This window comes from Prionailurus bengalensis, chromosome X (genome assembly GCF_016509475.1).
Source record: "Prionailurus bengalensis isolate Pbe53 chromosome X, Fcat_Pben_1.1_paternal_pri, whole genome shotgun sequence".
In the NCBI taxonomy this organism is placed as follows: Eukaryota; Metazoa; Chordata; class Mammalia; order Carnivora; family Felidae; genus Prionailurus; species Prionailurus bengalensis.
Genome location: NC_057361.1, coordinates 26,338,099 through 26,407,991, shown reverse-complemented (window position 1 = coordinate 26,407,991; position 69,893 = coordinate 26,338,099). Strand labels below are relative to the sequence as shown.

At 43.2% G+C, this 69,893-nt stretch overlaps 1 protein-coding gene and 1 long non-coding RNA gene across 2 annotated transcripts in view; one reads left to right on the top strand and one right to left on the bottom strand.

Moving 5' to 3' along the window:
- Nucleotides 1–28,257: 28,257 nt before the first annotated feature.
- On the bottom strand, nucleotides 28,258–44,861 carry LOC122477366. The gene is made up of 3 exons (XR_006295684.1): nucleotides 44,848–44,861; nucleotides 44,293–44,295; nucleotides 28,258–28,446 (listed from the first exon to the last, which is right to left on the bottom strand). It is a non-coding gene; the product is annotated as an uncharacterized LOC122477366 (long non-coding RNA).
- A 10,549-nt stretch (nucleotides 44,862–55,410) lies between these two features.
- The window catches only part of TASL (TLR adaptor interacting with endolysosomal SLC15A4), a 17,015-nt gene continuing 2,532 nt past the window's right edge, over nucleotides 55,411–69,893 (top strand). Inside the window, exon 1 of the mRNA XM_043570224.1 lies at nucleotides 55,411–55,974. The gene's annotated coding sequence lies outside the window, so the exon portion shown is untranslated. The remainder of the gene's footprint in view (nucleotides 55,975–69,893) is intronic.

The following is a 69,893-nucleotide window of genomic DNA, read 5'->3' as shown; positions in this document are numbered from 1 at the left end:
GCGTCCGACTTCGGCTCAGGTCATGATCTCACAGTCTGTGAGTTCGAGCCCCGCATCGGGCTCTGTGCTGACAGCTCAGAGCCTGGAGCCTGCTTCGGATTTTGTGCCTCCCTCCCTCAAAATAAACAAACATTAAAAAAAAATTAAAGGGGCGCCTGGGTGGCGCAGTCGGTTAAGCGTCCGACTTCAGCCAGGTCACGATCTCGCGGTCCGTGAGTTCGAGCCCCGCGTCGGGCTCTGGGCTGATGGCTCGGAGCCTGGAGCCTGTTTCCGATTCTGTGTCTCCCTCTCTCTCTGCCCCTCCCCCGTTCATGCTCTGTCTCTCTCTGTCCCAAAAATGAATAAACGTTGAAAAAAAATTAAAAAAAAAAAAAGAAATAAAATCTTTAAAAAGATAAAATGAAAACAGTTGGGCCCCGAATTCCCGCTCTTCAGGAAATTGTCATATACTCTGTACTTAGATTTTCAAAGACAGGATGCCTTAACTTCTCCACCTCCCTTCATAGCTTTTTCCCTGATCGTTGGTTAATAACACTGCAGTCTACAAATGGAAATTTTCTCTTTGTAGTTTGCGTCTGCTGCCTGGAAATGATGGCGATGTCACAATTGTTGGTTTGCAGTTAGGCAACACGGCAAGAGGAACAAGGGTAAAGGAGAATGATGTTATGTTTGTAAATTAGCATTTGCATAATGAGGAAAGTGTAAATTTCTCTGGCTCTCCTTTGATGGCTCCCTCTTCCTGATGGGGTATATCAACCCCATCAGCTCTGCCTATTCAAGAGAACTTGCTGTGATCTAGTCCCTATGTCTAGACACTTTGGGATGGCTGCATATTCCACAGGCGACAGCACATAGTGCTTTGACCTTTGCAGGTCCCCGGTCTGCCAACCTCACAGATATGGATGCCCAGGCTGGCATATGTGTTCAGGAATAGGGAATAGAATGATCACTTTTAACTTATGATTCGCAGCTATGTGGTTATGATACTCAAAGGGACGCGCTCCATTTCAAGTAATGGCTTGGTGCTTTCGGTGGTACCCCCAGGGAAGTGTTTGCAACAGAAGAGTCCCCCCCCCCCCTCATAAATATGTTCATTATTCGGGAGCCTTCTCTGCCGTCAAGTACAAGGGAGCTTGTTATGTAAATTATATTCAGGACAAACACTTTATTTTCAAGCTTCTGATATTTGCCCCCTGTTAATTCTACCGAAATGCTTCTTTTCTCAAGGAGGGAAGGAAGGTTAGGCATTCCAGCAAGAGTGAAATACTACAGATGCTTATTTTAACTATTTAGACGAGTGTTTCCATGACGGTAGAATAACAAATCACTGAGTTAAAATCTTGGACTCTTGGGGCTCCTGGGTGGCTCGGTCAGTTGTGCATCTGACTTCAGCTCAGGTCATGCTCTCACGGTCACGAGTTCAAGCCTCCGTGTCGGGCTTGCTGCTGTCAGCTCCGAGACTGCTTCAGCTCTTCTGTCCCCTTCTCTCACCGCACCTCCCCTGCTCATGCTCGCTTGTTGCCTCTCAAAAATACACGTTAAAGGGGAGCCTGGGTGGCACAGTCGGTTAAGCGTCCGACTTCAGCCAGGTCACGATCTCGCGGTCCGTGAGTTCGAGCCCCGCGTCGGGCTCTGTGCTGACAGCTCAGAGCCTGGAGCCTGTTTCCCATTCTGTGTCTCCCTCTCTCTCTGCCCCTCCCCTGTTCATGCTCTGTCTCTCTCTGTCTCAAAAAGTAAATAAACGTTAAAAAAAAAATTTAAAAAAAATACACGTTAAAAAAATAAATAAAATCTTGTACTCTTCCAAAGGTATACAGGTCAAGCTATAGCAAACTGGAGGTTTTCTTAGACTCATTCCCTTGAAAATACCACCCTCCTGGCCTTTGGCCCTTGCACACAGGCCGTTCTTGGCAGTATTCCTTTCTGCATCCCTGTCCATTGTACTTTTGCTATGTTGTTGCGATAAAGACTTCCGAAGTGTTCACTCCTCCCTGTAATCTAAGCCCTTGCTCAGTCTCCATCACCCCGAGTCTACACTCTACCAAGTGATTTGTTTTGGCTAAGGGCCACTAGTAACGATGACATGAGCAGAGACTTAAAATGAGCTTCCTCATTTGGGTTACTGCTCTTTTGCTTCTTCTAGACCTGTGAGACGATCCGAGAACACCCAGCCTCAGCCCAGCCGGATAAGACCAGAAGTACCATCACAAATGTCCCAGATATCCCAGCCATCACAATCCACAAAATTGAGGGCAATATTTTGCTGTTCTACACTTTTTTTTTCTTTTAGAGAGAGAGAGAGCGAGAGCGCGCATGCACGCAGGCGTGAGCAGGGAAGAGGGGCAGAGGGAGAGGGAGAGAGAATCTCAAGCAGGCTCCGTGCTCCGCGTGGGGTCCAACGTGAGGCTCGATCCCATGACCTGGGATCATGACCTGAGCTGAAATCAAGAGTCAGACGCTCAACCGACTGAGCCACCCAGGTGCCCCTGTTGTTCTGCACTCTTAAACTTCAAGATGCTTTCTTATACGGCAAAAGCTACACGATACACAGTCCCACAGGCAGTCAGTTTGGTTTTCTATCATGGGAGGGCATATCCAGTTCTTTACTTGCGAGGAGCAAGATCCATTTAAGCTAGCTAAAAATAAAACTCTCGGTGTGCATACGTGTGCGGGCGTGTGCACACGTGCACACGCTGAGTGGGAAGTAAGATGCAATTGATGACGCAATTGACAAAGCCTCAGACACAAGACCTGCAACCCAACCAGGCCTCAAGTCCAGGGGTGCTGAGAGCCTGTGGGAACTGAGCCCACTCTAATCACCCTTCCGTTATTTTCTCTTCCTGGGACCCTTCTCTGAAGCTCTTTGAACATGGGCTCCGCTTTCCTACTTTGCTCTCAAGACTGGCTTTCTCTGTCGCTTTGTCAGGTTATATGGGGTTCCAAATGGCACCTCAGTTTCCAAGTCTTCCTGACTCCAGCCCTTACCGATTACAATTTGTTTCCACGTGCCATCCCTCAAGCGGTCACCCAGATCTGATCAGCGGTGGTGACAAGTGACAGGGGAGGCAAGACGACTTTGCGCGTCTGCTGTTTGGCTGAAGGTCTACTGATTGAGGCCGGGCTCAGCTGGGTGTCACTGCTGCAGCCGGGGGCACTTAGGGTGGCCCTTTTTCTCACTTCAGGTTTTGTGTTGGATAGGGTGGTGCGGCTCCGTGCGTGTCCTCCTTTTTCTCGGTCCGTGTGGCTCATTCTTAGGCATGTTCATCTTGTGGTGATGTTATACGTGCAAGAGAACAAATGGAAACGTGCAAGGCCCCATTAAGGCCCAGGCTCAAAATGGTCACAGTGGCGCTTCCATCCAGATATCATTTCACCGAAACAAGTTACACGGCCGAGCCCAAAGTCAAGTGGCAGGGAAATCCACTCCACCCATGATGAGACGATGACAGGTGTCTGCTTGCCGATAGGGGTGGAAACGGGGACCAGCAATGAAACCTAGTATACGGTGAAGAGCTGGAAGAGAGGCGTCCAAGGGCGAGAGGAGCTAACTTGTCTCTAAGAATGGCCTCTAAGACTGTCAGCAGTCAAAATGGCAGTTTAAAGAGAGATGGTGGGTATTGGCTTGCTCTGGATCAAAACTGTTATTCCAGAAGACCCAATCTGGTGCCACAGGTGCAATCTCTAGGCTATGACATGGCCGTATAGTGGCGGGGGGCCAGCCAGGTTGTTCAGGGAGGAGCTGGACTCCCTGGAATGAACAAGCTGCTGTGCACATCAAAGAAAGCAATAGAGATACGCAGCCATATGTCTGGCCAATGTCGAAGGGGTCAGAGGCAAGGTTTGTTAGCATGACAGTAAGCACTGGCCTGAGGCTAATTGGACAAGACTACTTTAGGCCCCAGAAGGTCTGCTTGGGTCAGGCTTGGCAGGGGTCAGAGATGCAAGGTTACTTAAGGTCCTCAGGGCAGGGCAAGAAAAAAAAAAAAACCAAAACCATGGCCCGATCCTGTTGGCTCACACTGCTTTTTTGTCTTGTAAACCCACTGCTTCCTTTTTATTTATTTTATTTTATTTTATTTTAATTTTATTTTTTAATTTTAGTTAGCCAACATACAGCGCAATGTTGGTCTCAGAAGTAGAATTCAGCGCTTCATCACTTACATACAGCACTCGGTGCTCATCACAACAGGTGCCCTCTTCAGTCCCCATCAGCCATCTAGCTCATCCCCCCACCCCACCTCCCTCCACCAGCCCTCAGTTTGTTCTTTATCCTTAAGAGTCTCTTGTGGTTTGTTTCCTTCTCTCCTCTTTCCCATGTTCGCCTGTTGTGTTTCTTAAATTCCACATATGGGTGAAATCATATGGTATTTGTCTTTCTCTGACTGACTGAATTCACTTAGCATAATACATTCTAGTTCCATCCATGTCATTGCAAATGGCAAGATTTTATTCTTTTTGATGGATGAATGTGTGTGTGTGTGTGTGTGTGTGTATTCCATTGTAAACATATTCCATAAAAATTCTTCATCCATTCACCAGTCATGGACATTTGGGCTCTCTTCATAGTTTGTTGATGCTGCTGCTATAAACATTGGGATGCATGTACCCCCTTGAATCTGTATTTTTGCATCCTTTGGGTAAATACCTAACAGTGCAACTGCAGAATCGTAGGGTAATTCTATGTCTAGGTGGCTTTTTTTGTTTTTTTTGTTTTTTTTGTTTTTTTTTTTTGTTTTTTGCGGAAACTCCATACTGTTTTCCAGAGCGGCTGCACCAGTTTGCATTCCCAGCAACAGGGCAAGAGGGTCCCCCTTTCTCTGCATCCCGGCCAACACCCTACGACGTCTTTTATGTTGTTAATGAACCCACTGCTTTCTGCAGCCAACACAACCATCCCGCTTGTCTAAACTCCGTTGGCAATTCATCACGCTTCACTTTATGTGTTTATTTCTCATGTACGGTTCATGTAAATATCACGTAACCATTTCGAAAAATAAAATTCAGGGCGGACTGATGTCCACAGCGTAGATTCTGATTGTTTAAATCAGGGGGACCGAGTCAAAAGAGCCAGCAGGTGTAAGGTGAAGGTAGGAGGAAGAGGCAATGAAAGGAACTCACTGGCAGGGCTTTACTCTGATAGAGCCCCAGAAGAGGCTCCGGAAGCAAGCTCGCTCCTGATGGCGGAGAGGGGGCTGTGGCCTGACTGTAAGTGGTAGGAGAAATGGAGGAGGAGCTTGCTCTGAGCACTTAGGGGAAGAAATGGACGAGGGCCAAGCAGCAGTGGGAACTCGTTAAACTTCCTCATCTCTGACTTCAGAGTAAGCTCCTATTTACCTTTCCAGCTGCACCCCCGCAACTTCCGCATCTGCACCCTACCCCTTGCCAATGAGTGTGCTTTTTTTTTTTCCCCAATGAGCGTGCTTTTTGTTCCCCAAACGCACCCTGCTCTTTCCCCTATTCTGTGCCTTTGTGCTGTTCCCACCCTCTAGGAGGCTGGCTCTTCTGTATTTGCCTATCAAATTATTCTCATCCCCCAAAGTCCTTCTCCAGTTTCTCTTCTTCCATGAAGTGGATTCCTTAAGCAAATACGACCTGTTCCTACTTCACCTCGCACAGTACATCTCATAGTCTGTCTGGTATTATCATTTCCCCTATACTTGTTTCATCCATTCTTTCCCTCCTCTTCCCTGTGTATTAGTTAACTATTGGATGTCTTATATTTTATCTGCACCTATAAAAATGCATGGCCTCAAAGTCTCTGCTCCCAAAAGACTCTAGTTGGTCTAGGGAAACGCAGACAGGTAAATGGGAATTGCAACGTGTGGTAAAGACTAAAGGGAAGTAAGCATAAGTGCTATTGGAGCCTCTAAGAGGGTTATTTTAACCAGCCTTCTAGGATCAGAATCCTCAAGGTAAAAGGCAGAAGTCATTCTGGCACAGCCAGCAGTACGTGCAAAGGTCCTGGGGTGATTCACAAACTGCTGTACGGAGCAATACATTAAATACTCATGTGGAGATCTTGGTCTAGGAACAACCTAAATGTATAATTACAGAAATACTTTCCTATTTGTTTTATCTTCTGGCAACCTTCAATAAGTTATCATTCATCCCTGTTTATAAGTGAGGAAACCAGGTAATCTGGGGTCAATCAAACTCAAAGTATCAGAGTAAGGATGATGACAGAGTTGTTTTTTTTTTTTTTTTTGATGCCAAAGCTGTGCTCTTTCCTCTAAATTTTGCCTCTCAGATCTGGCTCCTCCTGGTAGGAGAGATCTGGGCAAAAGGTCAAGGAGAGGATCTAGGAGAAAAGATAGGAGCCGGAGGGTAAATGACATAAACCTTCACAATTTTTGCCCAAGACTAACGCTACTTACAAAAGCATACAAGATTCAGTGTCCACTGGGTAGCTCAGCGCCTTAATCCCTTCCCATAGACTCTACTTTTAAAGGTTCACGCTGCCATTCACATGGGCGACAAAAAAGGGAACTGACATGGATGAAGCGATGACAGCCAACAAAGATGTCGTAACATTCAAGTGTAAAGAATTGGCTTGGAGTGGCAGAAATCACCTGACAGGAATCCTAACCTCAGGGCACGTGACACCCCCATGACGCACCTTAAAAAAAAAAAAAGGAAAAGAGGATATTACTGTATTCTAACATATTCACTGTGTTTCCACTTAAACATATACACTTGCCAAATACAACACGTAGCAGACGTAATAAGGGTTTTGTGAAATCTAACACGATCGTTGTAACTCCAAAGATTCTGGTGTCTACAGAGACAAGCACTGCCACCCTCAGTAAAAGATGGAAAGTGCAATTGGCAAGTAAGAATACTGTAACTTAAATTACACGTAAATTGCTCCCCTAATGAACAGCCTGGGACGACGGAATGTTTGTGTTGGAAGAAATCTTGGAGATCACTCACTGTCTGCATTAAACATTGTGATACAGAGAAAATTCGTGATTTTGCCTGGTAACCTTTCACTGGGATTTTCATATATATGATGCCATTTTACCTTTGAAACCTTGCAGAGTGGACGTGAAGGGGGGGGGGGGTTCTGGTTTCACAGATAAGAAAACAAAGCTCCAAGAGCTGAAGCCTTGCTTATCAGCACAAACGGTACAGTTACAGCCGTAACAAATGACAGTGCCAGGATTTTTGTGCCTTTTCCTGTACCATGTGAGAATTCATGAGTTTTTGTTGATCTAAAGGAACTTTCAGGAAGGAGTAATAGTAACAAAGAAAACACTTGGTATTTCACTGTTTTCTTAGGCGATCCAAAACCGAAGTTGAGACGGGTCTAGGTTGAAGCTTGAGACTTATTTTCAGCAGTTATTGGCTCAGTGACCTTGGGCTAACTTCTTCCATGTGTTCATCTCTGGAGTCACAAGTCTGGAACTTGACCTGCCCGACAGGGGTTGGTGTGAGGCTCAAAAGAGATAACGGATAGGAAAGTGCTGCGTAAACAACAAAATGTTAAGTGACGGTGTGGTGAAAACAAAGTCTGCATGATCCATGCTTCAGAAATGTAGGGGATAATAAAAACGTTAACTGTTTAGGTACTCATCTGACGAGGGTCATCCGTAACCTATAAAATAGGATTGGATACCTTTAAGAGCAGAAATGAGAATCCTGACCACAAGAAATACACATGCTCTTGTTTGGGAAGGCGATATAATAAGGAACGTATTTCACAAGCTCGTTTACAGATTTAATAATTTACAATGTGCAGATATAATAAGAAAGGCAATGTTTTCCCACAACAGTGATTGCTAAAATGGAAACAACTGGATGAGAAAGATACTGGTAACTGACGTGTACGAACAGAAATTTCAGCCCAAAAATATGTACTCAAGAGAGATATGGGTTAATAAAGGCAACAGCTACTTTCTACTGGAAGCGTGGTTAAAGAATACGAATGTATGGTTATATAAGAAGAAATCTATCAAATGTTATTCAAAAGTTAAGCTTCCAGAAGAATTTCAAATTTTGTGAATTAGAGCAACTGTGAGGTATCATCTCAGCTATACTTAATTAGTAAAAATAAATCAATTTAAATAGGTCTTTGTTGACAGAGTTGGGGGAAAGAAAGCTATGTTTTATACTTGGCTAATGGAATTCCAGTCAAAATTGGAAAGTATGTGAAAAACCACCCTGCAGCAGTTGCTAGGTAAACTGTGATACGTTTAGGCAATGAATTAATATTCCCACTAGAAATGACAAATGCTAGGACCATATAAATATGTGGAAGTAAATACCTAAAACACTATAAAGTGAAACAAATAAACAATGGGTACAATTGGACAATGTTGGTGCCAGCCTTATAAAATTCTTTATAAACCATTATAAGCCACAGGATTGGAAAGAATCCTGTTGCTAAATAAGAAATAATTTTTTAAGTTTATTTATTTATGTATTTTGAGAGAGAGAGAGCGAGCGAGCAAGTGGGGAAGGGGCAGACGAACCATGAGATCGTGACCTGAGCCAAGATGAAGAGTCGGACACTTAACTGACTGAGCCACCCAGTCACCCCAAAATAAGAAAGAATTTTGAAACGAGGGTTTACTCCTTCATGTGAATATTTTGGTTTGACTTTATATAACTAAAAGTGTGAAAATTCTCTTAAAAAGCAGGCATCAATAAGATTCTCCCCCAGGGCGGTGCAGTGTTATTCTCCTTAGTTTTTTTTCTTTTTACATCTGTACCTGGTGGCTTATTTACCGCTATAGACTGAATGTTTCTGTCCCCCCAGATTCGTATACTGAAACCTAATCCCCAATGTGATGGCGTTGGGAGATAGGGCCTTTGGGAAGTGATTAGCTCATGAGAGCAGAGCCCTCATCAATGGGACTGGGGCCCTTATAAAAGTTCCCGGAGAGCTCCCTTGTCCCTCTTACCATGTGAGGTTTCAGTGAAAGGACACATAAACCCGGAAGGGGGCTCTTATCAGACACTGAATCCTGGTGCTTTGATCTTGGACTGCTCAGCCTCCAGAACTGTGAGAAATAACTTTCCATTTTCTATAAACTACCTCATCTATGGTGTCTCATTAAGGCAGCCCACGCAGCCCAAATGGACGAACACATTTACTCTTTGTAATTGTGAGCGGCCTTGATCCTTTTTAAAATAAAAAAAAATCATTATTACTATTTGTAAAGTAATCTCTATGCCCAAAATGGGGCTCAAACTCACAACCCTGAGGTCAAGAGTCACACACTGTACTGACTGAGCCAGCCAGGGGCCCCTGATCCTTTTTTCTTTTATCCACTCGATCGGTAGATCTGGGACTGGATATGTTCTTAGAGCTTCTCTAGCCCAACCTAACTGTGAGAGTGAGGACACTGAGACCCAGGGCGATCTGTTCAAAGTCACAGAGCTCGTCAGCTGCAGACGAATTTTTAGATCATATACAAACGTCACTCGTTTTCTCATAAACAGATTTGTCATGCTTCCAAGTATTATTACCTCAACCTTGCTCATAATTAAAGAAACAAAAATCAAAACAGAGGCACCTGGGGGGCTCCTTTGGTTAAGCCTCCGACTCTCGGTTTCAGTCCAGGTCATGCTCTCCCAGCTTGTGGGTTCCAGCCCTGCATCGGGCTCTGTGCCAACAGCGTGAAGCCTGCTTGGGATTCTCTCTCTCCCTCTAGCTCTGCCCCTCCCCCTGCTCATTCTCTCTCCCTCTTTCCCTCAAAATAAATGCAACTTAAAAAAAGAAAATCAAAATAATAAGAGGCTACGTAGGACTCATACGATTAATCAGACGTTAAAAATATATTATGGTATCAGTTGATGCAGTGATTCCTAGAGGGCAGTTATTTAAATGCACTTTTCGTCCAGAAATCCCACTGCTAAGAATGTACCCTAGATGTATACTTGCCAAAGTTCCCCGAAGTGTGTTCAAAAGGATGTTCGCTGCAACATTATTGTATAGGAAAAAAAAAGAAATCACGAATGCATTCATGAATCGGAACCCGGCCAAAGAAACTGGGAATAGCCTTCAGATGGCATCCTCTACGACCGTTAAAAATGAGGTTGTGTATGGCACAAAAACAGACACATAGACCAATGGAATAGAATAGAAACCCCAGAACTAGACCCACAAACGTATGGCCAACTCATCTTTGACAAAGCAGGAAAGAACATCCAATGGAAAAAAGACAGTCTCTTTAACAAATGGTGCTGGGAGAACTGGACAGCAACATGCAGAAGGTTGAAACTAGACCACTTTCTCACACCATTCACAAAAATAAACTCAAAATGGATAAAGGACCTAAATGTGAGACAGGAAACCATCAAAACCTTAGAGGAGAAAGCAGGAAAAGACCTCTCTGACCTCAGCCGTAGCAATCTCTTACTCGACACATCCCCAAAGGGAAGGGAATTAAAAGCAAAAGTGAATTACTGGGACCTTATAAAGATAAAAAGCTTCTGCACAGCAAAGGAAACAACCAACAAAACTAAAAGGCAACCAACGGAATGGGAAAAGATATTCGCAAATGACATATCGGACAAAGGGCTAGTATCCAAAATCTATAAAGAGCTCACCAAACTCCACACCCGAAAAACAAATAACCCAGTGAAGAAATGGGCAGAAAACATGAATAGACACTTCTCTCAAGAAGACATCCGGATGGCCAACAGGCACATGAAAAGATGTTCAGCGTCGCTCCTTATCAGGGAAATACAAATCAAAACCACACTCAGGTATCACCTCACGCCAGTCAGAGTGGCCAAAATGAACAAATCAGGAGACTATAGATGCTGGAGAGGATGTGGAGAAACGGGAACCCTCTTGCACTGTTGGTGGGAATGCAAATTGGTGCAGCCGCTCTGGAAAGCAGTGTGGAGGTTCCTCAGAAAATTAAAAATAGACCTACCCTATGACCCAGCAATAGCACTGCTAGGAATTTATCCAAGGGATACAGGAGCACTGATGCATAGGGCCACTTGTACCCCAATGTTCATAGCAGCACTCTCAACAATAGCCAAATGATGGAAAGAGCCTAAATGTCCATCAACTGATGAATGGATAAAGAAATTGTGGTTTATATACACAATGGAATATTACGTGGCAATGAGAAAAAATGAAATATGGCCTTTTGTAGCAACGTGGATGGAACTGGAGAGTGTGATGCTAAGTGAAATAAGCCATACAGAGAGAGACAGATACCATATGGTTTCACTCTTATGTGGATCCTGAGAAACTTAACAGGAACCCATGGGGGAGGGGAAGGAAAAAAAAAAAAAGAGGTTAGAGTGGGAGAGAGCCAAAGCATAAGAGACTGTTAAAAACTGAGAACAAACTGAGGGTTGATGGGGGGTGGGAGGCAGGAGAGGGTGGGTGATGGGTATTGAGGAGGGCACCTTTTGGGATGAGCACTGGGTGTTGTATGGAAACCAATTTGTCAATAAATTTCATAAAAAAGAAAAAAAAATAAAATTAAAATTAAAATTAAAAAAAAATAAAAAAATAAAAATAAAAAAAATAATAAAAAAAATGAGGTTGTGTATGTCAAAGTGGGAAAGATTTATAATACTAATTAAGAGGAAAAAAGCAAGGTACATAATCACGAATGGTCTCTGGGATGTGCGCACATACAAATACGTTCCAAAAGAACACACGAGAAACCCTGAATTGTAGCTGTCTTTGGAGAGAGGACTATGGAGGAAGGAAAAGAAGAAAGCTTTTACTTAATATCTTGTACTAATTTGTACAATATGGATTTTCTACCCATTTACATCTACTACTGATATTTTAAAATTACCAGCCGACTTTACGTAGGTCGTAGAGTCATGGGTTAATATTTTTTTCTTTGTTTCTTGTTTCAGCTTTATACTTTTCCGTATATCTTACTAATATTGCTCTGATAAAAAGAATAAATATTTAACTTGTATATTGAGTTACGGCTGAACTTACCTAAAAAAATGTCCAGAGAATTTTAAGTGACAGAGACAAGTTGCAGAGTGAAATTTTTCATTTAAAAAAGCCGGGGAAGAATAAATAGTACATTATAACCTTAGATGGGCAGGACTGGTGAGGAAGGACAGAAAATCTCTTTTTTAAATAAAAAATCCAATAAAGTAAAAACATTAAATGAAAAAATACCATCAACCAGCCATACGGGGCCTGCTTTAGTTTCCTACTGCTGCCGTAACAAATGATCACAAACTGAGGGGCTTCAGGCAACACACATTTGCTACCGTTGAGTTTTGAGGCCAGAAGTACAAAGTGGATCCCACTGAGTTTAAATCAAGGCACTGTCCAGGCTGTACTCCTGGGGGCTCCAGGGGAGAATGTTCTCTTGCCCTGTCTAGCGTCCGGAGGCTGCCTGCGTTCCTTGACCCGGGCCATTTTCAAAGTGAGTCCAATCGTTCTCATATTGCATCAATCTGATACTCTTTTTTCCATTTTTAAAAAAAGTTTATCTATTTTGAGGCAGAGAGAGAGAGAGAGAGAGAGAGAGAGAGAGAGTACATATGAGTGAGCAGGGGAGGGGCAGAGAGAGAGGGAGAGACCGAATCCCAAGCAGGCTCCACGATCATTGCAGAGCCTCACAAACTGTGAGATCATGACCTGAGCCAAAATCAAGAGTCAGACACGGATCGGACTGAGCCACCGAAGCGCCCCTCTGTTTTCCATTTTTAATGACTCTTGCGATTACACTGGGCCTACTGAATAATCCAGGAAAAGTTCCTTAACAAACTGTCAAGGGATTAGCAATCTTTTTTTTAATGTTCATTTATTTTGAGGGGGAGAGAGAGAGAGGCAGAATGCAAGCAGGGGAGGGGCAGAGAGAAAAGGAGACACAGAATCCGAAGCAGGCTCCAGGCTCCGAGCTGTCAGCACAGAGCCCGACGCGGGGCTCCAACCCACGAACCACGAGATTATGACCTGAGCCGAAGTCAGACGGTCAACTGACTGAGCCACCCAGGCGCCCCTAACAATCTTAATTCAACCCCCAACCTCAATTCCCCTTTGCCAGGTAACAGGATATCGGGACAATGATGACTTCTGGGACGACACAAGGATGGTCCCAACGTGAGCCAGAGGGGCTGGGTTGCTAGTCATTTATCTAGAGAGGATGAATGTGACTTTATAATATCAGGCTGACAGTATCTCAGTCTAGCGTAGCCTGATGGAAAACCTGTTAGGCTAGTTTAATCCCTGCGTTGAACCTGGAAGCCAAGAGGACTCCCAGTTGCTTCATCCCTTTATTTCCCCTCCCCCGTTTTAAGCTGTAAGATGTATTTGCTGGCCCCATGTCTGCATCGGGGCTTTTGCTCTTTCGTGGAGCCCTTCATCCACCAACACAACCACATCCCTAGGGTGAAAATACCCAGAATACACCATCCTCAGCATACCTCCTGAGAAAGTTCTATCACTCACCAGAACATCTGCGGAAACATTTATCATCACTCTTCACCGACAAATGGTGTGAGTTAGCAACACTTTTTTGATGTATATGTATGTGTCACACACACACACACACACACACACACACACACACGATCTACTCTGAAGATTTAAGGAAAGACACGAACAGCACAATTTGACTTGAAGGAGAAATCCCATGCAAAATTAAGTAATTAAAAGTTAATTTGAGGATAATAAGAGAAATTACCTCTATAATTAAACAAAATCATACCATTTAGGAACATCAGTTCTTTTCTAAGGTCTTAGGTGTACATTTTTGTGAACAAATATATAATTTTCCCCCTAAATGTAATCATCCCTTCTAATTTTGTGGCATTAGTAGTATTCAACTCCGAATTTCACGAGGTCAGAAAAAAAAAAAATCACCATCTGAAATGGAGCTAATGTGAACCAAGATGGGAGAGATTAATCACGAACAAGAGTGATCTACTTAGAGAAGTGGTAAGGGTTTTGAGGGAACTAAGCCAGAACTTAAGTGCATGTCTTTGGACTCCTGGTTCCAGAAGGTTTACCCTTCAAGGTGGAGACGAAATGCTGATCTGTTGGCATTTCAGAGGGATGGGCCAAGCCTCAAGGTCGGGGTGGCTGTCCCAAACAGGAGAGTTCCTCTGGTCTGCAAAGAACAAGGTTAGAGACTCCTGTTGGGAGGGCACTTCCCGGTTTGATGTACTTGATATCAGGTAAAGGTGTGGACCCGTCACAGTCTCTTAGCAAATATTCACTTGCTGATGATGTGGGTTTTTTCCTCCGGTGTAATGTTCTTTTTAATTGGGTTTAAAGGTGAAAAGAATCAGAAACCAGGTGACAGCTCCACGGTGGTTGGTTCACAAGGAAATGATGTCGGGAGAGCACAGGCTGGAGACGGACTGGGGTGGGATAAGGAGTGGAAATTTTGCGTGGCTTTGGGCATTTAAATCCAGGGAAAGGCAAGAGAGAAAGACACAATTACCATGTCATTTTCAAGGCAACATAGAGAGCTCCTTTCGTCTGCATGGGGCGCTTTGTGTAATTTGGGTGTGTGTGTTGGGTTGGGGACACGAATAGGGAACCCATGCCTGCCTTTCTCCAAACAGGCCTACTGGAACGTTCCTGTCATCCTTGCCTCTCTCTTCCATTTCGTCCCTCTCTATCCACCACGCGGAAAGAAGGCAAGCAGCAAAGCTCACGTCAAACTACACCTAGTGAAAAGCCAAGTATCCCCGTGTGGTTAGCCTGTGTGATTGAAGTACAATACAGAGGGATTAGCTCGACCCCGGAGCAAGATGACACGCAAGTCTGTGCAGCGTTCCAGATTTTTCTATGTTAACTAAACGGAATGAAAATAAAAACTTAAGAGGTGCCTGGCTGGCTCAGTCGGTAGAGCATCAGGCTCTCGATCTCAGGGTCATGAGTTGGGCGTGGAGCCTACTTAAAATAAAAAATAAAATAAAACAAAATAAAAACGTAAATAAAAAAACAAACGTTGTTGCTGATGACCTATCCCTGAAAGGCTATGTAACCTGCTTGTGAAACGCACAACAAAGAAAGGTTATATCTTAATTAGCAATTGTGTGTAAATTGCACACCTATTGTTTGCCCGGCACCCAGAGCGACTGTATATCAACTCGCCCAGTTCATCAGCTTTGGAGTCCAGAAGGGGCACATCAACTAAACGAGAGAAGAGTTTTATTCTGTTAAAGAATACAAGAAGGTCAACCCTAGTGACTTCTATAAAGCTTTATTTCCTGAATTAACAGAAAAACCGCTTTAGCATTAGAAATTTAATGGTGCCCTGCTTTATTTTCTCTTTTCCAAATAAGATTTATTACTTTTTTAATGTTTATTTATTTTCAAGAGAAAGACGAGTGCGAGCGGGGGAGGGGCAGAGAGAGAGAGAGAGAGAGAGAGAGAGAGGGAGACACAGAATCCGAAGCAGGCTCCAGGCTCCGAGCGGTCAGCACAGAGCCCAACGTGGAGCTTGAACCCACAAACTGTGAGATCGTGACCTGAGCTGAAGTCACATGCTTAACCTATTGAGCCACCCGGGCACCACCCAAGTGAGGTTTATGTTGCGGCTTATCTTTTCTGTCTGTGTGTCCTTTTTGTTGCCCTCTGTTTATCCTGATTACAGGTCAAAAGTAGTTAAATGTCCTTCCAGCAAGAAAGAAAACTGAGAAATCACAAATCCATGTTCCGTTTACATTCCTATCATAAAAGTTAAATATTTGTTCCAAGTCAAAGATTATTACTTTCAGTCACTTCTTTTAATGAAAGCCATTTATTTAGTAATGATACTCCAAAGCTATGAGGACATGCAAATTCTGTCTTGTTCTTATCCTATTTTATAGAAACCATCAGAATTCAGTCCATGCTCTAACTTGCAGAGACCCCTAACTTAACACAGGACTAGATTTTTTTTTTGTTGTATTTTGTCTTTGTTGGACAATATTTAATGAAGTTATTAAATGTTCTTTGGAAATCAAGAGGTAGTTCTAGAAAACCAACGGGGCGGGGGTGGGGAAAATAATTAGGTGAGGAAGTCTGAAAACTTAGTTTGAAGGCCATAACTTATTTCCTGGGTGACCTTGAGCAATGGATTGATCTGAATCGCCTCTCTGGTCTGAATTATATGAATTGCATATGAATTGAAGGAACAGTAGCTGTAAAACCCTAACAGGGGATAATGAGTATACTAATTGGGTCCTAAAAAGGACTCTGGAGTCAGGCTGCCTGGGTTCATATCCCAGCTCAATTGCCTACTGCATTGTAACGTGAAGTAACTTACTTAACCTCCCTGTGCATCACTGCACCGGCTATAAAATGTGGCTGAAAATAGTACCTCCCCAGTCAGAGAAAGACAAATATCCTATGACTTCACTCGTATGTGGAATTTAAGATACAAAACAGATGAACATAAGGGAAGGGAAGCAAAAATAATAGAAAAAGAAGGGGGGGGGGGGACAAAATATAAGAGGCTCTTAAATACAGAGAACAAACTGAGGGCTGCTGGAGGGGTGGTGGGTGGGGGGATGGGCTAAACGGGTAAGGGACATTAAGGAAGACACTTGTTGGGGATGAGCACTGGGTGTTATACACAGGGGATGAATCACTGGAACCTACTCCCGGAATCATTATTGTACTATGTGCTAACCCGGACGTAAATTAAAAACAAACAAGTAAATAAATAAATACATAAATAAGAAAAGAGCACCTCCCTCACAGAGTTACCATGATTTAATGAGCTGGTAACACAGAACGGACCACGTAGAAGTTAGTTATTATGCTGAGTAATCTTCCTATTGAAATTGGTTAATGATCATTCCATTAACAGAATAACTTGTCGTGCATCGTGCTGGAATTTGACCAGCAGGAAGGAGAAAAGAAAAACCTTTGTGGATGACAACGCAAACCATGCACACGGACAGAGCTTACCGTCTACACTCATTCATGTGACTTTATTACTTCACTGCCATCGCCACCTTAATTACTCTTGCCCAAGAAGATAAGAGTTGCAAGTAACTTCAGCGCTCATTCTGGGAACTTCCCGCCAGACACTTTACTCCCCAGACTCTTCGAATTCCTTGCCTTAAAAATCTTCCCCTTGTGGTCACCAATCCTCAATGACATCACCACCCTGACCTAATCCTAACCAAGACTCCTCACTGAAAGGACTTCCTTAAGCCAGACGTGGACATCTCATAAATATCCTGGCTTTCCCTCCCCCCCCCCCCAAGATTCTGTGAAGGTTGCTCTCTTTTACTGCAGTTCAGAATAAACTCAGCCCCGTCCTCTCGGCAAGTCATCTTGGCGATACCTACGGGGAGCCAGCGTTCCATGTAGATTGGTAAACCGAACTCTAGAACCGGAGTCAGAAGGTACGAGTTGAAGTCACAGCTCCGTCACTTGGACAAGTCACTAATTCTCAGATGCCTCGTCTGTAAAATGGACGTGTACCAAATATATGCATACATGCGCAGCGTATACACGAATGCCTACGCGGTCGAGAACACTTCAACGTTGCCTCCATTTCCCTTCCTGTTCTTCTGGGTTGCCCGCTGGGGAAGGGTACACTGTGGGTCTGCTCACACCATCACTTTCGGGTCAACGCTTGTCGGCCCCTAGTAAACCACCTTATACGCAGAGCAAGTACTGAACTGTTTTTATCCGCAGACAGGTAATAGGTGATCCAAAACCTTGTGGCGAGAGGGCTGAGGAGGACCAGCACGGGGCTCCTGTGTTCCTCAGAACCTTGTGGGCAGGTGGGAGGCATGCTATAGGGTCATTTCCCAGGCCTTCATCCTGCTTCCTGTCCTCTGTGCCAGTTTTGATTCCTTGACTCTCAGGTCCAAATTTACCCTTTTCACGCGCGATGAGTAAACGGGTCAGGACCCTTTACGTTGTCCTCCTTTGCTAGCTGCACACTGTTAAGCTTTGTCAGTGAAAGGTGGTGGAGGCTGCAAGATCATGACCCGAACCAAACTCGGACGCTTAACTGACTGAGCCACCCAGGTGCCCCTCAGTGGGCTCTTTAGATGCTGGGCTTCACCAGGGCAGCTTCTTCGGAATACAGGTCCCACAGTGCACAGAAGCTGGCAGCATCTATTGTCCAGAAGCTTCTCCTGGCACGCATCTCGAGCAGTTTGATAGCGGAGCGCCTCTTAGAAAACACTTCCTATGAAAAGCTTCCCAGGAATCCTAGAGGATAGATTTTTCCCAGCGAGTTACTGGTGGGCTCCCAGGAACTTCTTCTGGCATGACACCACAATGACCTCTCTGTCATCCAGTGAGTCATGAGCCTGACTTCTCAACAAGATCTGGATTTCAGCCTTGAACCTTCAGTCTTTTTCAGTCTGGGTACTCTATTTTGAGTCTAGGGGTGGTAATGCTTCTGTATTTATTCTTATCTTCTGTAGAATTCTCTTTGCCTTCTTTAAAAAAAAGTTTTTAAATATGTTTTAATTTTCTTTTTTAATTATTTTTATTTTTAAATAGGCTCCACACCTAACATGGGGCTCGAACTCACGAACCTGGGATCAAGAGTCACATGCCATACCAACTGAGACAGCCAGGCACCCCACCTTCTTAAAAAGTTTTTATTTAAATTCCAGTTAGTAGGGGCGCCTAGCTGGCTCGGTCGGTGAAGCGTCTGACTCTCGATCTCTCAGCTCAGGTCATGATCTCATGGATCTTGAGACTGAGCCCCGCGTTGGGCTCTGGGCTGACGGCGCGGAGCTTGCTTGGGAATCTCTCCCTCCTTCTCTCTCTGACCCTCCCCCGTGCTCTCTCTCTCAAAATAAATAAATACATCAACATTAAAAAAAATAAATCCCAGTAAGTGAACATGCAGTGAAATATTAATTTCAGGTGTACAATATAGTGATTCAACACTTCTGTACATCGCTTGGTGTTCATCACAAGTGCCCTCCTTAATCATCTCCATCACCTAATTCACCCATCCCCCACCCCCTTCCCTCTGGAACCTATAGTTAAGAGTCTGTTTCTTGGTGTGCCTCTCTCTCTTTTTTTTCCCTTTGCTCATTTGTTTCTTAAATTCCACATATGAATGAAATCGTATGGTATTTGTCTTTCCCTGGGTGACTTATTTCACATAGCATAATATCCTCCAGATCCATCCGTGTCAGGGCAAACGGCAAGATTTCATTCTTTTTTATGGCTGAGTAATATTCCGTTGTGTGTGTATCTATCTATCATCTGTCTATGATATAAAGGTTACCTTTTCCTTTTGTTGATTGTTTTCATTGTTGTACAGAAGCTTTTTAGTTTGATGTAGGACCGTTTGCCTCTTGTTGTGTTTGTTGCTTGAGCTTTTGGTGTCATATCCAACATATCATTGCCAAGACCAATGTCAAGAAGTTTTTCCCCTATGTTTTCTTCTAGGACTTCTATGATTTCAGGTCCTATGTTTCATTCTTCAATTGATCTTGAGTGAATTTTTGTGTATGGCATAAGAGTCCAATTTCCTTCTTTTGTAGGTGGATATCCAGTTTTCCCACTGCTAATTACTGAAGAGGGTATCTTTTCCCCATTGTGTGTTCTTGGGACCCTCGTCAAAGATTAGCTGACCATATGTATGTGGGTTTATTTCTGGGCTCTCTCTGTTCTGTTCCATTGTCTATATATGTCTGTTTTTGTATCATGATGCTATTTGGATTAATGTAGCTGTGTAATGTATTTTGAAACCACGAAGTGCGACGTTTTTAGCTTCGTTCGTCTTGCTCGAAATTGCTTTGGCTCTTTGGGGTCTTTGGGGGTTCTGTATGAGTTTTAGGATTATTTTTTCTATTTCTATTAAAAACGCCTTTGGGAAAAAATGCCACCGGGATTTTGAGAGGGATTTTGCCCTAAACCTGTAGAACCCTTTGGGTAGTATAGCCAGTTTAACAAAATTAATTATTCCAATCCAAGAACATCGGATGTCTCTCCATTTATGTGTATCTACGTTAACTTCTTTGATCAGAGTTTCATAGTTTTCAGCATACACGTCTTCCACCTCCTTGGTTAAGTCTATCCTAAGTATGTTATTCTCTTTGATGGTATTGTACTGAGACTATTATCTTAATTTTCTTTTTGGATAGTTTTTTGTTGGTGTACAGAAATGCAAGTGATGTTCGTAGGCTGATTTTGTACCTGACAACTTTATTGAATTTATTTATTGGTTCTAACAAGTTTTCTGGTGGAGTCTTTAGGGTTTTCTACATATAAGATCATGTCATCTGCAAACAAACGATTTTACTTCTTCCTTTCCTATTTGAAAGCTGTTTATTCCTATTACTTGCCCAATTGTTCTGCCTAGGACTTTCAGGGCTATGTTGAATAGAAGCGGTAAAAGTTGGCTTCTTTGCCTTGTCCCGGATTTTAGAGGAAAAGCTTTCATTTTTCACCACTGAGTATAACGTTAGCTGTGACCTTTTCATACATGGCCTTTATCACATTAATTGATTTGCATATCTTGAACCATCATTGCATTTCACTTGGTCGTGGTGTATGATATTTTAAAATAAGCTCCTAGGGGCGCCTGGGTGGCTCAGAGGGTTAAGCGTCGGACTTCGGCTCAGGTCATGATCTCGTGGTTTGTGAGTTCGAGCCCCGCGATGGGCTCTGTGCTGACAGCTCAGAGCCTGGAGCCTGCTTCAGATCGTGTGTCTGCCTCTCTCTCTGTCCCTCTGTTGCTCGCTCGCTCTCGCTCTCAAAAATATATAAACATTAAAAAAAACATAAAGTATGCTCCGGAATTAAGTCTGTTAATATTTTGTTGAGGATTTTTGCATCCATGTTCCTCGGAAAAAGTGGTCTGTACTTTCCTTTCTTGTGGTGTCTTTGTCTAGCTTTGGTATCCAGATGATGCTGATCTCATAAAATTAGTTTGGAAGTGTGACCTCTGCTTTTTTTCTTTTTTGAAGAGTTTAAGAAAGATTGGGATTACTTCTTCTGTATTTTGTACAATTCAACCGTGAAGCTATCTGGCCCTAGGGTTTTGTTTGGAGGTTCTTGATTATTGATTCAATCCCTTTACTAGTAATTGGTAAACTCAGATTTTCTATTTCTTTATTATTCAGGCTTGCTAGGTTGTTTCTAGGAAATTAGCCTATTTTTCTAGATTATCGAATGTGTTGGCATATAATTGTTCATTGCGGTTTTTTACGATCCTTAGGATTTCCATGTTGTCACTTGAAACGCCTCTTTCCTTTGTGATTTTGTGCCTTTCCTCTCCTTTAGTCGAGCGAAAGGTTTGTCACTTTAGTTTACCTTTTAAAAAAATCAGCTCTTAGTTTCACTGATTTTTTTCTTTTGTCTTCCTCGCCTCTTTTTTGTTTATTTCTGCTCTGATGTTTGTTCTTTCCTTCCATATACTAACCTTGGGCTTAGTTTGTTACTTTTTTTCTAGTTCCTTGAGGTGGAAAGTTAGATTGTTTATTTGAGATCTTCTTTTTTAAGGTAGGCTCTAAATTTCCCATCCAATAGTGCCTGTTGTATCCCATAAGGTTTCATATGTTTTGTTTGTGTTTGTGTATGTGTTGTGCTATTTTCTAATTTCTCTTATGATTTCTTCGTGGCCTCAATAGTTGTCAAGTGTGTGTTGTTTAATTTCCATCTATTTGTGAGTTTTCTCATTTTCCTTTTCTTAGGGATTTCTAATTTTATTCCATCGTGGTCATAAAAATACTTGGAGATACTTCAATCTTCTCAAATCTGTTAAGACCGATTTTGTGACCCAGCACGTGATCCATCCTGGAGAAGTTCCATGCGTGCTTAAGAAGGATGTGCAGGGGCGCCTGGGTGGCGCAGTCGGTTAAGCGTCCGACTTCAGCCAGGTCACGATCTTGCGGTCCGTGAGTTCGAGCCCCGCATCGGGCTCTGGGCTGATGGCTCAGAGCCTGGAGCCTGTTTCCGATTCTGTGTCTCCCTCTCTCTCTGCCCCTCCCCCGTTCATGCTCTGTCTCTCTCTGTCCCAAAAATAAATAAATGTTGAAAAAAAAAAAAAGAAGGATGTGCATTATGCTGCTGTTGGGGTGAATGTTCTGCGTATGTCTGTCAGGTCCGTTTGATCTATAGTGTAGTCTGTTTCGTTACTGATTTTGCGTAGATGATCTACCCATTTTTGAATATGGATTACTGTAGTCTCCTATTAAGTACGTGCTAAATTCCCCAATAGAAATAATGAAATCACAGTACCCATCAGTCTAGGCTGGAGCTTTGCAGATCTGTAGTTTCAGGTACTTCTAATTTCGATATGCTTTTCTATTCCTTCTAAATTACCACTGCCTGGAGGCAGATAATCTCAGACTCTGGTGGTCTCTGCTGAGAAGGCTCGGGTCATGAAGAGTGAGGGGTCTGGCTGATCTTGTAGAGAATTGAAAATCAAATGCATCCTGCTTTCACAAAAATTAATACTCTCCCCAAACTCTGTCTATAAGAGACAACCAAAATGCATATGAGAGAAATCCATTTTTCCCTCTAATACATATGTGACTATTGAAAAGTAACAACCTTGGGGCGCCTGGGTGGCTCAGTCGGTGAAGCGTCCGACTTCAGCTCAGGTCACGATCTCGCGGTCCGTGAGTTCGAGCCCCGCGTCCGGCTCTGGGCTGACGGCTCAGAGCATGGAGCCTGCTTCCGATTCTGTGTCTCCCTCTCTCTCTGCCCCTACCCCGTTCATGCTCTGTCTCCCTCTGTCTCAAAAATAAATAAATGTTGGGGCGCCTGGGTGGCGCAGTCGGTTAAGCGTCCGACTTCAGCCAGGTCACGATCTCGCGGTCCGTGAGTTCGAGCCCCACGTGGGGCTCTGGGCTGATGGCTCAGAGCCTGGAGCCTGTTTCCGATTCTGTGTCTCCCTGTCTCTCTGCCCCTCCCCGTTCATGCTCTGTCTCTCTCTGTCCCAAAAATAAATAAACGTTGAAAAAAAAAATTAAAAAAAAAAATAAATGTTAAAAAAAAAATTAAAAAAAGAAAAGTAACATCCTTGTTTTATTACCTTAAAAAAAATTTGCCTTCTCTCAGCCCCAATTTACATTACAAAGCATGCGACAGTATCTGATAATAACTGGTCACAATGATTGCAATCTCCTTCCTCATTGAAACGGGTGCGTGTTTTTCTTTTAAATTTTAAGTTAAAACAAAAAAACTTCCACTTTGAGGAATAAAACAGGTTATGCACAACATCTATTTAGAAATAGTTTATGCAATGAAAAACAATTAGCATTTATTTCGAAAATTGCTTCCCCTTTCTGCACTAACCTCTCAGTTGGCTGAAGTTATTTTTACATTCTTTTTACCCACAAGGCAGCTGCCCTTTGACCATGTTTCTCGCTCTGTTCAATACTTCTCAATCTTTTGTCCTGACGCCAAAGCACCAAATGCAACAGGAGACGTCTGACTTTCAGAACCCAGCAAGCCAGCGTACTGCAGAAGGAAAAATAATTATTAAACGGTACGACCGAGCTGTAATTAACAGACGGTGAACTTCGCATATTTGAAGTGCATACATTTGATGACTTTTGACGGATGTACACACATCACCCCAATCAAGATAAAGAACGTTTCACTCCCAAAAGCTTCTTCACGCCCCTCGGCAATCCTCTCCTGCACTCTTCATCCGCTTTCCCCAGGCAACCACAGGTGTAGTTTTTTGTTGCTCTTGATTAGTTTGCATATTTCAGAGTTTTATGTAAGTGGAATCACACAGTATGTGCTCATTTCCATTTTTTTTTTAATACAGAAAAAGTAGTTTGAGATTCATCTTTGTTGCTGTAGGTACCACTAGTCTATTCCTTTTTATTGCGTTTTAGGCAGATTTTACTTTTAAGTAATCTCCACGCCCAACGTGGGGCTCAAACTCACAACCCCAAGATCAAGGGTCTCATGCTCCACTGACGGAGCCGGCCGACCCCCCCCCACCTCCTTTTTATTGTTAAATAATAATCCACTGGATGACACGTCACAATATTTTTAAACTTCATTCAGTGATGGACATCTGGGATATTTCCAGTGTTTGATTATTACAAAGCTGCTATGAACATGTGCATATAAGTCTTTGTAGGGATATGTGCTTTTATTTTTAAGGTTATTTATTTATTTTGAGAGAGAGTGCACCCAAGCGGGGGAGAGGCAGAGAGAGAGAGAGAGAAGGAGAGAGAATCTCAGGCAGGCTCCGCACCATCAGCACAGACCCCGATGCAGGGCTTGAACTCACGAACCCTGGTGCCCCATATTCCCTTAACAGTGTTTCTTAAAGAGCAGAAGTTCTTCATTTACTTGAAGTCCAATTTATCATTTCTTTTATGTATCGCGGTTTCAGCGTCCTGTCTATGAAATTGCCTAACCCAATCTGGCAGATATTTTCTTTCATGTTATTCTCGAAGTTTTATAGCATAGGTTTTGCATTTGCGTCTCTGATACATTTTTAGCTAATTTTTAGCATATGATGTGAAGTATAGAATGAAGTTTGCTTTTTTTTTTTTTTTTTGCATAAGGATATCCAACTATTCCAGCACAATTTGTTGAATAAACTCATCTTTCTGTGCTGGACTACCCTTGCACCTTTGTCAAAAATCTATTGACCATCTAGGTATGTGTCTACTTCTGGATTCCCTATTCTGATCAATTGATGTATTTACGAATCTCTATACCAATACCAACTGCAACTTTACAAGTCCTGAAATCAAGTAATAAAGGTCCTCCAACTTTCCTCCTGTTTTTGAAAGTTGTTTTGCGTATTGTAAGTTCTTTGCATCTGAAGATAAATTTTAGAATCACCTTGTTAAGTTTGACAAATAATAATGCTGGGATTTTAACTGGGTTGCTTGGAATTGACATCTTTACAATACTGAGTCTTTCAAGCCAGGAACATGGTATATTTCTCCTTTTATTTAGGTCATTTTTAATTTCTTTAAGCAGTGTTTTTGTAGTTTTCAGTCTACAAGTATCACACATCTTTGTCAGATTCATTCAGAGTTATTTTATATTTTTTGTGCCCCTGTAAATGTTATTTTTATAATTTCAATTTCCAATGTTTCGTTGCTACAATACAGAAATGCAATTATTTTTTTTGTATATTTATCTTGTACCCTGATACTTGCTAAACTCACTTATAGTACTTTTTTTTGTGATTCCAGAGGATTTTTTTACAGAGAAAAATATGTTATTTGTGAATAAAGACAGTTTTATTCTTCCCTTCCAGTTGTTGTCTTGACTTCTTGCACTGGCTATAACCTCGAGCACAATTTTGAATAGAATTGGGGAGTGGGAACAGCCTTGCGTTGCTCCTGATGTTAGAGAGAAAGCATTCAGTCTTTCACCATTAAGTATAAGGTTAGTTGTAGTTTTTTCATAGATGCCCTTTATAAGGTTGTGGATGTTCTCTTCTATTCTTAGTTTGTTGAGAGTTTTTACTGTTTACTTCTTATTGTGAAACCAGCCTTGTATTCCTGGGTGAACCCAACTTGATCATGATGTATAATTTTAAAAAATATTTATCTTTTTATTTTTGAGAGAAAGAGAGAGACAGAGTACGAGTCAGGGAGGGGCAGTGAAAGAGGGAGACACAGAATCCGAAGCAGGCGTCAGCCTCCGAGCTGTCAGCACAGAGCCTGACCCGGGGCTCGAACCCACAAACCACGGGATCATGGCCTGAGCTGAAGTCAGAGGCTTAACCGACTGAGCCACCCAGGTGCCCTGATGTATAGTTTTTAAAATATATTACTGGATTCATTTTTCTGGGGCAATCATAGGGCTTTCCTAGTACGTTTCCTATTTTGGGGGGATTATTGTCCTTCATCGCCTAATGTGCAATGTTTTAAAAACTGTTGTTTCATAACTTTGTTCTTGTAAATCCAGACCCTGTTACTCCATCTTTGCTTGAAGCAGAAATCCAAACGATGTATCATTACTATAAACTCTAAAGGAATCGTGACAAAAACTGTCTCTTTTAGATTACAAGCCAAACAAGGTGTATGTTTCCATACTAAGTCACAGCAGAGACTCAGGAACAAATAAAATGGAAAGAAAGAAAAAATCAAGGCTCAGGAGACATCTTCAGGTTTGAGGAGGTCAGACCCTGAAAGCATTGCTAACACTTCTATTCGGACAATAAATGAAACATACAATGAAAGTAGAAACAGTCCTCCTTTCACTGGGATTATTTCTATTACCTTCTTTTGGAAAAATCTTTATTCAAGGTTTATTTAGTTTTGAGAGAGACAGAGCACAAGCAGGGGAGGGGCAGAGAGAGAGAGAGAGGGAGACACAGAATCCCAAGCAGGCTCCAAGCAGTCAGCACAGAGCCCGGTGTGGGGCTCGAACCCACAAAGCGCAAGATTGTGACCTGAGCCAAAACCAGGAGTTGGATGCTTAACACACTGAGCCACCCAGGCGCCCTTATATTTCTATTTTAAGAGAATATATTTTTGGTGCGTCTACACACACACAGACGCGCGCGCGCGCACACACACACACACACACACACACACACACACAGGGTTGGAGAAACCACTGAAAGTAAAATAAAATTAAAAACTGTGTATCAATTGGTGTACCTCATGCTGAAATCCTTTAAATTGAATCTAGGCCCTCCAAGAAAATCAATCAAGAGTGGTATCATATTGGTTAAAAACGCATTGAACATTCATAGAACTGCTCACCACAAAACTTCAATTTTTAAGGTAAGTATACTTGTTGGTGTGCCTGGGGCTCAGCTGGCTAGACGTTCAACCGTTAATTTCAGCTCAGGTCATGATCTCACTGTTTGCTAGTTCGAGCCCCATGTCCAGCTCTGTGCTGACAGCGCAGATTCTCTCCCTGCCTCTCTCTCTGCCCCTCCCTCGCTCATGCGTGCGTTTTCCCGCGCGCGCGCTCTCTCTCAAAATAAATAAACTTAAAAAAAAAGATGAATATACTTGTTACGAGTTGATCCCTAAGTTCAGGGGTACTTCAGCTTCGAGAATACATTCAAACTATTCCGATATTATGAAATTGCGAGGCAAAATTAAACCTCCCCCGGCAAAAGTGGTGGTTCCAGAACTATCTGGTGTCTATAAAGAGGAGCTTGTGGGTGAAGACCATGTCTCCCTAATTTGTGATCAATTCAGTGCCGCATCGATAGGCAAACTGGAGCTAGAGTTTCATTATGTTGCCCTAATTTAGCTACAAAGTCATCATCCTACAATATTCGTTTCCTTTTCCTAGGAATTTTGGGTTAATTTCACCTTTCAGTGATCTATTTAGGAAGTCACAAGATGATGCTTTCACAAAGGCCTTGAAATACCGTCTCAGGATCTGTGTGAGGGCTCAGGCCCAGCAGGAAGAAGAAACTACCACAATAGCTTCCTCTAGACACATTCTTTTCATCTCTGCAGTAACTTACTTTTCACAGCGTGAATTGAGCTCCCTTGGACGGGGGTGTATAAACCCTTTCTGCTTCAGTCATACTTGACTGTCTTATGAGGCAAAGGTCCAAGTGTGGGCTACCATCATAATTCTTTAAATCCTACATTTAATCTCCTTTGAATAGAACGGAATCTCAGCCACTGGAGCACATTAATACAGCACTTTATCCACATGACAGTCTGGGATCTTCTGGTTCGCATTTTCCTTCAACGAGCTTTCCATTTTTCCAAAATTTAGTATTTATGAAGCAGCTAAATGTCTCTGCTCAAAAGACCATTAGGAGAATGACAACACAGTTGAAAGAATATTAACAAGAAAGCATACTTTGAGCTCGGGTTTCAGATTGACCTGAATTTAAATCTTGGCTTTATGGCTTAACGGCTGTCTGACTGCCTCAGTTTCCTCCTTTTTTAAGTTTAAATGCAGTTTGTTTTTACACAACCTTCGGGACATGTTTCCTTTTTTTTTTTAAATTATTATTATTATTATTAAAAAAATTTTTTTTTTTTCAACGTTTATTTATTTTTGGGACAGAGAGAGACAGAGCATGAACGGGGGAGGGGCAGAGAGAGAGGGAGACACAGAATCGGAAACAGGCTCCAGGCTCTGAGCCATCAGCCCAGAGCCCGACGCGGGGCTCGAACTCACGGACCGCGAGATCGTGACCTGGCTGAAGTCGGACGCTTAACCGACTGCGCCACCCAGGCGCCCCAAATTATTTTTATTTTTAATTTTTTTTTCTTTCCATGCTTATTTGTTTATCCTTTTTGAGACAGAGAAAGCATGAGCAGGCGAGGGGCAGAGAGCGAGGGGCGCAAAGGATCTGAAGTGGACCTGAAGTCCGACGCTCAACTGACCGAGCCCCCCAGGGGTCCCTCTCTTCTCTGTGTTCGCCTTTGATTTCATTTCATGTCATCTCTGAAGGACTTCTCGCAGGCTTCTTTCGGGAAGCTGGTTTCCTGTAAGCGATGGTTCACGACAACACCAACACCAGTGACATCTGTGCTTTCTGTACCCTCACCCTCAGGACCTTCAGCCGAGGCATTTCCACCAATGACTGAGCCATCGGTGTTACCCTCTGTCCTCCTGACCATCCTCCCCTCCAGCTCCAGGCACAGACCCTCTCTAACCTCCCAGACCTTGTAAACGATGGACAACATGTCGTCCTAGCTGATGAGATCCCAAGAGAGGATCATGATGGTGGCTGGAGAGCAAGAATGGTGGCATTAGCTTAGCAGGTGCCCAGAGCTGAGATGAAGACAGGTTACAGCCATAGCCATCCTGGGAAGACGGTGGAGAGGGTAAAAAAAGGCTCAGTTTCCTCATTTTTATTTGTTAATTATTTTCTAACGTTTATGGATGTTTGAGAGACAGGAAGAGTGGGGGAGGGGAAGAGAGAGAGGAGAGAGAGAAAATCCCAAGCAGGGTCCAGGCTGTGAGTACAGAGCCCGACGTGGGGCTCGATGCCACAAAGTATGAGAGCATATCCTGAGCTGAAATCAAGAGTCGAATGCTTAACTGAGTGAACCACTCGGGCGCCCCGGTGTCCTCATGTTTAAAAATGGGAAATGACTGGTGTCTAACTCATCGGCCTATAGAAACGAAAAAATGCAATCAACCACGCAAAGGGCTTAGCAGGGTGCCCAAAACATGGCAAGTGGGAATGTTTTTAAGGGAGCGTAGCGCCTTCAAAAAGATAAAAAATTCTGATTTTCCTGAGAAAATAACAAATGGAAGGGGGCTATCGGAGTTTGGTGACTTTCGCCCTCTGAAAACAACTGTCTTGTCTTAAACCATACTCTGCTTGTTTCATCAACACACCATGCTTCCTCTCAACTCTGAGACCACAAGCATGTAGTTATTCCCGCTCAGTTTCACTTCCAAGATGTAGCCTGGCCAAGTGCTTCTCATTCATACGCAAGCATACAGGGAATACGTTGACTTCCACGTGACATCACTTTCTTCCTCACTGGGGCATATGAAGATCCAGAAAGATCCGTGTCACGGAGCACACAGTACACATGGCATCAGTCTACATTCATGCACCATTACTTCAGGAATCCAAAAAAAAAAAAAAAAATCCACGGCAAAGATTAGGACGTGAGCATCTGGAGCACACGGTGCATGTAACCATACTCCGTCTACTTTTAAGGGACCAAAACTCACTTCTACATTCGAATGGACAGAAAGGTCCATGGTGCAGACTGTGATGTGAACGGCATTAAAGGAGTATGGAGGGCCATAAACAGCATACGGAACAAGCCTGGCTTATTGTGGCCATCACATACCTTCACGGTAAGAAATGAGGAGTCCACAAATATCTGTGAAATACGGAAGATAGTGAATGGCACTACTTCCGTTGTTCGGCGCACTGAACTGTGCGTGGAACAAGTCTACTTTCACGCGGGCATCACTACAACTTTAAGAATAGAGGAGTCTAGAAAACATCATGGACTAGACCAAATAGTCAGTGAAGTCTATTCATTTGCGCAGCACCTGCATGTATGTATTGAATAGAGCTTTCATTTGGTCATCTCTTACCTCTGTATGAACCAGAGGAGATCAGAAATATACATTGTATATAATAGTATATGAATGGCACCCTGTGAGTTGTGCACTGTAGCCAAAGTCCAAGGAATATTTCATTTTTATGATGCCCTGAGTTAGTTCCACACTGACCATATTTAGGAGCCTAGAAATATCCACGGCACCAGACTGTCGTATGAACGGCAGCGCTTGAACATGCAGGACAAAGAACCATTCAGGGAAAAAAATCTAGTTCAATGAGGCTATCATTTTCCCCTACATTGGGCACATAAACAGTCAGGAAAGATCCATCATAAAGGGCTATGTGAATGGCAACCTTTGAAGGTATAGTGCACACAATTTTTATGGAGCAATCCTTTTTAAAAAACGGATGCAACAGTATATCAGTTTCAGGCATAGAATGTAATGATTTGATATTTGTATATAGTGCAAAATGGTCACCACAATAAACCCAGTTACCATCCACCACCATACACAGTTACCATTTTTTGTCTCATGATGAGAACTTTCAAGAGCTACTCCCCTACCTACTTTCAAATATGCAATATACTACTACTAATTACAGTCACCACACTGCACAGTACATCCCCATGACTTATTTTACAACCGGAAATTTGTACCTTCTTTTGTTTTATTTTGAGAGAGAGATAGAGAGCAAGCTGGGGAAGGGCAGAGAGAAAGAGAGACAGAATCCCAAGCAGGCTCTGTGCGGCCGGCACAGAGCCCCACGCGAGGCTCAAACCCACGAACCATGAGATCGTGACCTGAGCTGAAATCAAGAGTTGAACGCTTAACCGAATGAGCCACCCAGGCACCCGTGGCCATTTGTACCTTTCGACCTCCTTCACCCACTCACCCACCACTACTCCCCATCTCAGGCAACCATCAGACTGTTTTCTACACCAGTGAGCTCATTTTTTTTTTTTAAGATTCAACATACAAACGAGATCATATGGTATTTTTCTTCTTCCACCTGACTTATTCCACTTAGCAAAATGCCCTCAATGTCCATCTACATTGTCATAAATGGCAAGATTTCATTCTTTTTTATGGTTGAATAGTATTGAGCCATATACATATTATATATATACACACATATATATGATAGAAACAAAATGTATTATGTATATACTATATGTATGGATTATAGGTATGTATATTGTATATTATGTATATTATATGGATATATGTATTGTATATCTATATTATGTGTAATGTATATATATAACACATGTAATATGTATATGATACATATATACGTTATATATACACACACAGAGACATATAGATACCGCATTTTCTTTTAAGATTTTTCTTTAAGATCTTTCTTTTAAGATTTTATTTTAATTCCAGTTAACACACAGGTTAACACATAGTTTCAGGTGCACATTATAGTAATTCAACAATTCCATACATTACCCGGTCCTCATCACAACACGCGCACTCCTTAATCCCCATGACCTATTTGACCCATCCCCGCATTCACCTCCCCTCTGGTACCCATGAGTTTGTTCTCTATAGTTAAGAGTTTGTTTCTTGCTTTCTCTCTCTCTCTCTCTCTCTCTCTCTTTCCCCTCTGCTCCTTTGTTTGTTTCTTAAATTTCACATATGAGTGAAATCATGATATTGGTCTTTCTCTGAGTGATTTATTTCGCTTAGCATAATACTCTCTAGCTCCATCTGTGTTGTTGCAAATGGCAACATTTGTTCTTTTCTATGGCTGAGTAATATTCCATTGTGTGTGTGTGTACACACACGTATATATGTATACATATGTATACACACACATACCATATATATCTATCTATACATACTATATATATACTATATATATATACACGATATATATAGTATATATACATAGTATATATAGTATACTATATATATATACTATATATAGTATAGTATATATATATACTATATATAGTATATACTATATATAGTATAGTATATATATATACTATAGTATAGTGTGTATATATATATATAGTTATATATATATAACTATATATATATAACATTATATATAGTATATATATATAGTATATATGTATAGTATATATAGTATATATATAGTATATATGTATAGTATATATAGTATATATGTATAGTATATATATAGTATATATATAGTATATATGTATAGTATATATAGTATATATGTATAGTATATATATAGTATATATATAGTATATATATAGTATATATAGTATAGTATATATATATACTATACTATACTATAGTATATATACATATAGTTATATATATATATATATATATATATATATATATATATATATCACATCCTCGTTGAACACCTGAGCTGTTCCATATTGTGGCTATTGTAAATAATACTGCCAGAAGCATAGGGGCACATATGTCTCTTTGAATTAGTGTTTTTGTACTCGTTGGGTAAATACCCAGTAGTATGACTGCTGGATCATAAGGTACTCCTATTTTTAACTTTTTAACAATTAAAACAATGTCTTAAAATTTATTATTTGAGAAAAAGAGAGAGAAAGAGAGAGAGAGAGAGAGGCAGAGGGAGAGGGAGAGGGAGAGAGAGAATCTTAAGCAGGCCTCATGCCCAGGGCAGGGCCTGATGTGAAGTTTGATCTCATGACCGTGAGATCTCATGACCTGAGCTGAAATCACGAGTTGGACACTTAACTGACTGAGCCACACAGATGCCCCTATTTTTGACATTTTGAGGAACATCAATACTGTTTTCCAGAGTGGGTGCACCAGTTTGTATTCCCACCAACAGTCCAAGAGAATTCCCATTTCTTCTTCACATCCTCACCAACACCTGTTGCTTCTTGGGTTGTTCATTTTAGCCATTCTGACAGGTGTGAGGTGATATCACATTGTAATTTTGACTTGCGTTTTCATAATGATCAACGATGATGACCATCTTTTCATTTGTCTGTTGGCCATCTAGATGTCTTCTTGGAGAAATGTCTATTGATGTCTTCTGCCTATTTTTAATTGGATTATTTGTTTTTTGGGGTGTTGAGTTTTATGAGTTCATTATATACTTTGGATATGAAATCTTTATTGGATATGTCATTTACAAATACGTTCTCCTGGGGTGCCTGGGTGGCTCGGTCAGTGGCTAAGCATCTGATGCTTCATTTCTGTTCAGGTTATGATTTCATGGTTCATGGGTTCAACCCCCATGTTGGTCTCTGTGCTGACAGTGCTGAGCCTGCTTGGGAATCTCTCCCTTTCTCTGTGCCCCTCCTCTCTTTCTCGCTCTCAAAATAAATAAATCGACTTAAAAAAATACGTTCTCCCACTCAGTAGGTTGCCTTTTAGTTTTGTTGATTATTTCCTTCATTGTGCACAACCTTTTTATTTTGATGGAGTCCCAACAGTTTGTTTTTGCTTTTGCTTTCCTTGCCTCAGGGGACCTATCTAGAAAAAAGTTGGTACAGCCAGGGTCCGAGAAATTACTGCCTGTGTTCTCTTCTAAGATTTTTATGGTCCCAGGTCTTACACTTAGATCTTTAATCCATTTTGAATTTAGTTTTGTGTATGGTGTAAAAAAGTGGTCCAGTTTCATTCTTTTGCTCGTTGCTGTCCAGTTTTCCCAACACCATTTGTGGAAGAGATGGTCTTCTCCCTGGTACCATATTTTCTTCATCTGCTGATGACATTTAGGCTGTTTCCACATCTTGGCTTGGTTTCCACGTAAATAATGCTGTAATGAATATGAGGATGCATATATCTTTTCAAATTAGTGCTTTTTGTATTTTTTCGGATGAGTATGCAGAAATGTACTGATTGGATCACTTGGTAGGTCTATTTTTAATTTTCTGAAAAACCTCCGTACTGTTTTCCACAGTGGCTGCACCAGTTTCCATTCCCACCCACAGGGGACAAGGGTTCCCTTTTTTCCACATCCTTGCCAGTACTTGTTATTTCTTGTCTTTTTGATGACAGCCACTCTAACAGATATGGGATGCCATCTCACTGTGGTTTAGATTTGCATTTTGCATAATTCTTCTTCACTGTAGAAATCATTTACTTCCTCACTGAGCATACGAGGAGTCCAGAAAGATCTGTCTCAAACTAGGAGGTGACTGACAAGCTTAAATTTTTTGGTGCGCCAACATTTACACAGAATCCCTTTACATGAATGTGGTATTTACCCCCCACAACATATAGGTCCAGAACTCATCATGTGATTGGCAGCTAAGACACATGGCATAGATTAGAATGAGGCTCTCAGTACTATTTGAGTAGCACAACATATCCAACTGTCAATGAAATGGCTATTCAGGCCATTCTTGCAATTGGAAAAAAGGTCAAGGGCTACCTCCTGAAAAGCAGTATTTGGCACAAATCAGCAACAATTTTTAAAATTAAGGGTTTTTTTTTTTGGTGGGGGGATAGATAACAGGGACTCATGGTACAGAAAGGGAAATAGTTCCTCAGGCACCCAATTCCTTTTGCTAATGGTAATGAAAATTACCATTTTCATGTGAATTCTTCCAGAGATATTCTTCCATTTAAAACACACACACACACACACACACACACACACACAGTCCATGCTGCTGGATAGGAAGAACAAATATTGTTACAATATCTACACTACCCAAAGCAATCTATACATTTAATGCAATGCCTATCAAAATACCAATAGCATTTTTCACAGAACTAGAATAAGGAATCCTAAAATTCATGTGAAACCACAAAAGACCCTGAATAGCCGAAGCAGCTGTGCAAAAGAAAAGCAAAGCTGGGGGCATCACAATTTCAGACTTCAGGTTATACTTTAAAACTGTAGTAATCAAAACAGCATGGTGCTGGCACAAAAATAGAAACACGGATCAACGGAACAGAGGAGAAAACCCAGAAATAAAAAACCCCCAGTTATTTGGCCAATGAATCTTTGACAATGTAGGAAAGAATATTAAAAAAAAGGACAGTTTCAAAAAAATGGTGCTGGGAAAACTGGCCGGATGCATGCAAAAGTGGATTAAAGGCCCAAATGTGAGACTTGAAACCATAAAAATCCTAGAAGAGAACACAGGCAGTAATGTCTCTGACACTGGCTGTAGCCACGTTTGTCTACGAATGTGTCCTGAGGCAAGGGAAAACGAAAGCAAAAAAAACTATTGGGGAGGGGCGCCTGGGTGGCGCAGTCGGTTAAGCGTCCGACTTCAGCCAGGTCACGATCTCGCGGCCCGTGAGTTCGAGCCCCGCGTCAGGCTCTGGGCTGATGGCTCGGAGCCTGGAGCCTGTTTCCGATTCTGTGTCTCCCTCTCTCTCTGCCCCTTGCCCGTCCATGCTCTGTCTCTCTCTGTCCCAAAAATAAATAAACGTTGAAAAAAAAAAATTAAAAAAAAATAAACTATTGGGACTGCATCAAAATACAAAGCTTCTGTACAGCGAAGGAAACAACCAACAAAACTAAAAGGCGACCTAAGGAATGGGAGAAGATATTTGCAAATGACTTATCTAATTAAGGGTTACTCTCCAAAATATCTAGAGAACTTACAAAAGTCACCACCCAAACAAGAAATAACCCAATTTAAAAATGGACAGAAGACACGAATAGACATTTTCCCAAACAAGACATCCAGATGGCCAACAGACACATGAAAAGATACTTAGCATCACTCATCATCAGGGAAATACAAATCAAAACCATCACGAGGTATCACCTCACACCTGTCAGAATGGCTAAAGTCAACAACACAAAAACAACAGGTATTGGCAAGGATGTAGAGAATCGGGAACCCTCTTGCACTGTTGGTGGGAATGTAAACTGGTGCAGCCACTCCAGAAAACAGTATGGAGGTTACCCAAAATGTTAAAAATAGCACTACCCTACGATCCAGGAATACTACTACTGGGTATTTACCCAAAGAATACAAAAATACTAATTCAAAGGGATACGTGCACATCGATGTTTACAGTAGCGTTATTTACAACAGTCAAATTAGGGAAGCAGCCCAAGTATCAATCCAGAGATGGATGGATAAAGGAGAGGTAGCAAAATATACTGAAATATTATAATGCTACAAAAAAAAAAACCCAATGAAACCTTGCCATTTGCAACAACATGGATGGAATGGTTGCGGCTATAGTATATAATGCTAAGTGAAATAAGTCGGTCAGAGAAAGACAAATATATGATTTCACTCACATGTGGAATTTAAGAAGCAAATGAGCAAAGGAAAAAGAGACAGCCAGACAAATCAAGAATCGGACTCTTAATGTAGAGAACTGATAGTTACCAGAGGGGAGGGGGATTGGGGATGGCTGAAAACAGTGATGGGAATCAAGAGTGCACTTATCATGATGAGCACCGAGTAACGTATAGAATTTATGAATCACTATATTGTACTCTTGAAAGTAATGTAACAGTATATATTAACTATATTGGAATTAATATTAAAAAAACAGAAAGAGGGGGAGAGAGAGGACGTATATTGCATCCACATAATTCAAGTCCTTTTTTTCATTTAACAATATATCTTGAAAACTGTTTTATATCAATAGCCACACAATGGCTTCATCCTTTTAAATAAATGTGTTATGTTCCATTCTACAGATGGACCGTAATTTATCCAATTCCTTATTGGAAGACACTTGGGTAATTTCTCATCTCTTGCGGTTATAAAAAAGCTACAACTTTTTTGGATACACCTACACGCTGAAAATTGGATAAATTATAGACGAACCATAATTTATCCAATTCCATACTGGGAAGCACTTGAGTTAATTTCCAATCTCTTGCTGTTATAAAAAATGCTACAATGGATATCCCTATACAGCCATCATGTCACACACACGTGAAGATATCCATGATAAATAACTAAGACTGAAACTGCCTAGTCAGAGGGTTTGTGTAATTACATTTTTGTGTGTGGGTATCTTCGGTCATTTGTAGAAGGGAAAATGGAATCACTTTCCAGTTCCAATTTATATTTCTTTGATTACAGTAAAGTCGAATATCTTCTCTCAGCAAATTTTACAAAGACTTCATGTCGATTGTTCCATGGGCTATCCAGCTGCAGTCTTCTCCACTCCGAGCAAGTTCTCCAGTGTTCTAGAAAATCATCCTCTCTTCAAGGTTCCCTTAAGGAACTGGAAAGAGGCTCAGGGCTCCTAGGCTGAAGGGTCCCTACTAGTGAGACCCAGATGGTATAGCCATTACATCTGTTTTCTGCATTTCCTGTCTTCTGATTCACTGATGGTTACCTCGGTTTTTTCCACCCAAGGGCTATAGCATTCTCAGCCTGTTGTGGAAGGAGGCCACTAGACATTCCTTCTATTCGTCTTGGCTGGCCAGGGTTTTCAGACTCTCTATGTTAGAGAAGCAGAACTACTAGAATGTTCTGCACACACACAATCTGAGTATGATATGTAATCTGAATATTATACCTATAACCTGTATGCCGTACACGGTATGTATAAATTATATATTTATTATAGGGATCTGACCTCATCCAACTGTGGGACCTAGTTAAAAAATCGACATATGTCTGTTGTTTCTAAGGCTGTTGATGACGAAGCCCGAAGGCTCAGGAAGGCAGTCGGGAAGGAAACAAACGTGAAATGCGAGAACCAAGAACAAGCTGGAACCTTTGAGGCTCGACAGGGACCCAGGAAGGGAGACTGGAATCTTCATTAGTCTCTCTAGCCTTGAAGCCCCCAGTCTCGATGATGGGGGTGTCCCAAAGGAGAAGCTGGTACCTCTTGCAAAGCGTTAAGCACACGGTTGGCCTGGGAGTGAGAGCAGCAGGAGGAGGCGGTGACGGAGGTTGGAAGGGCTAAGGACCCTGCTGCTGCCGTATGCCAAGCGGGCAATCCGGCAGACAGGTGACCCATCTTGCGAACAAGTCGCAGAAGGTCTCGTGATCCCCGTCGAACTGGAACTCTGCAGGAAAGACAGGTCTGGGAAACGGACCTTGCAACAACAGACATTTAGTACTGATGATTTCTCGGGACCACGCGGGCCCATGGGGCAGGTGTCCTTCCCTGGCCGGGATGTGCTGGAGGCAGAGTGGTCTGGGATGTCTTCACCCATGACCTCAGACTGTACTGAAACGTACGTGCAGCCACTCCTTTTTGGAGGCTTGGCTGGGGTCTCACAAAAGCTTATCACTTGTCATCTCGCGTTCTTCCTTTTCAGTACACCTGTGGATATGTCTCCCACGAAGACACTGCACGTGTCACCTGCACCCGACCACATAGGGGGAGGCCCTCACTCCATGATAATACTGCTGTTGGCATCAAGGGAACGCGCCTCCTAGGTTCTTCATGCTGTGAACCCTCAAGGTATCAACACATCGTCTCATTCTCTGGAGTCCTTGATGTACCAAAGCCAGGCGACTGTTACGTGCAGAAGCGGGGAAAATGTCCACTCTCCCACTCAACGCTTATCTCCTGGACAGAGACCAAGACCTGCTGGTGCCTCTGTGCCAACAGTTCCTTTTGTTTTATTTATTTATTTACTTAAAATGTTTTTTTTTTTTTAATTTTTTAATGTTTACTTATTATTGAGAGACAGAGAGAGACAGAGCGTGAGCAGGGGAGGGGCAGAGAGAGGGGGAACCGCAGAATCCCAAGCAGGCTCCAGGCTCCGAGCTGTCAGCCCAGAGCCCGACGCGGCGCTCGAACGCATCAACTGTGAGATCATGACCGGAGCCGAAGTCGATCGCTTCACCGACTGAGCCACCCAGGCGCCCCCTTACAATGTTTTTTTGACATTTATTTATTTTTGAGAGTAAGAGACAGAGGAGGAGTGGGAGAGGGGCGGAGAGAGAGGGAGCCGCAGAATCCCAAGCAGGCTCCAGGCTCCGAGCTGTTCAGCACAGAGCCCGACGCGGGGCTCGAACTCATGAGCGGTGAGATCATGACCTCAGCTGCAGCTGGACGTTGAACCGACTGAGCCACGCAGACGCCCCCGACATTTCCTCTGAGAACCAGTGCCTCAGCTTCTGTCCACAGGCCACATCCCCCAACGGTACGTCATGAGTCCACGGGCAAGGAACACATCTCTGGGACAAACATGAGGCTGTTCTTTGCATTTCCCGAAGGTATCCTTGTACAAATAGTCCTCCTGACCTTACCAGTTCATCAGGTAAGCCCAACCCCCAACTCCAGCGAAGGCTTTCCCGGCCCTTCTCCTTCTGTTCCCTTTCCATTCGCCCCCACCTTGTCCCCCGCTACCTCTGGGTCTTTGTGCTCTAGATACAGCAAACTATTGGCTCTTCCCTCAATACGCATCAGTGTTCACATCTCCTTGATTTCACCCATGCTGCTCTTTGCCCTTGGAATATCACTTTACCAATTTCTACTTGGAGATCGCTTCTTTTCTCTTCATGACTCAGCTCCAATGTTTATTCCCCTGTCAAATTTTCCTCAAGGCTTTGGCCGTAACTAACTACTCTGGGAGCACCTTTGAAATAGTGTCTCTACTCAAGTATTTATGATATTCTGCCTTGAGACTCTTTATGACTCAACCTTGGCAGTCTCTAACTGCAAAGTCCAGACCAAACAGTTGCTTGACGATAGGCGCCTATCGTCCAGCCTCTGACACAAAGGTTAAGAGGAGAAAAATACCTAAGATGGCAATCATGAAATGACTGAATAGATAAGGAAGGAATGATTAGGGGCGCCTGGTGGTTCAGCCGGTTGAGTGTCCAACCGCGGCTCAGGTCATGTTCTCACGGTTTGCGGGTCGAGCCCCACGTCAGGCTCTGGGCTGACGGCTTGGAGCCTGGAACCTGCTTCACATTCTATGTCTCCCTCTCTCTCTCTCTCTCTGTCCCTCCCCCACTCGAGCTCTGTTTCTCTCTCCCCGAGGGATAAATGTTAAAAAAATAATTAAAAAAAGGAGGAACGATTGGAAGGTAAGACAGCCCGTGGGAGCTACACGGCAATGCCACGGTTGAGGGCACGTACAAATGGCAAGCATTGCCCTGGTTCTGGGTGTGACATGCTATTTCAGAACACTCAGAAGGGAATGTGCTGGAATCCTTGACTACCTGGAGAAGGCGCTTTGATCAGGTACATTCAAAGCAAAGAGGCACAGTTCTTCAAAGCGGAACCTGTCCCCATCTGGGCACTTGGCTGAAGGCATTTGTGTGCCAGGTATTCTGGATGTCCTAGGTGACCCTGAAATAAGAGTGTCTTGAGGGGGCTCACAGGTCTTGGTTCTCAGAGGGTTGATGGGGTCTAGACCGACACAAAGCTGTTCCTGGTGGGCGTGTGTTTATAATAGCAAATGAGGCACTCCACTGGTACATTAAGGGGATAAATAATACAAAATAGTTCCAGCTTTAAACTGGGCAGCTAGATACATAGGGGACTGTGTATGATACATTTCTGTAAACGGCCTCTTTTTCCCTGCTTTTTATCCTGTTCCCTGAATTTCTATAATTTTGTCTTTTACGTACGGCAATATTCCAAGCCTTTTTTAAGACTTCGTTTTTTTTTTTTTAATTTTTTTTTCAACGTTTTTATTTATTTTTGGGACAGAGAGAGACAGAGCATGAACGGGGGAGGGGCAGAGAGAGAGGGAGACACAGAATCGGAAACAGGCTCCAGGCTCTGAGCCATCAGCCCAGAGCCCGACGCGGGGCTCGAACTCCCGGACCGCGAGATCGTGACCTGGCTGAAGTCGGACGCTTAACCGACTGCGCCACCCAGGCGCCCCTTAAGACTTCGTTTTTTAGAGCATTTGTAGTTCCACAGCAACATTAAGCAAAGGTTTCCCATTTATTCCCTGCCCATTCATGCTCGTTTTATTTTCCACTCTATTCCTTTTACTAAAGAGAACACAGAAACCCCGAATAAGCGAAAGGGGAGAGGGAGAACATTTTTTCCCCGAGTAGCATCTTTGAAAGATAATCACTGTTAATTTTTTGATGGCTACCCTTACGCGGATAAGACTTTCCCGCAGTAATCTCGCTTATGACCTAACTGAGTGGAAAATAACTTTCCTCACACACCGTAACTTTTTAAAAGATGTACTCCCTTGTGTAGAAAAGGTCACACATATGCATAATACAAGTTTCCAAAGTCACCGAAGGGTATATAGCTCTTCCGTACCCGCTCAGAGATAATATAGATGATATAGATAATAATATAATAATAATCTCTCTCTCTCTCTGTCTCTCCTACAAATGGCAGCAGACCCCAAACCTTACACAACATCTTGTTTGTATAACTTACAGGGGATCTTGGAGATCCGTTACATTGCAGCTCACCAAAATGTTCAACGTTTTGGCGATGTCGTAAGGACTAACACACTGAAGATTCCCCTTTTTTATTAAGACTGAGATGGTTGGACAAATTAAGAGAAGCTAATGCCTGCTGACGGATACTGAGAACTGCTAACACCAAGGGGCACGGGGAAGAGAGACGAAGCAGAGAATGCGAGCTACGGAGTGGGCGTTGAGAACTGACCAGAGGCTGGGAAATGGTGGGGCAGGAGTGGTTTGTTTTGTTTTGCCTCGAGGTGAGAAATCCTGCAGAATTAATGGCTGCTCCATTAATTTTCCTAAGAGAACAGGTTCTACGAGAACAGGTCTTCTGCCAACCCTCCAAGGGGCCCAGGCTACACTTTGTGTTAAAATTCTTGGATCGGGGCAGGGATTTCTGCTTACCCCCAGCGACAGACCTCCAGGTGGATCAAAGGGCTGGTCTCCTTTATGAAAGTTGGGGCTGTGTTTCGTACAATGCGTAAAACAATTCTCAGGACAGGCTCTGTGTTCAACCACAAAAACTATACTGAGTAGCATTAAGGGGAAATAACAAATGAGTAGACAGAAATGTGGTTAGGTTCCCAGGCTAGCAAAGAGCGGCTGATTCCGGCAGGATGGAGGTGGGGCCTCTGGGAGGAGAAATACAGATCAGAGCCACTAGGCAAATAGCTTCAAAGGTTTCTGACCCGTGAGGCAGCTCTAAATGGGAGAGTAGATCCTTCCAGTTCCAAGCTCCAGGCGGAGTCATCTGGGCAGGGACTGGGATTCTGGGGCTGGGGAGTGAAGACTTTAATGGCAACTGGGAAAGCTTCAGGAGGGAGAAGCCCATACTGGGTTGGGAGCTGAGGGGCTGCAGGCGCAGGATCCGGGAGGCGATGAGCCCCGGGGGGGGGGGGGGTGGAGAAAAGCTCCTGTGGAGGGAGAGGTTGCTCGCCTCTTCCTTTCTCATCCATATCACTGGGGAGTTTCTTCCGGTGAAAAACCTCACAGGGAAGAGGGTGCGGCAAGAGAGGGAGGAGGAAGAGCAGCTGAGAAGTTGTTTTTCCTGAATTCCAGAACAGGATTTTCTCTTCCCTCGTTTCGTCCTGGTAGATTCTGCCTACGCAAGTAGGGTTTCCTGCCCCTGAACGCCCTTCCCTTCTTGCTGAGACGTTCCACCCTGCTTTGACCTGGGAAGGCAGGAAGGTTGGCAGAAGCTCTGTTCCAGAGAGAGGCATTTTGTGGAGCACACGTGGGCAGAAGGACCAAGTGGGGGGCAGCCAGTTGGCATTTTCACGCTTTTTCGCAGATGAAAGTGACTAACTTTTGTTACTAGATGAAGAGTCTCTCACTGGCTGGAGAATTGCAGTTTCCCTTAGGAAAACCACCTCTTGTCTTGGAAGTTAACATTCGAACCCATTTTAGTGGAATGAGTAACAATTTAGTGGAATGCTGCCATTATTTTTAGAAAGAGGAAATATACCCCAAGACGACTAATTCTTGAGGTCGTAAACGGTAAAGGAAATGGTTCTATTGTTACACCCATGAGTGTTCCAGTGCCCTGGCCTTCTCCAGGAACAGGTGTGCTCTTCAACGGGTGTCTGTCATATGCTCAGTGTGACAGAGACCACATCACTTTCCCATCTGCAGCCTTGGTCACCACATCCTGATCTTGATAAACTGAAATGTAAACTGAACCCGGCTCCTTTTAGGACTCTATTCTTAGTGACTTATGTGAATTAACCTCTTGCCTAAATTTCCACAAACTTCAGGTTTTTCCCTGCGTGCTTTTTGCCTCGCCTTGAGGAAACGAAACATATGAACCAAGACCTTCTGATCACGTGATCACGTGATCACCTGATACGCCAAGAGGCAAGAGTATTTGTTTCACGTGCTTAAGTTGTTTCGTATATATCATTTTAGGTCCCCCCGCCCCCCCCCCCCCCCCCCCCCCCCCCCCCCCCCCCCCCCCCCCCCCCCCCCCCCCCAGGTTTTAAGTTAGGAGATGTTTTCACAAAATGGCTGTGAAATCAGTCTTCTTGGGTTAAAATCCCAGCTCCGGGAGGGATTTTATGAGCTCTGTGTCCCTGCAAACCTCTCTGTGCCTCTGTTGCCTCGTGTTTAAAATAGGGCTAGGCTGGGCCCTGTTGGGAGGATGAAAGGAGCAAATACAGGTAAAGTTCCGAGAACAGTTTTTAGAGCACAGTAAGTGTTCATTAAATAAGTCTCGAACCGGTTATTCGAACCCCACTCAGGTCACTATAGGGAAAATGAGTCGGGGCAGTGGCAGAGGAATGAGCTTAGAATCCCAAAGACCTCGATGTTCATCTTTCAACCCTGATCCTCGCCTCATCTAGAAAATTATTTAACCTTGTTGAGCTCTAATGTCCTTAGGTGCAAAATGGGAACAAAGGTATCCACTTTGTGACTGTTGCTGTGAGGCTTAAATAAAATAATAAATAACCACGTGTGGTAGAAATCCTAGGCTCAGCAACATGTACGTAAATGAACGCTAAACTCGCTCTACCCAACTGCCCCGCTAACGCTGCTCTCTGCTCTTTCTAGGTCGGTAGTTGTCCAAGTATGGTCCCCAAGGGTCCAGGAGGTCAAAACCACGTTCACAATAGTTCTAAGACGCTATGTGCCCTTTGCACTGTATTGACATTTGCACTGAATGTGCAAAAGCAGGAAAAAAAAAATTCTGGCCCCTTGGCCCACGTCAAGGCAGGGGCACCCCATGCCATGAGTCATCATGTGGGTCTTTATCAGCACACACAGTGAAAAAAAAGGTGTCTAATAAAAGCGTGTCCTTGATGAAGCCGCACGAAACATTCACTTTACTACACCCCAACCCTTGAGTCCATTTTAACAAAATGACCTGTCAGGAAATGTGAAGTACAAATGGAGCACTCGGGCCACGTGCTGAAGTAGGATTGTTGCTTTCAGGAAAGGATGCGAGCGAGTCACAAAGCCGAAGCAGCCGCTCTTCTCACGAAACACCATTTTCACTTGAAAGAACAACGGACACACTACGGCTATTGAGACTTGGGATTTGGGCAGAAATTTTCTTGACAAGGAACAGAGTCCGTCGCTTCAAGGAAAACAGCTGGCAGTATATGTTGCCGCTGAGAGAGTTTTCAAATGAGAACGAAAATTTTAGAAAACGTGATCCGCCATTATGATCTTGACGACCTCCCAATACTTAGAGACGTCCTAATGAGATGGATCGTGATGTTGATGTGATTTTTTGATGTTACACAACAGGAAATGCGCCAGCATTGGCAGGAGCCACGTAACTCCGTGAACCAGGAATTTTTCAAATGGCCAACGCATGACATTACAAAATAACGCGTGAGTCAAAGATACATTCGAAGCGTAAGATAGACCAATGGGTCTTAATGGAACAGCGCATGAAAAATTCATTGATGTGGTTTCAGACTTCACATTCAAAAAACCTTCAAGAAGTTATCATTTAATGAAGTTTGGTGTTATGTCAAAGAAGGGCATCCACGATGATCTGAAAAGCCTATTAAAATACACCCCCCCCCCTTTTCAACTGCTTGTTTCTGAGAGGCTGGATTTTCTTCATACGCTTCAAGCTGAAGTTTCTTTTTTTTTTTCCAACGTTTATTTATTTTTGGGACAGAGGGAGACAGAGCATGAACGGGGTAGGGGCAGAGAGAGAGGGAGACACAGAATCGGAAACAGGCTCCAGGCTCCGAGCCATCAGCCCAGAGCCTGACGCGGGGGCTCGAACTCACGGACCGCGAGATCGTGACCTGGCTGAAGTCGGACGCTTAACCGACTGCACCACCCAGGCACCCTTAAGTTTCTTTTTTTAATTGAAATGTTTAAAAGATTTCATTTTTGGGGCGCCCGGGTGGCTCAGTCGGTTGAGCGGCCGACTTCGGCTCAGGTCATGATCTCGCGGTCCGTGGGTTCGAGCCCCGCGTCGGGCTCTGTGCTGCCAGCTCAGAGCCTGGAGCTTGTTTCAGATTCTGTGTCTCCCTCTTTTTCTGACCCTCCCCTGTTCATGCTCTCTCTCTCTCTGTCTCAAAAATAAATAAATGTTAAAAAAATTTTTTTTTAAATAAAAGATTTCATTTTTAAGTAATCTCTGCACCCAACGTGGAGTCTGAACTTACAACTCTGAGTTGGAGTCTGTAACCAAAACGACGGTCTGACGGATTAAATACAAAAGCTAGCTGTCTTCTATAAGCCAATGTCGATGAAATTTATAAAAATGGAAGATAATTCTACTCTCGGTGCTTTTAGAAAAGTGTTTTTCTTTAAAATCATGTTATTCCCCTCCTCCCAGCTCTTTCTCTCTCTGTCTCTCGAAATAAATAGACTTAAAATAAAGAGACTTTCTCTTAGTTTTAATCTCTATTATGAGAAACATCAACACAACCCGCGTGAACAGAATCTCTTAGGCATCGTCACTCATTTCTAGGTGTATAAAGGGATCCCGACACCAAAACATTTGACAGCTGCTGCTTTGGACCAAAAGTTCTGAACGTTTAAAACACGTTCAGAATCACCTGCGGAACTTTTCAGAAACACTGGTGCCCGCCCCCACCACCTAGATAAATAAAATCAGAATCTCCGGGGTTGGAGCCTGGGCATTAGTAAACAGGTTTATTTTGAAACCCTCCAAATGGCAATTACACCCAGGGTTAAACACTATTGCCCCAGCGGAGTGTTTTCCAAACGCGTCTGATCATTCTTTTTTAAAAATGTTTTATGTATGTATGTATGTATGTATGTATTTACTTACTTATTTAACATTGATTTACCTTTTTGAGGGGTGGCAGAGAGAGAGGGAGAGAGAAAATCCCAAGCCGGCTCCTCGTTGTTGGCAAAGAGCTCACCAAGGCTCACGAACTGTGAGATCATGACCTGAGCCGAGATCAAGAGTTGGACATTTAACCAACTGAGCCACTCAGGCGCCTCTATCTATCTATCTGTCTATCTATCTATCTATCTATCTATCTATCTATACTCTAGTTAACAGACAGTGTAGTATTGGTTTCAGGAGTAGAACCCAGTGATTCATCACTTCCATATAACACCCTCATTTGTGATGGCAGGCTAGCTAAGGCGTTAGCTGTTAACAAAGGCATTACTTGACTAAGTTCAACCCACAAAGTTTGGAGCGCACACCTTAAAACTTCCCCTGGGAAATTACCTTCTAACGTGAGATGTGGCATGCGGAAATGCCTTCCGAATGGCAAGGAATAAAGAGAGAGTTACTGATTATTTGCACGGAGGGACTTCCTCCCAGGTCACTCAAGTTGCACACAGGTTTGTGGGAAGTGCTTTCTAAATTTGGGCTGGGCTGGGTGAGTGGATTCTGCACACAGAGCCGACTTTTCAGGCCAAGTGTCTGGAGGGGCCTGTGTCAGGGGACTGGCAAGAACCAGTTTTTCTTGATTTGATCGTCTTGTACCTAGGATCAAAGCTCTGTCAATACAACAGTTGCATTTCCTCATGAGTTGTAAGGAGGCCAAGAGATCCTAGGAGAGGTACAAATGGATGGATTACCTTGAAGAAGAGACAGGAGAGCGGTTTATGGGAATCACTGTGGAGAAGTGAAACTTGCCGCAAGAGAATACGCCCTCAAATTCCGACTTTTTATCTTTGGGTGAAACAGGAAGAAGGCACTGCCAGTGTTAAATGGTAATTTCCTGTCTACAACGCCACAGTCGTTCTTTTTGCTGGTCCCAGAGACTAGAAATCACTCAAGTGCGAGTGAGCAGAGGCAGAAATTGGGCCTTAGTAGTTTTCATGTACTAAATGACCAATGTCTGGCTCTCATCATAAACGTTCAATGACAGTCGTGATCGCTTGTCTAGAGCTCACTGTTAAAAAGTTCCAAAAATATTAAGAAGTCTATAGAGAGCGTCTCTTTAATGTAACTGGCGAGTGATGAAGCAAACTTGCAAAAACCTGTAAGAAAAACAGGACAGTCGGACAAGATAACCATAAAGCTGACAACAAGATTTTCCTCTGGGGAGTGGAAAGGATGGGACTAGGAGAGGAGTAGCTAGTCTCTAGACTGTTTCTAAATGACACGTTTACAGTTTGAATTACGTAATCCTATAACAGGAGCCCTTCTAGGGACCTCGGAGACTGCTCCGTCATCCCCAACCCCAACCCTCTGAATTGCTCCAACTTCCTGTTCACTGGTATCTACAAGTGGCAGCGGTTGGGATGCTGACAATTCTCTTCCACCAAGAGAGAGAATTCTTTTCAAAAAAATCTTTATGTTTATTTTTTGAGAGACGGAGAAAGACAGGGCGTGGGCGAGGGAGGGGCGGAGAGAGAGGCAGACACGGAATCCGAAGCAGGCTCCGGGCTCCGAGCTGTCGGCACAGAGCCCGCGACGCGGGGCTCGAACCCACGAGCCGTGAGATCATGACCTGGGCCGAAGTCGGACGCTGAACCGACTGAGCCACCCAGGCGCCCCACGGTAGAACCTTTTGAACACGGGTTGGCCACGTGGTTTGCTTTGGTCAATGGGAAGGTTAGCAAATATGCCACAAGCAAAAGCGTAGAGAACACTGGTTCGCCGGGGTCTGTACCGTGGTGCTCTTCTCACCTGTCTACCTGGTTGACGACGACAGACGAAGGCCCATGAGTACTCACTGCCCTAGCCGACCGCTACACGTGCGGGCAAGGAAATGAATTCCCTGATTTTCTGACTGACCACGAGCACACGAGCAACCCCAGATGAGATCAGGCTGGCCCAGCCCAGGAGAAGCCTCCTACAGAAGGAGGAACTGAATCAATGGTGGTTGTTTTACATCTCAAAGTTTTGGTATGGTTTGTTATGCAGCAGCTGATAACTGAGACAGCCTTCAAATGATCAATTCCCTGCTCTAGTCAATGAGGTCCATTCAATCTCCACCACAAACCACTGTGCATACGCTTTTGTTCGTACCCCGTCCCTGTGTATGGTCCCTATCTTCGCTTTTTATCCGAGACCTACCTGTCTTCTTCCTTTTTTGTAAATGTTTCTTTTAGTTTTGAGAGAGAGAGAGAGAGACAGAGAGTGCGCAAGCCGGGAGGGGCAGAGAGACAGGGAGACAAAGGATATGAATCGGGGTCTGTGCTGGCAGCACAGAGCCCGACGCAGGGCTCCAACTCACCAACTGTGAACTCATGACCTGAGCGGAAGCTGAACGCTTAACTGACTCAGCCACCCAGGCGCCCCCATCTGTCTTCTTTGAAGATACTCTCCATCCCTCTACCTTTCCATGACCAAGAGCTTTCTTTTCTAAACTTTTGAAACATGCTTTTTATCTCTTAAGCGTGTCTGCTGCCACGAGATTTTGAATTCTACTGCGAAGACTTCTGTAGTTTAACACAACAGAGGTCGATGAGAGGTAATCCAAAGTGATTTTATAGAAGTGCGCTGATGAAATTTTTCCTTTGCAACTTTATTACTATTAAACTCAATAGTCTATACTTCTTCGATACTCACACGACACTCAAAAACTGTTATCTTTATATGTGTGCGTCCAATCTCTGCCATTATATTGTTGACTCGAAAGGGTAGAAATGCTTCTCTATCTCTGTCTCAAAGTGCTCTGTGCAAGACCTTATTTATACGACATAGAGACTAGTCCTCTGGCTTTGGAGTCAAAAAGCCTGAGTTCAAATCCCTGGCACCTACCAGCTGGATGACCTTGGGCACAAGAATTAACTTCTCTGAAAGCCAACCTTTCCTAAATTAAAAAAAAAATCATATTTACCTGACCGAGTTATGTTGAGGATGAAAAGACAGATTTCAAACCTTCTTATTGGCATTGCACGCACAGAAGTCACGCTACAAATGAAAACTTTTGCTAGAAATGAAGCCTCATGTTAAGGCGCAGCCCGCAGTTTCCTTAAAACCTGGCTACTCTAAGCGTGCCCTATGCAGACGTACAGCACGGTCTGTCAGGCCCCGTGAGATTACTAGAAATAGACAATGTCAGACCCCATTCCAGATCTACTGAATATGACTTTTAAGAAGATTCCCAGGTAATTCCTGTGCATGGTAAAATTCGAGAAGTACTTCTTTAAAAGACCTTAAAATAAAGCCAAGAGACCTGTAAATTGACTTAACATGATATCTGGGCAATTAAGCACTCATATCCACTGGATTAGGTGCTCATCTAATCTCATTATTTGATGGGAACTTCTGATAATGAGCCCCCAAAAGAAAGCCTGGATCATCATCCATATCACAGTAGTTCGCCCAAGACAGCTGGCAGAAAGGATTTCTTTTTCATCTAAACTTCTAAACTTGGTTTTTATCAAAGCCAATGAATTAATTTCTGCTAAATGTGAATGCAGAGGGACTTAGAGGTTTAACACTTATCTTGAAAGGTTTGTTGTTGTTGTTGTTGCTGTTGTTGTTAGCCTCCAGCATCTTTCTTTTCATCCCTAGGAGTTAAAGAGCAAGGGAAAGACTTAGAAAGAATAGAAATTACTTTGTTGATGTAAATGGTTATCTGTAAATTCAGGTTGCTTAAACAGAGCGAGCTCTTAAACCCACAATCCGACATGTACATTACTTGACTTTTACCCAGTAGGGACAAGAACCAAAGGAGGGATGGATGTGACTAGCAGGAGACAGAGATGGAAAATTTCTACCCCAGAAGACTCTCCACAAAGGGAGGAAATCTGGAGACTTAAGGGCTCAGAGGCACTATTTTCACTTCCCTGTTGCTTTGTGAAATGTTTTTGGACTGAAGTTCTAGTTTCTTCTCCATAGGCCTCATCGGTTCCTGGCTGTCTTTATAAACATGAGTCAGTACAATGGCATGATAAAAATAGAATTGAGGGGGGGGGGGAACCCTAAGAACACGCATTCCAAAGAGAATGCCCATTTTTAAAAATCTGAAACTTTCCCCCTTGTTTCAGATATCTGCCCGGATTGCACAAGCTGGTGGGATCAGAGCACACAAAGGTTAGGTAGGTTTAATTTTGCGAGGCCCTTTTACCGTTGGGCCAACATCTAAGAGCTGTTCTGTCGGCTTTCGTGAAGGAATCTATGACCTTCTAACTGCTTTGGAGCAGAAACTAAAATTTTCATTAGAAGCCTGGGTATAGGGATTTACTTATTTATTTATTTATTTATTTACCCTTTTTTATTTTTTTAATAGGAAATTTACGGTCAAATTGGTTTCCATACAACACCCAGTGCTCATCCCCCACAGGCGCCCTCCTCGATGCCCGTCACCCACTTTCCCCTCCCTCCCACCCCCCATCAACCCTCAGTTTAGTCTCAGTTTTTAAGAGTCTCTTATGCTTCGGCTCTATAGGGAATTATTTAAATTGTGTGGGAGCTTTGCCCTCCAGAGCCACTGTCCTCGGTCAGGCTGGGAGACTATGATGTACTTGGATTTGAACTTTTACTACGCTCATTCTTTGTATTATAGTTCAGATTATTCTAAGAGAATGGAATCCATATCTCATCTCCAAAACCAATTTTCACCTATTGGTTTAAGATATCCTTTTCCTCTAATTCACTCCTTTAGGGAGGCATGAGTAGCAAGGGAAACTGACAGATTCAACTTTCTCCTTTCTTCCCTTCTTTTATACAAGTCTGAAAGGCAGGGGTGCCCGGGTGGCTCAAGTCCGTCAAGCCTCCGACTTTGGCTGAGGTCATGATCTCGCAGTTTGCGAGTTCCAGCCCTGTGTCCGGCTCTGTGCCGACAGCTCGGTTCACGGAGCCTGCTTCGGATTCTGTGTCTCCCTCTCTTTCCCCCGCTCACCCTCTGTCTCTGCCTCTCTCTCTCTCTCTCTCTCTCTCTCAAAAATAACTAAATGTTTAAAAAAAAAAGTCTGAAAGGTAGACGAAAGAAAGAATGAGATGCACGTGGGTTGAGGATTAAAACCGATGCGTAAAAACTGAAATTCTCCACAGGTGTGGTTGAGTCTTTGGCCTCTTGGTCCTAACAGAAATAAATTAGGAGGCGAAATCAGAGTTCACGCAAATACTCATTTGTGTGAGCTGCAAAGAACAGGTAAACAGACAACATCAGTAAAATGGAAATTCTCAGTTGCTCAACTAAGGAACAGAACAAGTTTTTCTCTTCAAGACCAATTTATGGTAGAGGAAGTGAAGCATTATCTTGACTCGAGGGGGAAGTGTCTCTGTGTCCCGAGACCTGAACCTTCGATGGGGTGGGGGGGGAGAGGTAAGAGGTTAATAGGGAAAAATATGAAAACTAGGGAAGAGGGGCACGAGTGTGCACAAATGGTCAAAAAGAAGCAAGAACTTGTAGCCAAACTCTGTCCGACGTTTCTGGGGTAATTTGTTTCAGAGTAAATGACTGGGATTTCAAGTTTTGGTGTTAGGAACTTTTTGCTAGACCGTTAAGGGAGAAAATGTCAAGTAACAGCAAAGACGAAGAAGCAGAAAGCAGAAACCGAAATCGTTCACGGGGTTGCGAACCCCTTAAGCCTTCAGGTACTTGACTTGCTACCTCTGATTAATGCCAACCACTGGGCAACAGCCAACAAAAATGAGCCGTTCGATATACTACACAGGATTTTCAAAGGACACGTACGGGGTGGAATGCAACGTGCCCTTTTAATTTATATCTCATTTCCAGGTTGAACCATTTTGCAACTGAAAGAAATTCAAATGCTTCAGAAACTTTACAGATGCAGTACTCATATGATTTGACGCCGAGATGAAAGTCTCTCTGAAGTGGAAAATGGGAGTTATTCGAGAGCAAACAGTATACATCACCATCAGTTGTATCCTAAATAACAAAGTCTCTGGTGCACAACAAGCCATTACAGCTTCGGAGGCATTCCGAATGTCGTACTTAATAAAGCAATTATAATCTGTCATCCCGTCCTCGGTAAGCAGTACTGCTCCACAGCTGATGTTATGGATTTCTTCGGTAGAAATGAGACTTACTGAAGTATAACCAAGATTTTTAAAATGTCGTATTCATTTTACGCCATGGAATATGTGACGTGCTCCTAAACTCGAACAGGTTCATGATAATTTTTATAGAATACCACTTAAGATTGATCTTCTATGGAGGAAATGGATTACAACCGTATGCATAAAACTCCAACGGGGTCTTCAGGAAACGGTGATTATAAAAATGGCGAAGGTAAACTGTGAAAATGAATATGGGAAGACAGGGCTGTTTCTAAAGACGCCATGAGTTACACGCTGTTTACCATTATGCACTGTCAGATGGATACTAGGGCTTTTGTTTTGTTTACTCTCCCTAGAGGCACAGATCAAATTGAGTTATAAACCACCGTGGTCTATTGAGTCGAGCTGGCAGGCACTGGTGATTAATTTTGGGGGGGAGATTAGGGATAAAGTGGAATTAGAGAGAATTTCAAAGTACTGAGCCTGAGTAATGCTATAAAGATAAGTATACATGTAAATCCTGGGGTCAAAAGATTTAAGATTTGGCCTCGTTTACGGGAAGCAGTCAAATATCCACAGATGAAAACCTGGAGATCACAGGAGACACATGAGGGACTGGAGATACAGATTCACACATCATCCAAAGAATATAATGGCAGATATGGCAAGCCATGAGTTCACGAAATAAGACACTGGCGGGAGGGGGGGGTTGGGGGGAAGCAAGAATTTCAGTTCCAGGAAATGGAAGGTTGGTAGGAAACCAATGAAAGTTCTTAGAAAGGATGAAGTGGGGAGGTAGGAGAATGAGTAGCAGCGACACAAGACCCACCGGGTGACGGCAGGGGGATCTTCCTAAAGGAGGGGTTCTATCAGTAAAGAACTGGATAAATACATTATCACTGGAACGTGCTTGCACTGAAAGTCTATGTAGGTGTCAAGAAGGATGAGGTCAATCTACATGTACCGACAGTGAAAAATTAATGCAAAAAAAGCTAAGGGACAAAATAGCCTATGTAGTATCCAAAATTAAAGTAGATACACATAAATGGAAAGACATCCGATGTTCTTGGTAGGTAAGGAGTTACTGCCTTGATTTCTGTGCCTCTAGAAAATCTCATTATAGGATTTTAGTTACACAGGATATAATTCTCCTTTATTTCAGTCAGCAAAGAGAAAGCAATGTAAAGCCAATTTCATAAGCTCAGGTCTCGTCAAAAGAGACATGGTAAGCCGACTTGACATAGTGCCAACTTTTTGTGTTTTTTAAATTATTTTTTTTAAGTAATAAAAAAACTATGCCCAAGGTGAGGCTGGAAACTCACTACCCCGAGATCAAGAGTCACATGCTCTACCGACTGAGCCAGCCAGGCGCCCAAACGTAGGGCTAACTTAAAAAAAAAATTTTTTTTAAAGTTTATTTCTTTATTTAAAGAGAGACAAAGTGGGGCGCCTGGGTGGCGCAGTCGCTTAAGCGTCCGACTTCAGCCAGGTCACGATCTCTCGGTCCGTGAGTTCGAGCCCCGCGTCAGGCTCTGGGCTGATGGCTCGGAGACTGGAGCCTGTTTCTGATTCTGTGTCTCCCTCTCTCTCTGCCCCTCCCCCGTTCATGCTCTGTCTCTCTCTGTCCCAAAAATAAATAAACGTTGAAAAAAAAAATTTAAAGAGAGACAAAGACAGTATGAGCGGGGGAGGGGAAGAGACAGGGATAGAGGGAGAATCCCAAGCAGGCTCTGCGCTGTCGGCACAGAGCCCCACGAGGGGCTCGAACTTGCGAAGCTGTGAGATCATGACCTGAGCTGAAACCGAGAGTCGGACGCTTAACTCACTGAGCCAGCCAGGCGCCCTTGGGCTATCTTTTCGATGACGGAAAATATATCCTGCAAAGGATGACTTCCATAAAATGAATAACTTGAGAGACAAAAATCAAGAGTGAGGATGATACAAACTTTGCATGTTCCGTTTGAAACAATCAATGTGAGTTAACGCAACCCAGAGCAGACAGAATCACCCCATAATGGCTACTGAATGGCGTTGCCAGGTGAGCTCTTTGGGAACCCATGAGAAAGTGTTTCTGGAGGTAGGTATGGCCCACCCTAGCATATCCTCAGTCTAGCTGGTTGTGGCTGAATCCACAATCAAAAGAAATAAAACAGTATTTGCCTCTCCAGTTATGACAACCTCTTGCTCACAACTCAGGGCTTGGTGGTCCAATTCGACAGTAATTCATATTAGGGCTCACATGTGGGAACCTGCCTTTTCAACTGGATCTAAGTAATGCCCCCATGAAATAATGCAGAAAACATGTGGACCCACGAAGTGGACAGATTCACATAGTGAGGGTTTGGAACTGAGCTTTGATCAGTTAGGTAGAAAAAGACAATAGGAGTAGCTACTATTTGGGTAGCATTATTCTTTGTGGGTTGGCTAAAAGCAGTTAGGGTAAACCAGATCAATTATTTCCAGAACTCTCAACATTTGTCTGCTTTTGGGCAAGAACAACCGACTCGTTTGTAGATAGACTTGTCTGTCCTCCAGGAAAACACAGATTACAATACGTTTGGGCCGTAAAATCAAATAAAACTATAGAGAACTTAAAAATACTGATTTGTATTTATTTTTTAAAAACATTTCTTTATTTTTGATGAGAGAGAGAGAGAGAAAGAGAGAGAGAGAGAGAGAGCTGGGGAGGGGCAGCAGAGAGGGAGACAGAAGATCTGAAGCAGGGTCTGTGCTGACAGTGGACAGCCTGACACGGGGCTTGAACTCACAAACCATGAGATCATGACCTGGGCCGATGTTGGATGTTTAACTGACTGAGCCACCCAGGCGCCCCCAAATATACTGGTTTTTAAAATGAAAAAGTAAAAAAATAATAATAATAAAAAAAAATAAAAAAATAAAATGAAAAAGTAACACATACACATAGTAGAAATTTTACAAGGGGATGGAGTGAAAAGTAAGTAAGACTCATTCTCAAAAGGCAATTGTTTCTTTCCAGTTTCTTGCATATCCCTATAGAAGTATACTTATTTGTATTTATATACATTGGAGCATATTATGTGTTCCTGCTAAACAATGTAACTTGGAGACCTTTTGCGATAATTAGATATAAAGCCACACGATTCTAACAACTGTGTAGTATTGTATACATTTATTTAGCATACTGTCCTATTTATGACTACTTTTTCCAGGTGTTGACTTTCTTAATGCTGCCACAAATACCTTTTCACTTTTTTTGTGTGCCCAGGTGTAAACCTGTGCCATGAGTGAATTTATACAAATGAAATTACTGGGTCAGAGGGTACGAATATTTCAAATTGGGGGAAAAAAACTTCAACAGATACTGGGAAACTGCCCTCTAAAAATGTCTATAATCTCATCACTAACGCAGGAGAGTGCCTGTCTCCCTACAACCTTGCCCACTGGGTGTATTATATCATTTTTTACTTTGGTTAATCTGTGAGGGAAAACGGTTTTCGTTAGCATTTTTTAAAATTCTGAGCACAAGCCTGAGAATGCTTCTTAAAAATTATAGCTCAGCGAGCTCAGTGACGAGACAGAGAATTCTTTTAAATCCCATTGGACTCTGGCTCTCTTTTGGTGAAGGGATCCCAGAGAATTTACTGTTAGAGTACATTTATGCGGATAGGGTTCTTCTATAAAGTGTAGCAATCAACTATTTTAACAAGAGACAGTTTCATAGATAGGTTTCATTTTTTGAAAAAGGGGAAGAAACACCATTCTGTGGCTCGATGTGGGTTTGTCAGTTACTGCCTCCCCGCTTCCTGGGACTTCCCACTGTTTTTGAGCACAAATCAGACTCGAGCAAAAACAACTCTTTCCATGGGATCAGCTATAAGAAGAATGGCCGTACAAAGAGCAGCTTAGTTTCTTGGAAGGCTGGTGGACATTTCTGGAAAAAGCACAGCTGACTTACTTGTCCCTATATGGTCATTTGCTGTTTCCTCCGGACCAAAGGAGCAGATTGGTTCGCGAAGGTAAGAGAAAGGAGGCCAACCCTTCTGTCACCTCTCCTCTCACTTGTTGAGTCGTTTACCACCAGAGACCAGATGCCATCGCCTCTCAGATGCTTTTCTAGTTGAGCAAGTCACAGGTGAGCGGGAGGTTCAGCAAGCATTCGAGGGAGCGGACGACAGTCGGGAGAAATGAGGCCAAATGCTCCCTTCTCTTACCCCCTCGCGTTCACGTTTTGGGCGGTTCTGAGATGTTGTGTGTTTTTTTTTACCCCCCAAATTGGACGGGTCGGATCACGTGTTTGTTGTGTAACCGATACGGTGCTTGTTCAGAAATTGCTGCACAGAATCAGCTTCCACGTTCTGAAAAGCAGGCCGCAAAACCTGACCAGAACTTTGCAGGGACAGCACATCTCTAGAATACAGTGATAGAGTTCTAGAGACGAGGACAATGACAGTAAGCTCCAGTTGGCTTTGACTCTCGATGATTCATTCCGAGAGCTTGAGCTAAGAGTTTTCCTGTGCGGCAGGGCACATTCAACATCTTTGCTGTGGTATGGACCTGACTTGGCCAGAATATTCGTACTGATATTTTGGGAACATTTCCTGCAAAGGTCAGTGTAAGAACAGTGTGTTTCTGGGCTTGAAAAGCTTCTCGTCGCAGTGGAGAGTATTTGAAATGTGGGCGAAAACCGTTCACACTGTAACGGTAATTCAGGGGATGTACAAAGCCAAGGGCGCTAAGTCTCATATCAAAGTGGTGTTTCGATAGCTACGTCCGCTCCAGCTACTGAACCGTTTCTAATCACACATCACATACTTCATGATTAGCTCAGATACATAAGATAACATGGATGGAACTGGAGGGTATCATGCTAGGCAGAAATGAGTCAGCGAGCGCAAGACACGTATCTGTGATTTCACTCACATGTGGAATTTAAGGTGGGGGGGGGGATGGGTCCTCCCAGTTTTTCTTTTGCAAAGTTTCAAAACCTGCATTAAAAGGCAAAGAATAGTACAACGAACACCCATGCTTCCATCATGTAGATTAATCGGTTGTAGCTATGTTGCTATATTCACTTTCTCACTCTCTTGCTCTCCCTTCATCTATATACACACACGCACACATATATACGTACACAGTTCCCTTGGTGACTTTAGGACAGGTGTCACCCCCAAATCCTTGAGCCTGGATGCCAAGAGAAAGGGCAGTCTTCCCCATAATTACACTGCTAAGGAAACGTAACACCAAGACTATTCTTTCAGATATGATTCATACTTAAATTTTTCTTCCCAATTTTATTTTCTTCCCAATTTTGTTTTCTAAATTTAGAATGCAGTCAAGTACACGGTATGGCATTTTGTTGCTGGGACTACAACGAAGTAAATGATAGTGCTAATAGACGCAAGATAATTTCATTAATAATGATTAGCAATTCTAACACCAAAGAAATTTGACATCAGTCAACATTATCAGCATCACGTATCTTTTGATTCCTCTCATTTTGTGTCAATCCAAAAAAGTGATCGTGGGCTTTCATCTTTTTCGTTTGTGAGATGTCAAGACCCAGCATGAAGAAAATCCCAACTAAGACAAAAACATATTTACAAATTTTCTGCCTCCAAATCTACAGTTTCTGTAAATAAGAAAATTCACACACCCAGAGAAAGCCCTCGGAAGTAGAACTGAACAAAAAATTATTTGCTTGGTGAGGTTCATATGGAAAACAGAGGCCTTTGGACTTTATGATCTTAGCCGTCAAATCAGACCCGCACAAGTTAAAAATCACTTCGTATTTGAAAGAAGAGATGACCCCCCAATGATTTCTTTTGTTAACAAGAATTGACATATGGATGAGAGATACTTTAGAGCATTTGTCCAAAGAGGACATAAGAGGAATATAAACCAAGGTATATGATGAAGAAAATGCTTATTTCTAGCTCTAAACTATGTGTACTTTCAAAGGTAACGGTAAGCAAACTACGGGAGCTTTTTAATGTGGGGAGAGCTCTCCTGAAGAAACTTTGTTTTGGGTAAAAAGTTCTCGTATCGTTCGCTGGAAAACCAAACGCATAAGATAGATTTACCGATGATGGCGAAACAAAAGAACATTCCAGTTTTTCAGGGATAACCTTTTGGCGGTTTATTCACAAGATTCAAAGATCAAGATCTTTAAAAAATAAGGGCTGGAATTAGGGGATTTAGGATTTAGATTACAGGAAAAACAGGCAAAGCGATGAAACGGAGTATTTTGAGGATTTGGGGGTATTAAAAAAAATAACATCTCTGATAGGTCACCTACACATAATCCTAATAAGACAGTGCTTCATCCTCAAATTTGAGGCAAAAATAAATTTGCTCATCCGATCGGCAAATTAACAGTAATACTCTGTTCAAGGATGTCGGTGCAACAATTAATCTCAAACCCTGCTGGTCGGAGAATAAGCTGGCCCAAGCTGCTCGAAAGGAAATTTGCAAGAGCTGTGAGGCAGTAATTCGGCTCCTTCACATCTGGCCTAAGGAAAAACACTCACGGAGGTACATGCAGTGATTACGCATAATAAAAAAGCAATAAAAACCTCAATGTCCAGTTTCAGAAATGATTTGCTGACCTAAGATGTGCCTGTTCCTGTACTATTTTGTAACTGCTGCCTCCACGTGGCTCTGGAGATCTTTTCTTTTTTTTTTTTTTTTAAAGTTTATTTATTTTGAGAGAGAGAGAGAGAGAGAGAGAGAGAGAGCGAGGGAGACACAGAATCCCAAGCAGGCTCTAGGCTGTCAGTGTGGAGCCCAACATGGGGCTCGATCTCATGAACTGTGAGATGGTGACCTGAGCCGAAATCAAGTCGGACGCTTAACTGACCGAGCCACTCAGGCGCCCCTGGAGGTCTCCTCTGCACCCGTCTCAACCCAGCCCCTCAGATGTCTTAGCTCACATGGGTGCAAACTGCCCTTCGAGAGACGATTCTGTTCTGCCATCCTATCAGCCCCAACCCCCCAACCTCCCACCACCCCCCAAACTTCTTGCTTTCCTTTTGCTGTTTCCAGTTACTCCCTCTTTCAAAGGACTATCCCAATGACTCATTTCCCTGATCTATTTAAGGTAACAGATGATTTTGCTCAAATTCCATGCAATCCTGATAAACATCTTGGGGGCAGGGACAGAAATAACCTAGAATCTCTAGTTCCGGGGCAAGGATGCTGAATGGATGGCCAGGGGCTCTGAAATGTTGATAAATGAGATTTGAAGGGTATGGGTGGTGAAACAGGGCCTGGATAGGGAAGCAGGGCTCTCAGGACAGACACAGACACACACACACACACACACACACACACACACACACACGAAAGAAAAATGCACAAATGCTTGCGGTGGGCGCGAAGGTGTGGAGAACTGGGAACACAGATAAGGACCACGTAGCACCAGAGCCTAACATACGGGAACTTTCTCCTGGAGGTCACGGGGTAATGTTGATATTTCAGTGGCGCATCTCTTTGTCGTGATGAATCACTAAATTATACACCCCTGAAATGAATATTATGCTGTGTGCTAACTAAAACTTCAATAACTTGAAACATGAAAAAAAATAACGTATCTGTAATATTAAATTATTCTGTGGTTGTAAAATTAAGGGCGAGATGATGCCACCTTGCAGCAGGGCGAGTGCTTAGGGAAAATGTTGACACAGATGAAAAGACCAGAGAGGATGAATTATTTGTGTGCCTCGGGCCCACTCTGGGGCACGCGTGGATGGCTTTCTTGGAGCTTTTCTTTCTGTATTTCGCTGTTCCCAGAACACTTTGGGAACACTTTGTCCCTAAGTGTTGTTATTCTGTACTCTTTTTTTCTTTTTAAAAAAGTTTATTTATTTTGAGAGCATGCATGCAGAGAGAGAGAGAGAGAGAGAGATTGTGAGACAGAGAGTCGCGAGCAGGCTCTGTGCTGTCAGTGCAGAGATCAGCGTGGGGCTCGAACTCACAAACTTTGAGATCATGACCCGAGCAGAGGTCAAGAGTCAGATGCCCAACCCACAGAGCCACCCAAGTGCCCCCAAGTGCTGTTCTTTAGAGTCAGAGTCAGGGTTGTTGGCGTCAGGGTGGATACCCCTCTCCGGGAAGGACTAACTGCTTGTCACGACTGCTTGACATTAACTGCTCTCAACAAGGCAGTAGTGTGATATATTTGACGAACAGACCATGTCCTTTGAGTTTGTAAATTTGGACTTGAATCTTGCCTCCAGCACTTAGTTCTTTGTGACCTTGGGAAGGTCATTTTTCAAACCTCAACCTCAGTTTCCTCGTTAGGAAAATCCAAATTATGATAAAAGCGAACATGCAGTTTTATTGAAAAATTGGGCTTAGGGGCACCTGGGTAGCTCAGATGGTTAAGCGTCTGATTCTTGATTTCGGCCCAGATCATGAGGTCATAGTTTGTGGAACTGAGCCCCGTGTGGGGCTCTGCACTGACAGCCCAGAGCCTGCCTGGGATTCGCTTTCCCTGTCTCTCTGCCCCTCCAGTGACTTAGGTCAAAACCATGGCAACCATGGCTCATGAATCAAATTGGCCTTTTGCCTGTTTTTCTTTTTCTTTTTAATGTTTATTTATTTCGGAGACAGAGAGAGACAGAGCATGAGTGGGGGAGAGGCAGAGAGAGAGGGAGACACAGAATCCGAAGCAGGCTCCAGGCTCTGAGCTGTCAGCAAAGAGCCCAACGCGGGGCTCGAACTCACAGACCGTGAGATCGTGACCTGGGCCGAAGCCAGACGCTCAACCGACTGAGCCACCCAGGCACCCCTTGCCTGTTTTTCTAAATAAAGTTTTATTGGAGCACAGCCACATCCATTTGTTTACATACGGTCTATGGCTGCTTTCCTGCCATGATGCAGAGTTGAGCCGCTGTGGCCGAGACTTAAAATGTTAAATATGTGGCCCTTGATAAAAAAGTTTCCTGATCCCTAACTTCGGTTTTTCCAAATGTTTCCTGTTGTAAAATTCTCCCCTCTTTATGTTTTCTCTTTGAACTCACGCTTGTCTTGTTTGCGTGCAAATTAAAAGTATTTCCATGTGCAGAGTATAACAAGAGTTTTCTGAGAAGAAGAATTTATATTGCAGTTTCTTCTGAAATGCAAGTAAATGATTTAACAAGGTACTGCACTTTAGCACATATTTCTAAGATGTGAATTTGCAACTAAGGTTAATTTTGGTATTCCCCTATTCTGGTAATGATTAATGTAGGCTAAATTTGCCTGGAACATCTCATCTGCAAAAGTCCTTGGATGTCTTTTCCGTCACACCTAGTTATGGGCAATTCTAAATATATCTCTCTAGCTTCTCTGTGATGAGAAACAAAAATTCAATGATAAAATATCTTGGAACAATTAAAATAATCCATTGGCTCAAGTTTCAGGGTGTCAAATGAAATTTACTGTAAAACGTGGCTTGGCATTTGTTTGGAGTATACCTTTCATAATACCTTTGAAGAGATTAATGTCATAAGAATTTCACAAATAGTCAGTGACATTTTTTTAAATGCTAACCACCAAAATCAACTCAAATAACATTCTTTCTTTCTCTATTTTTAAATTTTAGGATGTCACGATACGCAGTATTGTTTTCACTCTAATGGTACATTAAAGGGTTTTATGAATATTAAATGAGTTAATGTAAGTTTAATTTTTGTTGATAAATTTCACACATTGCCTAGCTTTAGAGCAGGCTTTCAAAAGCTGTTTTAGCATGCTCTCTGCTGCCCTCTGCTGCTCATTTTCAGAAACTGATTTTTGATTCTGAGCAATGCTCGCTTACACTCTCTTAATATATGCTTATAAACTCATGCAATATTCAAGCTTGAGGCGACTCTACCGGTAATTTAATCCTACATGATTCATCTGCAGATCAGAAGTTGAGTCTCTGTGATCTGAAGCAACATGTGAGTGTGGGCTCGTTTTCTGACTGCCAACGTTTGAACGTCTGGTGGTTTTGGACATGTTACTTAATTTTGACCTCTATATAATGAGCATAATAATACTACCTACATCTTGGAGTCTCTGTGGGGATCCAGTGATGTAGTACATAAAAAGCACTTGGGATACTTTGTGGGTTGTAGCCACTAGTAATGTGAGCTATTTTATTGACTTGTCATTAATAAGACTAAAACCGTAGCTAATGACAAGGTCAGAACCAGAATTCTGGTCTCCTGACCACTAATTCAAGAATTTTCTTTTGCACTAGTCTGAAGGCATGATGAAACTTGACCTTTTTAAAGTAGGCTCCACGCTGGGCATGGAACTCAATGTGGGGCTCGAACCCACGAACCCTGAGATCATGACCTGAGCCAAATCCAAGAGTCAGACGCTTAACCGACTGAGCCCCCCAGGCTCCCCTCCCAATATACATTTCTAATGCGCACACTTGGAAGATGATTTCACTGTTGGTTGTAAGGAGTCTCTCCAACGGGGCTCCCCGCCTGAATCTCCAATGCACCGTTAGACACTTGCACTCAGAAAGTTCATCTCGTGGGAGACTCAAGAGGAACTAAACCGAACCCATTAGCTCACTTTCCCGCCTTTCTCCTGATCTCTTCATTTTGGTCAGCCCTGGTGCCGTTTCCCAGCAGGCCCGGACTCAGTCACTTTTTGTTCCTCTCTCTCCTTCATTTCCATGTCCAGGGATCTCGGTCTCTCAAGTTCATTCCTTCTCTTCCTCTTTTGCTACCTCCCTCCCGGGTTCCCGTCTCAGGCTCCTCAAGGGGGGACGAATCCAGCACCCGACTGACAGATTGCATCAGCTGCCAGAGCTTGCCGTGGCCCGCCGGGTACACCGCGTGTCTTCAGCCCTGCGTGTCCCAACTTACCTCCTCCACCGGACGAGTCTTTTCCTTTAGCCAGGAGTGCATCCCTCTCTAGAAATTAGGGCATATTTTCCGCTTTGTCATCAGTGGACTTACCGCTTTCTGCCCTACTGGTCTGCCTTGGGCCCCACACATCAGAACGCTAGCATTCCCGTTCCATCAGAATCAAGCTATCGGCAAAGCTCTCGGATGATGACAAACAGTGCAAAGGGCCCATTATTCCAAACGAAATCCTAGACCCTCCTCCTTCATTGCTACGAAGGAGATTATCTGGACTACTCATAAACATCAGCCGCATAAAATGCAAGAGGACTCCAGTCGCGCTGATCATTTGGTCTGAGAAGAAATAGGATACATGGTGGGAGCCTTGGGGTAGGGCTGAATGGGAACAAGGCTAATAAAGAGTGACTGTGAAATTTTAGTAAAAGCCTTAAGTGACCGTGACTTGGAGAAATAATGCTTGCATCCCACCTAGATTGGCGTCCGTTACTGACGACGCGAGAATCACACAGGTCTCTGCACTTTCGTGGACTTCTCCTCTCTCTGCAGTGACTTTTCCCTTTTCTCATGACTCTTCAGATCTTTCTTCTTCTTTTTTTTGATGTTATTTTAGAGAGAGAGTGAGTGGGGGAGAGGGGCAGAAGCAGAGAGAGAAAGAGACCTAAGCAGACTCCACGCTCCGCGTGGAGCCCAATGCCAGGCTCGATCCCACGACCCTGGGATCATGACCTGAGCCGAGATCAGGAACCAGACGCTCAAGTGACTGAACCACCCAGCCCCCCCCCCAAAATCCTTATTGTTCTTTAGGACCAAATAAAAGTTGACATTTTACACAGTGATTTTTTTTTCTCTCTTCTTCACCCTCAGGATGTGTTGTATCTTTAAGCACAAACTCAACTTACAGGAAGGGCCCGTGTCTTTCCCCACCCTCTTTGTGACTTTAAAAATATCTGTGTTTAGTTTTTTTTTTTTTTAATTTTTTTTTTCAACGTTTATTTATTTTGGGGACAGAGAGAGACAGAGCATGAACGGGGGAGGGGCAGAGAGAGAGGGAGACACAGCATCAGAAACAGCTCCAGGCTCTGAGCCATCAGCCCAGAGCCCGACGCGGGGCTCGAACTCCCGGACCGCGAGATCGTGACCTGGCTGAAGTCGGACGCTTAACCGACTGCGCCACCCAGGCGCCCCTAGTTTTTATTTTAATTAAGAAACTAACCCAAGTTACACGGGAACATAACTGGGGTCAAAAGATCCTAAGAACAGAAATCCCTGTACCTCTTTTCCAAAAGCAACTACTTTTATGTCCTTTTTACGAATCATTTAGTATTTACCTCCATTTCTTTTTAAGTAGTATGCTTGTATTCCAACTTCTGGATTTTTCAGTTCGGGACTTTATTTGTTGACTTGTCACTAACCACATAATGATTTAGTTTTGTTTTTTTTTTTTAACTCCCTTTGCTTCTACCAAGAACATGCAACCTTGACCTACCAAGTACAGGCTAAGTCAGTGCCCCTCTGACTACACGTACTGGCCGCCCAGTCTGGACACATAGGCCGATGCCTAAGACAATTTTTACTGATGTCTCATTATTGGACGTGATAGAGTATTTTAATTTTTTTTAACGTTTATTTATTTTTGACAGAGAGAGAGAGAGAGAGAGAGAGAGAGAGAGACAGAGCATGAGCGGGGGAGGAGCAGAGAGAGAGAGGGAGACACAGAATCCGAAGCAGGCTCCAGGCTCCGAGCTGTCAGCACAGAGCCCCACACGGGGCTCGAACCCACAGACCGCGAGATCGTGACCTGAGCTGAAGTCGGACGCTCAACCGATTCAGCCGCCCGGGCGCCCCAATACGTGATAGAGTACTATCTTTGTCTCCCGATTTGTTGTCATCCTGTGACGCTATCTCCAATTTGGTTAGATCAATTTTCACTGCTTTCTATATTATGTCCACCTCAGCCATATAGTAAAACCACACTCTGTTTCTTGCACCATTTTTCTTAAATTTTGAGTGGGAGTTTATAATTGCCTGGATTTGTGTGGGCGGATATGGTGGCCCCCTGTGGCAATTTAAATTAAATGAAAATGTCACTCAGACTAGCTCCATTTGGCTCACTTACTAGTCATAAGGGGCTCTCGGTTTTCATATTGGACATATTGCCAGAGAAACCTATGTTAAATGCTACCTTCACCACCTCAGAGACGACCCAAGAAACCACACTATTCAAACAAAAATAGCTTTAAAAAATTTCCTTGAACCATTCACACAGGGGTTCTAGACTTCCCCCAACAGCGATGGAAATATTAAAAGGAAGTTGCACATAATCTTAGTTTCAAAATAACTAAACAAAAAGTGTCTCAGGTGAGGGTCCCATGTCATTACCAAATAGCTAAAAGTTTACGCCCTAATTTTTTTTTTTTTTTGCTACCTCCTCTCCAACAGTCCTTGAAAGGAGTACAGAGATGAATGAATCAGATGTTGCTCCAGAATTGTTGCCGTGACACTGAATGACAGTGGTCATCTTTAAATTTCAATTCGACTTGCCTGTCTTCAGTATTTTAAAGTTTTGTTGTCAACTTCACTATCTTCTTTTTTTTTTTTTTTTTTTTTTAAATTTTTTTTTAACATTTATTTATTTTTGAGACAGAGAGAGACAGAGCATGAACGGGGGAGGGGCAGAGAGAGAGGGAGACACAGAATCAGAAACAGGCTCCAGGCTCTGAGCCATCAGCCCAGAGCCCGACGTGGGGCTCGAACTCACGGACCGCAAGATCGTGACCCGAGCTGAAGTCGGACGCTTAACCGACTGCGCCACCCAGGCGCCCCAACTTCACTATCTTCTAAGCCTGTACTGTCCAAGAGAGCGCCACGCGGCATTTTAAATTAATTTATTTTTTTAAGTTTATTCATTTTGAGGGAGAGAGAGAATGAGAGAGGACATGTCAGGAGGGGCAGAGAGAGGAGAAAGAGAGAATCCCAAGCAGGCACCGAAGTGCCACTACAGAGCCCGACGTGGCCCCTGAACCCACACAAACCATGAGATCGTGACCTAAGCCGAAACTAAGAGTTGGACGCTTAGCTTCCAGGGCCGCCCAGGCACCCCCTGAATTAACTGAAATAAAACTGAAATTCAGTTTCAGTAGCTACATTTCAAGCGCTCAGCAACCATTCAGTAACTGGCTACCGGTTAACATTCTGGACAGCACAGACAGAGATCGTTCTGTCGTTTCCGAAAGTTCTGTTGGACAGCACGGGTCCAGATTTTTCATGTGCTGACACCTTCCTAATTCACCCCCAAGTCCACAGCCAATTATATGAGTCTTACTTCACGGTGCTCAGACTTACTAAGTTGTCTTCGATTTCATCTTCCAATCCAGAAGCCTTCGGGTCTGTTCCACACTGTCCTTCCACTTTCCTCCCGGGCAGGACGCTGGCACATCCTGAACCTAGGACAAAACACAGGGGGCCTCAGTCCGGAGCACTCCCATCTTCTCTTCCTAGTCCTGGATACCCCTCGCCCTCAGCCCCCCACTTCTGACCTCAGCACATGGTCCCAACAAAAAGCTACCCCTTCATCACCTGCTGGGTCTGGGCGTGTGTGTGCGCCCAGTCCCTAAGTTGGCATGAGTCTTAACGGATTAGGAGAAAAGCCTGTGCCAACTTTCAGGCTGTCCCTGGGCAATGTGAGCGGACAATTCTGAGGTCCGGAGTTCCCTGACAGCTGGTTGGGCTTCCTCACGTTGGCCTCTAGAGCGCCATACCACGTTGGGATGGGCATACTCAAGGAGGGACAGAGTGGGGTCCTTTACACTGCAGGGTTTGATAGAGGGGCTCAGGCTATCCCACTCTGAGGGCTCCCTGTTCACTGATTCACTTACTCCTTTCAGCGGAGCACATCTTCCACTGACTTCCTGAGAAAGGTGTCTGGGAGATGAGCTATTTGAGACTTGTGCTTAAAAAAAAATGTCTCTCTTATTTTGGGACGCCTGGGTGCCTCAGTCAGTTGAGCATCTGACTCTTGATCTCAGCTCAGGTCATGATCTCACGGTTCGTGAGATCAAGCCCGGCGTCAGGCTCTGCTCACAATGCGGAGCTTGCTTGGGATTCTCTCTCTCTCTCGCTCGCTCTCTCTGCCCCTTTCCCGCTTGGGCTCCTCCTCAAAAATAAATAAACTGAAAAAAAAAATCTCTATTTTATCCATCTACTCGATTGATAATTTGGTCATGAGATTCTAGATTGAATACAAATTTCATTCAAAAATTTTAAATGATTCTTAAAAATTTATTTATTTTTGAGAGAGACAGAGACAGCATGAGCTGGGGAGAGGCAGAGAGAGAGAGAGAGAGAGAGAGAGTGAGAGAGAATCCCAAGCAGGTTCCACGATGTCAGCACAGAGCCCAATGTGGGGCTCGAACTCACGAAACCGTGAGATCACGACCTGAGGTGAAACCAAGAGTCAGACGCTTAACCAACTGAGCCACCCAGGCAACCCTCTTTCAAAACTTTTTAGATATTGTTACTTAATCTTCTTGCTTCTCATGTTGCTATGGAGAAGTCTAAACATTCTGGGTCTTGGGTTTTTTTCTTCTTTTTTCTCTCTGGAAACGTAGAGTGTTTTCTCTTTTTCCCAAGTGTTCATTTTACAATAACAAGAAGGGAAGTACAGGGAAAATGGGTATTTATCCAGTATTTTGTAGACTCACATCCTTTCATTGTGGAAAATACTCTTTGATTGTGTAAATTTCACTCTTCTTTTCCTTCTGAGCCTTCCAGTGCTCAGATAATGAATCTCCTGGACTGGTTTTCTAGTTTTGTCTCTACTATTTTTCATCTTGTATTTTTGTTCTTCTTTGAAAATGGGAGTTTGCCTCAACTTTGTCTTTCAATCTTTCTACTGAGTTTTAAAATTCTCTAACATTTTTAACTTGTAAGAGGTTCAGAATGTTTTTTTATAGCATCCTAAAGATTGTAATGTTACTAACCTTTCCCCTTGAGATTATTGACAGTAGTTCATGCTCCACCCACCCAGAATCCACTCCTCTAAGTGGCTGTTTCTGTCTCATTCGGAGCTTTCTTTGGATATTTCAACATTCTACCCACAGTTAAGAATGGAGATCCAAAAGGCTCAGTGGGCTCTTGTGATTGTGAACTTGAATGAGGGTGGTCTGGATGCCACATTTACTTGTGGATCCTCTGGGGTCAACTGCTCTTCTCCTCAGACTAGTCCAGTTTCCCCAGAACAGCCTTCTCCAAATCCCGCCTAGAACGTGGATGCCCCTGTGCCAGCATTCTGGAAGCTAAGAGGGGAGGTCATGGATCTCACGATCCAACATGCATACGTTCACGTACTCTATTATTGGGTAATTCTACCCTCAGTTGGTATCCCATACTCCCAAGACTCTGTATTTTATTCTTCAGAGACTCTATTTCAACTTTTCCTTTGGGGTTGAGAAGGGGAGACGGTCACCTGGTTATAGGGAGGGAATGAGTTAGAGAACCCTATTCCCAAAAGGTACATGGGACCACCAACTCCTGAACATGTAGGGGAATTTCTCAGGTCTCCAAAGACATTAACCTTTGGCTTCCTTCTTTCCAGCTTCTGAAACGTTATTGAGCTTGTCTCTTCTGTTCTCACTTTTCTTCTGAATATTAACGTTTCAAATAAATAATTTACTGTTGTTTTATTAAAGTTTGAGGAAAAAGAAAAACAAATACATAGATAGGGCTTACTTCCTGCATTTTCCTGGAGATCTTTGCTTTCCTCTACCTCAAGTTGATCTTGCTTTTGAGCTCACAGTCTCCTGAGTGATCACTGCCAATCAGGATTTCTTTAGTCACTTCAGGGCTCCCTCCTCCTTGGGTTCCCCTGTAAATTCTAGCTTGTTCGCATAGAGCTATAGGGTCAGTGATGGATATGGAAGTGCGGCCATGTTTGGTTGTCAACATGCAGTCATACTGGCATCCATGGAAACTTATCATTCAGTAGTCCCTGGTGAATAGTCTATAGATGTGTCTGCAATCTTCCCACCCCAAATCTTGGTCTTCTCCAGGTTTGGAGGCTCTGGGTGGCACGCCGGTTCGTGAGCAGACGTGAGGAGGCCACCGCAGGCCTGTCCACTCCAGCAATCGACGTGGCTGGCTCTCCTCCTTCTCCCACGCCATACTGAACAGGACAGAATTTCCTCAGATTCTCTGCTTCCCCAGATCCTATGTGGGAGGTAGGGCACAGAGCTCGTCTCTTCCCAAACCTACCTGGAGCCATACCACCTTCATCCATGGGGGATTATATCCACTAGCCTGCTGTTGATGCATAAATACCGTGCCCTGAATCCTTTGGGGGCTCTGGGTTCTCAAGTTGAAAAGCTCAAGCCATGTTGTCCCAAAAGCCATTTTTCTAAAACTGAATTCTCACGATCCCGCGGTCCGTGAGTTCGAGCCTCGCGTCAGGCTCTGGGCTGATGGCTCAGAGCCTGGAGCCTGTTTCCGATTCTGTGTCTCCCTCTCTCTCTGACCCTCCCCCGTTCATGCTCTGTCTCTCTCTCTGTCCCAAAAAAAAAAAAAAATTTAAAACTGAATTCTGCCCAGAGCTCCAGGAGCTTGTTCATGAACTCGAAAGGAGAGAGTTACGTTGCTTTTTTTTTTTTCGGAATTTTTTTTTTTAATTAAAAAAATTTTTTTTTAATTTTTTTATTTTTTAAAATTTACATCCAAATTAGTTAGCATACAGTACAACCATGATTTCAGGAGTAATCTGGTTTTCCACAATGATGTTCTGAGACCTTGAAGGTTGAAGTCCCCAGCTGCAGTCGAGTCGCTAACTATCACCGTTAAGCCTTTAGGATACACTCTTTTGCCCTGAAAATTATCTGCTCCTCATGTATGTGAGATTTGCCTTTTCATCTTGATGTTCAGTTTGCAGGCGGAACTACACGTAGAAAGCTTCTTCAGGAAACATTTTCTTTTTTCTTATAATTATGTCTAGCATATAAGAATTACCTCACAGATTTGTGGGAAACCTTTAACTTTGTATCTTTGTGGTATCTTACACTGGGTAGAATATAGTAACCATTTAATTGACGTATTTACTGAAT